Genomic DNA, 72,089 nt, shown 5'->3' on the forward strand with positions numbered 1-72,089 from the left:
AATGCAGACTCTCAGGCTCAACCTCAGATATACTGAATTAAAAACGGCATTTTAACAAGATCCCCTGGTGATATGTATGAACATTGAAGTCTGAAAATCACCGCTGTTAAATTCGTGGCACATGGTAACATAAAAGTTGTATTTCTAGCCTTCCTTAAGTTACGTCGTTTGAGTATTTTTCTGGTTTCTTCCTCGACTTGATTTTTTATTTTCTATAATGATGGATCCATAGACCTCTAATATCTAGATCTCTTTTTTCATTTGCTGTTCGAGCTCTTTGTCTCCCTAGACGCCTTCCTTACCAAGGTTTTCATAACATCCTATCACATTACATCAGACTCTGGACCAGCTCTTCAAGAGCTCTTCAAGAGAGTTTTTGGCTTTTAGGAAAATCAAAGCAACGAGCATCCTATATCTTGCCGTCCTACTAATCCACCTCAACTTGACCTCTGCAGTTTGGACACATGGGAGGAACTAGGGTAGGTGTTTGCATAGGTTCTGCACTCTGCGGAGATGTGTACTGATTAGGAAGAACTCCTAACTGGTTAGGAAGAACACAGGTTGTATTGTTTATTTTGGCAATTACAGCTACGTGGTGTCTGGCCAACCTCTGTCTGCTGCCTTGTGTTCTAATGTGCGCAGTGGAGTCTAAGCCTGGAGGTGAGGAAGACGTTCCTAACGGGTTCCAGCAGGCAGCGCGGGATAGAGTCGGGGAGGACCGGCATATGAAATACCAACACTTTAGACTTGGGAGATTCCCTGACCCTTGAGGAATGGAAGAGAGCCAGAGGAGCAGCCATGGATGGGGTGGGGGAGTCGATGTTTTTTCTTCCAGGATAGAATGTGGGCTGCTGGAAAGGGGAGGAGCATTATACAGACGTGGGGTCCCTGTGGCCTAATGGGAAGGAATCCAGGAGAATTCAGTGACTTCATGCGTCAGGATGAGTGGCCTTTCGTTAATGCATCACAGCTCGGGCACTGCTGATTGTGGTGGTTTGAAGAAATGTGACATAATTGGATGGTCCTATATTTCTAAAGACTGAAAAAAATTAATTCTGAACAGTATGCGATACTCTGAGCTGAGGGTACGTTTGCTTGCTGGCTAGAAAGACGGTGACGTTCAGTGTCTCATTGAAGGTTCCCATTAACATAGAGATAAAAGGGAAAACAAAACTGCTTTAAGAGGGATCTCCCAGCTCAGGAGGTGCTCCAGCGTGTGCCCGGCGCCCTCCCGGCCCGGCCCGTCGGGGAGCATCCGCTGTTTGCAAGTGGTGGCAGGTGTGGGCAGGCCTTCTCAAAGCCTGGGAGGTTTTAATTACCTTGAGGGTAATGTTGAGAGTGTCACTGGTCAGATGTCTTGTCTAACGCTCGCGGAGGACGTGGAGCCAAGTACGAGCACAAGTCCAGAAAATGTTTTCTGATCGTCTGTGTTGGATTCCTGCGGCGGCCGTAAGGGCTCGCCCAGGACGTGGCGCATAAAGCAACAGGAGTTTCTGCTGTCCCAGCTGTAGGGGCCCGAAGCCCGAGTCAAGGTGTCCCAGGACCGTGGCCCCGAGGCTCTGGGAGAGAACTGGCTCGTCTCCTCCTCTAGCTGCCGGCACTGACCCCGCGCTCCTGGGGCTAGAGCTGCACCTCGCGGGCCGCCTGCGTCTCGGGCCTCCTCCCCTCCTCTGCTCCCCAAACTCCCTCCACCCTCCTCGCAGGGGATGCGCGGGGCGGTGCTCGGGGCCCACCTGCCTGATCCAGGAGAGCCCTTTCCGCTCTACAGGAATGATGAAGTGCCCCTTCTTAGAAAGCAATAGCCACCGTCTAGCTATAAAAGGTAATATCCAAAGGTTCCATAAATTAGAAAGGGAATATATTTCTTGGGGATGGGGCTCTGTTTAACCCCTTATACCCTCCCCCCCCACCCCCCACTGGTTCTGTCTCAAAAATCCCTGGATAATTGCAAACGTCCGGGAAGATCCGTCAGTTACTGTGAGTGGAGAGTCGAGTATCCGTCTTACACACCCAAGCGTCTCACTGTTCTGGCTCGAGGTTTGTGTCCTGGCACCGAGACCCTCTGCCAGACACGCAGAGGCCAGGATGAGCTTACGGCGTGGGAACAGAGATGTGGCACTGGCCTACGCACCTGGGACGGCCTAGGACCCCGGGTTTTACACATGTCGACATCCACATGGAGAGCCTAACGCGGAGCTACAAGGGTCTTGGGGAAAGAGTAGCCACTAGTTACAGTCTGGTACGCAGCTCGGTTTATTATTTATAAAACGAATGTTTACCACTAAAGTAGTACATCATGCATGACTTAAAGGGCTTTGTTTGGGGGCGTCTTCCTAAGTGAGGTCTGAAAACTGCCCCCCACATGTCTTTGGACAAATCGGATACGATGGGTAGCGTGCGTGGCTCCCGAGTGGGTTGTGTTTCACGTATTGACCAGAGAAGGGTTAGGTGAGGAGAGCTGTACATATTCTGTCTCAGAGGCCCCCCCAGGTGCACCCGGACCGCATCCAGTCGCGAAGTGTATGCCATCTGGGTTAGCAAAGTGCTACCTACGGGGAAAGAGAGAGCGCAGCCGAGAGCCTTGGGCTGTCCCTGATTGTCGCCATAGCATTAGTGACTCGCATTTCTTCATTCTCTTTGCTGGTGTCCCCAGACGAGGGGGGAGGGAATGGAGAGAGGGAATGCAGGGCACTGCGGGATGAGTCCCAGCTGCAGCCACTTAGCAGGACGAAAAGGACCCCCGGTAGGGTAGGGAGAAAGGGGTTTTCCAACCTCAAGAGAGTCTGCTCTGTAAATGGACAGAAATATCACCAGTCACTAGTGAAGTGTGTGTGTGGTGTTGTTGCGGATGTAGGTTTTCTTGTCTTAGACAAAATGCTGTAGGTGCTGCATTAGACTTGGGGCTTTTGGAGAAGGGATGGAGGCCAGAGAAAATCAGAGAGATGTTTTTCCTCTAACCCAAGAAGGTAAATGAAAGGAGTTCAAGCAAAATATGTTACCTGTACCCAACATCTTCAGCCACGCTTATTGTTCTGCAAATCAGTGTCCTTAAAAATGACTCACCCATGGGGATCCCCGGGGGCTCAGCGGTTTAGCACCACCTTCAGCCCAGGGCCTGGTCCTGGAGACCTGGGATTGAGTCTCGGGTCGGGGTCCCTGCGTGGAGCCTGCTTCTCCCTCTGCCTGGGTCTCTGCCTCTCTCTCTCTCTGTGTCTCTCATGAATAAATAAATAAAATCTTTAAAAAAAAAAGACTCACCCACATTCTACTTCTTTCTCTAAAACTAGACATTCAAGCTATGTTGAGTGAAATAAGTCAATGGAAAAAAGACAATTATCATATGGTTTCACTCGTACGTGAAATACAAGAAATAGTAAAAGGGACCCTAATGGAGGGAGGGGAAACTGAATGCAGAAAAGCCAGAGAAAAAGGCAAATCATGAGAGACTCTTAACTCTGGGAAACAAACTAAGGGCTGCTGGATGGGAAGTGGGTGGGAGGATGGGGTAACTGGGTCATGGGCGTTAAGGAGGCCTTGTGATATGATGAGCACTGGTTGTTATACGCTGGCAACTTGAAATTAAATTAAAAAAATTAAAAGAATAAAAGTAGACATACAGGATATGAACATTGCTGGTAATAGGCCACTTTACATGTTATATCAGAGAACTTTCCATCCAGATAGAAAACATGACTACGTGAGTCCTGGGAAAACCTCTCAGTTACATACGATTTGCTCAGATCCAGAAAATGTCCTGATCAGATCTGTTCTAAACAAAGGAGAAAATTGGAAAGTAAGTTACTGTAGGAAATTATTTCATTTGACAAAACTCATCAAAGTGTCTTAGAAATTTGGCAGAATTGTTAAACTCTGAAGGGTTGGATGATTATCTAATAGTTGAACTAAGTACATGCTTGTGCCACCAGCAAAGTGAAAACACAAAAATGATTTAGAAAACAAAAAATGGGTCAGAATAATACTAATGGAGAAATAAGATTAAATTGAGCTTTATTTGGTATGAACTTAACATTTTTATTTTGACTTCCAAATGGGCACTCCCACAACCCTTTTGGTGCGTAAGCCTCGTATTTTCTGGACTGCAGAAGTCAAGATGCCATTAGAAATGGGCAAATTACGCGGCCTTCCTGCGTCTTGCATACAAGCCCATGAGTGTAATGCTACCAATTTCCCTCCTTGCTTATTGATAGTTAAGGTAGATCCCAAGACGCTCATTGGCCAACAGGGGAGGCCAAGTGGAGAGTTTTAACAGTTATGCAGTTAAAATGAGGAGAAATATTCAAATTGCTCGATACCATTGGAAACAGCACAGGAGGCTCAGCCTAACCTTGTACTAGTGAAGCCACCTTAACTCAGTGACACGCACGGAGACGCCATCCAGAGACCGGTTCAGTCTAAGACTGAACATCTTAGACGTTCGTGGTCGATAAAAGCTGGTGGACCATGGAAGTGGCTTCTAGTTAGTGGTGAAGGAGGTAAGACTCTTATTAGTTCATAACGTGGAACGGTCCCTCGGAGCTGAAGCTGGCGAGTAATGGGTTCTAAGGCCATTTATAGATGAGGTGACTTGGGGCGAGGCGGTGGTGGCGGCGGAGGTGACCGCGGTGGCGGCTGCCGTCCGCTGCTGCCTCCTGACAGTGATGCTCATGACATGCTATAGCATGTTACCACAAATTTAGTGGCTTAAAACAACACAAATATGTCATCTTCTGGTTTTGTAGGCCAGAAGCCCAACCCACCCAGGCCTTGCTGGGCTAAAACCCCGCGGTTGGCAAGTTCTTCCTGGAGGTTCCAAGGGTGGAACTGCTTCCTTGCCCTTTCTAGTTTTTTTTTTTTCCCCCCTTCCTGGTTTCTGAAGGTCACCCTCACTCCTTGGCTCATGACCTCTCTCTCCATATTCAAAACCGGTTAGCATCAGTCCCTCTGTCCTTTCGTCCATCATTACACCCCCTCTTCTTAACTCAGCCAGACGAAGTTGTCCGCTCTGAGGACTCTGGTGATTGCACGGGGCCCGCTAGGATTTGCGGCATCGTCTCTCTATCTGAAGGTTCATACCCTTAATCACATCTGCAGAGCCCTCTTGCCATGTAAAGGAGCGTATTTACAGGCTCCCGGGATCGGGGAGTGGAAATCCTCGGGGGAGGGGAGATTATTCCGCCTGACATAGCGATTAATCCTCATAGTGTGTCTTGAAGAGATGACTTAATAGATCCAGACGCCAGATACCAGAAGCTGCCTGGTTCCTGTTTATTCTGAAAGCTACTGCTCAGTCATTCCTTCAGTTTTATGAATCACCACCCACCATCCAATAAAGTCCTCCCCCCCACCCTTAAATGAATCAGACTTCGTTTTATTTGCCTACGTAGGAAATTTATGTCACCAGTTGGGAAGGGATACTGAGTTTGAAGCAAAATAATAAATAAAATATAAAAATAAAAGAGCTGCTCTCCATGAGGCTGGTTGGTCAGGTTTGTCACGCAGCCCGGAGCGGAGACGGAGCCGTGCTGCACGGCTGGGTGCCACCCAGTAGATGCGGGGGACTGAGCAAGGCACAGGTAGCGGGTAATGCCCCTTGCCGAGGGTGCTGGGTGGCGGGAGGGCTACGTCATGCTCAGTTTGGTCCATGTGGGGACCTGAGAGCCAAGGAACGTATCCCCAAACCGTGACCCTCATGGCAGTGTCGTGTAAAAAATGGAGGTTACAGATTCCTTTGATGCAAAACAAGGTTGTCTCAGAAACGGAAGGGCAAGAGGGCAGAGCAAGACCCCCCGGAAACACAAAAGCTAATGGGAAGCAAACAGGGAGCATGTTTCAGACACGTCCTGGGGCTGGACGTGTTCTGGGCTTGGACTTCGGCAGGAGAGGCTTGCGCAGTCCACACACCCACAGCTGGGCCGCAGGGCAGATACAGGGCCCCACGCACGGGACTTCGCTTTGCACCTGAAAATTTAGATCCTGTTGCAAAACGTGCTGGTGTCTGCAGGGGTGAGAGTTCTTGATATATTGACGAGGCATCTTCTCGTGGGTCCCTGGAAAGGGCTGGGCGGGCGGCCTGCAAGTGACTGATGTGGAAGCAATAAATTAAGGATGAACGAGATAAGCTAGAAAGCAAAGGCTTTTTGAAGACCTCCCCTGCCTGAGCCCTTGGGCAGGTGCTTCCCGTCAGAGCAGCTGACGAGGACGACATCCACGTGCGTGCTTACGTCGACAGGCTTTTCCTACGTGCACCATCACTGTGAGTGAATGCACACACGTAGGTAAGTGTCATGCAGCGAAAACGTCATTCTGCACTCATTGGAATGACTTGCTGTAGGTGTTCTTTTTTTCTGAGTTGATGATTCCACCTGGTTTTAACTGCCAGTCTCTTCCAGCAGTGACCCTGACCTTCGGCCCGACCTGGGGTAGATCCCTTTACTATTTTAGATTTCGTGTTTCACATCCGTAAACAAAAAGACTATTAGATGGACTCCACAGTTCATTCACTCAACAAATATTTATCAGGCATCGTGGCTAGGGGTGCACAGATAAAAACACGTCCTTATCCTCATGATGGAGACAAGTAGGAATTTAATTTTGTAGAGTGTGATTAGGTTCTGCACACGGGCAATCAAAGGGAACTGAGGAGGTGCCGGGGGCTCAGAGCTGAGCGGTGAAAAGGACAAGGGAAACAGTCTGTCCTTGAAGGTCCTCAGCATGTGTGGTAGCTTTCCTGAGTCCAAGGATTCAGGAGGGAGTTGGGCGGAGTGGGCTTCCTGTTGGGAAGCCTTAGGGCCACTGTGGGCAGGACGCCACCAAAGGAAGAGCACTTGCAGCCTCAGGGTGAGATGCTGGCCGTTGGTGCTGGATGAGAGCTTGAACACTGGCCTAGGGAAGCTGTTGAGCTGACCATCGCTTCTCCCCAAAAACATCCAGTGCAAGCATTTCAAGGTCTGACCTCCGGAAGGCTCCAGAACCCACAAATCTAAAAATAGATATGCCCATGACCTCGCCCCGCTCTGCTCTTGCTCAAAGGTCGACTCTTTTGGGAGGCCTCTGCCACTTAGTCACTTAATTATTTCTTCAACTTAAAATTGGAACTGCCATCCTGCCTTCCTGACATCACCAATGTCTCTTCTTCTGCCTCCCCCCCCCTTTTTATGAAGGAGTTAGCATATTCTAAAAATGTTATATAATTTACTTCTCTGTTATGTGCACTATTTATTAAGCATCTCTCGTGTTGGAATGGAAAGCTCCATAAAGACAGGGATTTCCTTTTCCTTCTTTTTTTTCCGATTCGCTCTAAGCCGTACCTGGCACATTGCAGGTGCTCAGTAAATATTTATTGAGTGAACAAGTCAGGGAGGATTTTAAAATGAAAGGCCATGCTGTGTTTAGAGAACAGACCTACAAGAATCTCAGAGGCAGACGCATGGAGATGGTTGAGCACTCGGGCAGGGAGCCGCAGGAGCTGGAAATGCAGGCTGAGGCCTTGGTTGCCTGGCTGAGACGGTGGCACTGCACCAAAATCCATGCTGTGATGGGTAAGAAAGAATCTAGATAGAGATTGAAAACCGGGCTTCTGGCAAGACATCGAAGATCTATGTGTTTAACAGGAACGCTGAGATACCAGTGCATAGGGGAGACCCTTCCAGAATTTTGAATATTTCATAATCTTCTTGCAGTGTCTGGTCAAAAGGAAAGAGATGCAAAAGGAGAAGATGAAAAAGTGACCCGGCTGATGCTACCAAACCAAAATAAAATGTTTAGGGAAAAAGGAAAGGACATATAGGCATATAACATCATTTTAGAGAAAAGATGAAAGTAAAACAAAAGCTGGAGAAAACCTCATCACTGAACAAAGGAAGAAAAGAAGAGGTTTTAAGGCACGCAGGCTTTGATGGGCCGTGGAACAGGGAATGAGAAATCTAGTGAAGGTTGGAGGATGTCTGACATTAACAGCACCACAAATCCTACAAGGCAAATCTGATTAAAAATATTTTGAAAGCCATTTTTATTCCATTTCATCCATCCCCCCCCACCCCCTGTTATACTCACTGGAAAAAAAAAATCACTTTCCTTGTTCTTGGAATTATAAAGCCCTGGGGTGACGGAGCTCATTCCGCCCTTTCTCACCGTCGCGTGCAATGCAAAGGGCACCCTGGCAAAAAGCACAGGAGATCCCCTCACTAGTCACGGTCATGACGTCAGCTGGAAGGAGCTGGAATAATGACCTAGGAGATGGGTCACTAGCCCGGAATCCGTGAGTGGGTCAACGACCTTCTGAAATTTAATGGAACCTTCCGTGGACACGTATGCACGTCTCTCCGAGGGAAGGGCCCACGCTTTTCATCATTTTCAAGGAAGCCGTGACAGCACAGGATGCTCACGATGCCTAGTTGCATGTACAGTCCGAGTCCGCCGTTCGTCGTCTCCGCCTGGGACCCAGGGTCTTCCCCGGACGTGGCACGTTCAGTTTTAAATCAAGGAAACGTCCCAGGGAAAGCGGAGCAGGTTGGTCCCCCTCGTGACTCGTGTAATCATTTATAGACATGGAAACACACCCAGAAGCGAGGCAATGATCTCCAGAGATTCCACATTTGCTGGAAAAGCTGAGGCCTCTGGGTTCCTGCCTTTTCCACGTGAACAGGCAATCCTCAGGTCACAACCCTTGTTCTCTATAGTGATTCCGTTTCTTCCTCCGAACTGTTGAATATGAACTAGCTACCCCGGGCAAAAATATATGGTCTACATTTGTCCATATAACTTCTCTCTATAAGAACATATGTTTTCCATATAAATATAGAACCATAAGTATTTAGAAGGAAATTGGGCCTAAAGCAATAGATGTGCAGAAACGTGGTTTGAAAAGAAGCTTTCAGCAAGGTTCTATCCTGTTTACTTCTTCGGATTCAGCCTTCTAAGTACTGGATCACCGCGAGGTTAATCACGGATGAACTAAAAAAAAAAAATGTATCCTCTACTTTGCTATTAAAAGAGAATAAAATGCCTCCTTTGACTGGATTTTATTGCAGGAACTAATTTTCAACTATAATGTGAGTTTTTTGAGCAAGTTTGAGCACTGTGCAATTTATTGCTGCTGATGGACTCGTCTACAATGGCATCCTCTAAATCACATTTAATGGGATATCGTCTACGTTTTTCAACATGTGGGTTTTTTTTTTTATTCACAGAGAAGCTGTATCATGATAAATATTATCTTAGAGTAGTAGTTTGGTTGTTAGGCTGACATGCATGTGACAGTACTGAGGTTTCAATTATCCACTTGCATCAATCAATCTTTTAGTTTTCAACACTGTTGCCTGCAGTAATGTCACAGCTTTTCTGTCAGACAGAAGAACTTTGCGGGAAATGTTATTCATTACAGCTGCAAATCTGTCACCGTGCCTGGCACGGCTTGTTAATGACAACATTTATTTCAAAGGGCCATGTTTCGCTTTGTTGCAGGAGAGTTGACTTTGTGATCGTAAAGTATAATGAAATGCCAGAAAGATGAAGTGAACAAAGTTTTCCAAAAATATACTAAAGGGATCCAAATCTGTTTTTAAAAAAAGAGAAGACTACATTTGCATTCATAGTTTTATGTCCTTCCTCGTATTTGCAAATGAGCGCCCTTGGAAACGGGAAGGCTGCGTGTGGGTGGCTGCAGAAACACCCCACGATGGTTCTGCTCTCGCGTTGGGATACGATTTCAGGTGGACACCGCTTAAGTGGCCAGGCTTTGGATGAAACACAGAAAACGTTTAGACACTTTGCATGTCTTCTGAAAGCCTTTCACGAAAGCTGTACAAGGACAATAGCAGGGCATAAGGATTCGTGAAAACTAATTCTCACTAATTTGAGTGTAGTATTTTTTAAAACTGTGAGATAAAAAGGGATACGGGTTAGCAAGGTGAGGGACAGAAACGGGAGGGATCTAACTCAGCTTAAATAAAAAAAAAGTGGGTGTTTGATTTCTTAAGGGTTAGACTGATGTATAAGTTGTTTTGAGGTAAAAAAACAAAAACAAAAACAAAAACAAAAAACACGGCTGGTCATAAAACTTCCTGTTGGGCAGGTAGAAAAAAGCCATAGTTCTTTGCATCTTCTTCCATCCAGGGATGGGAAGTGGAGCTTTTTGTCACCTGTTTGGACCAACAGGATGGGAGAAGCAAAGTTGAACTGGTCCCAGGTGTGGGCCGCAGGAGGCCTTGCACACTTCCTCTCGGGGCCCAGCCACAAACCCAGGCCGACATGCTGAGAGACCCTGTGGATCCGAGACGGGCCGTAGTGCCAGCGACTGACGGTGGGTTAGCCAGCTCCCATCCCCGCTGGCAGCCGACCCCGGAGCCGAGTGACGCCAGCCCAGGGCAGCAGACAGAGCAGAGGGGCGGCCAGCCCCAGACGCCTGGATTAAATAACCCCAGACGCCTGCTGTGCGTCACCGTCACCGGCCTGGAGGTGGTTCATTGTTCAGTTTCTTTATCTGGAAGGTGACAGTATTGAGCCAAATGATCTTTTAATTTGTTTCAAGACCTATTTTTTTTGCGGATCGTGTGAACCAAGATGAAAAGACCGTGCAGGAAGATCAAGATTGTAGGTATGAGGTAAACATTTTGTAAGATCTTTGTAAGAAAGATCTACGTGCGTACACATGCTATTACCTAGTCCATCCACTTTTCAGCTGATTTATTTCCCTGTGTACACCTCTGCATGTCACCCATTTTCTAAAAATCTTTATTGCTTTCCCCTCTGCTTGCAGCATAAATTCTCAGCAATTTAGCAGGTGAATTTTGGTTTCTTCTAATTTTTTTAAATTTATTTTAAAAATTTATTAATTTATTATTTTTTATTATTTTATTTTTATTTTTTTGGTTTTGGTTTCTTCTAATTTTATTGAGATGAATTGACATATAAAATTGTATACATTTAAGGTATATAGCAGAATGATTTCACACAGGTAGGTATTGCGATGCCTATTTGTGCTCCCCCCACCCTGAAAATCAAATGTTGGAACCCTCTTCTCCAATGTGATGATATCGAGAAGTAGGGCCTTAAAACCAAGGGGTTTGGGAGGTAATTCGGATTAGATGAGGTAATGGGGGGGATGCTCTTGTGAATGGCCTCAGGGCTCTCATATGAGACACAGAGAGCTTGCTTTCCCTCTCTACGCTCCAGGATGTAAGGATACAACGAGAAATCAGCCATTTGCAATGTGGAAGAGGTCGCAGCCAGAATAACCCAACCATGCTGGCATCCTGATCTGGGACTTCTGGCCTCCAGAGCTACGAAGAAAAAAATGTCCATGGTACTTTGTCATAGTAGCCCAGACTGGCTGAGACATCAGGACATATCGACCACCCGGATACCGGTTCCTTTCTGAATATGCCAAGTCGTCATCCCTTTTTTGCATGTACCTCTACGTCGTTAGCTGTATCCTTCTCTCTATGCTTCACCTGGTGAACAATTACTCATTCCTCAAAGATCACGTTGATCTGCGATCTCCTCGATGAAACCTCTCCTAAGTGTCCAAGTTGGAGATATTTGTCACATGAACGCTTTGGTTGTGGCTTCTACTGCATTGGATTGCGATTTTTTTTTTTGCTTATATGGTTGTGTCTACTCTTAGATTTTGCAATTGTGGAGAGACTTCAGATATGAGGGAGAACAAACAATTACCACCCGCTGTCTAACAAAGAAATACATCTTAATAATCAAATGGGAAGAAAGGAGAAGGAGTGATTGATTTGCCTTTTAGATCCCATATAATTTTGTTAGTATAGATAAGATTCATTTACTCCTTTTTTCAATGATTTCATTGGTTTGCCTTAAATTACCGAAGGTAAGAGCTAGGAACAAAACAATATATGAAAGGAACAGTTCATTTGGATGTAGAGAATAACTTATTCACGTGGAGAGTAACTTATTCTCCACATGCTTACATGCCAAATATTCTTCCTATCAGTAGAAATATATTAAAGGCTGAAAGAAATCTAAGGTACCTCTTGGTAGTAGTAGGTGTATACACACAGAGGGTACCTTGAAGCCATTTAAAGCCGGAAGACTATTATTGATCAATTTGTCATCTTCCGAGAGCCTGAGTTACCAAAGCTCCTGAAGCTTCCTTGCAAAAGAAGTGGACAAGCTGCATAATTGTTGCTTGTTAATTTTCTTGGGAGAAAAACATGAACTCGTGTTGTCTAGACACGCTGATTGTAATCCATCAAGCAATGATTAAAGAGTAATACTATTCTTCATTATACAGAATGTTAAAGAGACCCTTGAATAATAATTAGTATTCTTGAAACACAGAACATAAAGGGTCCCAACCTGTAATATATTTTCTGTGAAACAAAGGATTCATAGGAACTCAGTGCAAAAGAAAAGTGAGGATAAATTTTTCGTTCTTAAGAAAAAGACAAGGAAGCGACAATCATGTTACAAGGGCCTGATTTCAAGGAATTTAAAATTAGAAATCACGCAATCCAGTCTCGGGAATAATTCAAATGTAAATATTTCAGGTATAAAACATACACACAAATATATGTACATACATGTGTGGGAACACACACACATAAAATACAACTCAACCCAGGGTGGGTTGACCACACCAACTGCTCCACCACTGAGATCACACGTTCCTTACAGATGCACGGATTTTTATGTAACTATTATCTCACCTTTAGTTCTTTTTTTTTAAATTTTTATTTATTTATTTATGATAGTCACAGAGAGAGAGAGAGAGGCAGAGACACAGGCAGAGGGAGCAGCAGGCTCCATGCACCGGGAGCCCAACGTAGGATTCAATCCCGGGTCTCCAGGATCGCGCCCTGGGCCAAAGGCAGACGCTCAACCGCTGAGCCCCCCAGGGATCCCCTCACCTTTAGTTCTATTCGCATGCCTTTCTATATGTATGTCTTTGGTCTCGTCTACTGGGTTTTTCCCTGTTTAGAGGGCAGTATATTTCTTTTTCTAGGCCTTTTCTTGTCACTGCAGCTGAATGAATTATCAATTTTAATCAATACTTTATTGATGGAAGAAGGAATGTTAGCGAACATAAATTATTGGTTTCTATCATTCCTCACTTACATAGCTTATCCTCTTATGAAGCTAAGCAGCCCCCTCCAAACCTTGCTCAAGTAGTTCCTTCCCATAAAAATGTTCGCATCTGCATCTTGTCGATGTTAATCAACCTCCAGCCCCTCGATTCCTTACATGAACCCTCTGTGAATCTCCTCTGACTGTTAATTTTGTGCCAAACATCACATATTGTTATATGTTTTGTGTTTTCCTTCATTTGTCATTAACTAAGTGCTTATCTCTCCTCTTTTTAAGTAGAGTGGAAAACTCTTGAGTGCAGGTTATAAATCTTATTTATCTATTGTCCTCAGTGCCTTCTTGAAATCCTCTCAGATGCCATGAATGATGCTTAGAAAAATCTATTGATTCTAATACCAAATAGCAGTAGCTGATCTATCAATTTTCCACTAAGATTTTCATAAATCCTGACCATGTTTATTTCTTTCAACCCTCTCCTAATTGTCCCTCTTTCTCTACTACCTTTGTGGAAGTAGGTTTAATATTGTCTGTACGGGGTGAAAAAGTCTTCTCTTCCCATAAAATGAGCAGAAGCCTGTCTGGGAGGAGGCAAAAGTCACAGCACCAAATACAAGGATTGTATTATTAACAGAAAGCTGAAATTTGAAAATATCTATCATATAGTAGTGAGTGGTATACATTGGATTAATATGTACCCAGTGATACCAAGAGTAAGAGCCTGGATAAATAATTTGTTCGGGCCTCCTCCGGATATATCCAAGAGTCTGTTGGCTGATTCCATTGCCTCATATTTGAAAACGCCTCCCGTTAAGACAGGACTGCATCAGGATCTGACTGAATGACAGTTATCAACTGTCACCAGACCATTTAAAAGTGAAGTACACTTGCTGCCAACTGTCAGTGCCAGATGCAACAGCAAAGCACTTTACAGAGTGCTGACAAACTGCATTGATATGATTTCTGAAGAGTCTCAATAATTTACGCTAATTAGGAGTGGGCCAGTCTGAAAAGTGAGACGTCTGAGTTACTACGGAATCTTTATAAAAAATGCAGTCGCTTGGGTTTTAGGCTCAGAGAGTGGTGCAGACTTGGCTAAAGAAGTCATCCAGGGTCGTTGATGAGCAGACGGAGGATTCGTTAGCATATTCACCGTGTGCTAAAAACAAATGGAGAAGCGAAGATGCGGAAGTGACCAATATAACAGAACCAGAAACTTCAGTGATCTTCCATAGGTTGAAATATTGGGCTACTTCAGGAAAATGAAATCCTCTAGGCCCACATCCATAGCTTTTTATATAAATATGCTCTTTGTAAGAGATGCCGAAATATTGGCCATGTAGGGATTGGGTAGGCCACAGTCAGATGGTGAGGCTACTAACAAAGGAGGACAAAAAAGATAAAACCAAACAAACTTCCGGCTTTTCTTACCCAGAAGCTTAATGTGAAGTAACAGTATCGTAAGGCCGTCTCCTGGGAAATGGGACTGAGTTATGGGAACAGCAGAGTACTGTCTTCTTCCATATGGAGGTAACGGTCTTAGCCTCAGCACTGGGGAGACCTTGGAACTAGAACACTGAGACTGGTTTGGGCTGCCGGGGAGCGGGAGAGACTCTGGCCCAAGAGCGTAGGCCCGGAGGACAGGACCCGACAAATGAGAGGCAGGAAACCACGGTCTACAGCGCAGAACCTGGAGACATGTCGTCTAGGCCTGAACAAGTCTAGGGCTGATCATCTCTCCCGTGTGGGAGAGTCAGTCGGATGTCTTATCGTCGTCTCCCCAGGACAGAAGCGGGGCAACCGAGTGAAAGCAAATGAGGGACAGATACCATCAAAATATAAAGAACTCTCTAATCGTTTGAGCCATTTGAAGTCGCAGTAGGATGCCTTGGGGAACAGTGAATTGTCCACAATTGCAGTCATTCAACAGGAATGCTGGGGATATTACAGAGGACGTCCCGTCACGGGCTTCGATCCTGTCTGCCTACGAGTTAGAGTTGTTACAATAGTCTCCATGCTTAACCCATTAGCCAAACACGCACGTGGCAGGGTTCTCTTGGTCACTCTATGTTTACCCCAGCCCTAGAGCAGGAGCGTCTGGCTTCATAGTCTCAGTTTCTCCTACTTTGCCTGCACTTTTTACTCCTCTCCTGCCTGTGGGTGAGCTTAGCCCACCTCTCAGAGCCCGTCCTACTGCAAACTCCTCTACCTGGTAGCTGATGTAGGTTCGTTGAGGAAACTAGAAATCCCATTTCAGAATCCAGTACCAAGATGTTGCTCAATTCAGCTTTACTCATAATGTCCTTGTTATTTTATTTTTGAGCTTCTACCGAGCAGGAGAACCGCATGTGGTTGAGTGTCAGCTCTGTTGCTGGAGTGGCTTTGTTTAGACTCCTGTGACATTGGGCAAGTTACTTAACATCCCTGTACTTGTTTTTATTTTTGTTTTTGTTCTTTTCACCTGTAAATAGGGCGTAATAGAAGTACTTATCTCACGGCTTGTTGTGATTATAGAATGACTTAATTTATGTAAATCACACTGAATCAACTGTCACATGCTAAGCGTTAGCTATTATTAGTATGAGTTGGACTCAAAAATTCAAATTTGAGGAGAAACTGTTGTAGGTAGAAATAAAAGAGACTGTGCTTCAGGTGTGGTGTGAGAGGCCAGGGTTCACGGAGAAAATAGCAGTGTCCCAGGCAGACAAAGGTGGGCTGGGGAATGCGAGTTCCGTACAGAATGGAAACAGTTCCGCCGTTTTTCCATTCTGGGAACTATTTTCAAAGACATGGGTGCAAAGGGACGCGGCATATTCGAGATGAGAGCACAGGGCACAGGGTTGACGAGAGCGTGAGATGAGGCTGGGGAGACCCAGCAGTACCGGTCCCCAGAGGACTTGCCACACTTGGTCTTTGGGGAGGTTGGTTGGTTGTTAGCTGTCCCAGTAACACAGCAAGAAGGTGTGGAGACCGTAGCTTGGCACACTTTCTCTGCAAAAAGCTAGACATTAATAACTTCAGGCTCTGCAGGCCGCTTAGGTCTCTGTTGCATATACTTTCCCCCCAACAATTAAAATTCTAAAAATCATTCTTATTCAAAGGCTGGACATAAGCAAGCATCGGGCTGGATCTGCTGATCCTTAGAGTGAGACCTTTGAGTCCCCATGGTGTATCTACCCTCGGAAAAGCTGCCCGCGGCAGAACGTGCATGCTGGGAAAGGCCTCGAGCTGGACCATACGCCAGGTAACACTGATGCTGGCAAATTGAGGGCGCTGGAAGGATTTTATAGCAACGCTCTAGTTTGAGAAAGGAGACGCTGACCGCAGCGTCAAAGATGGACTAGATGATGAAGGACCATTTGGGGGGCACTGAAGAGTTTGGATGACGTCATCAGCCCGTTCAAGAAAGTCAATACCCCTGGGACTCTGACTAAGAGGAAACAGAAGGTGTCAGGAGCTAAGCAGGTCAGTCCTCTTCTTTCCTTCCTCCTGCCCGCTGCTCCGAGGGCGATTTCTTCTCTCGGCCTTCCCGGAGTCCAGCTTGCTGAGTCAATGCATCTATTGAGCAAACTATTTTTTAACTTCATTGCTCAGTAAGGCTTTTCTTTTCTTTTTTTTTTTTTCATCTCTCTTTCTGACTGGGCTTGCATCATCTAATAAAGTACTCACACTTCATATTTATTTATTTATTTATTTATTTAAAGATTTTATTTATTTATGCATGAGAGACACACACACACAGAGAGGCAGAGACACAGGCAGAGGGAGAAGCAGGCTCCATGCAGGGAGCCCGACGTGGGACTCGATCCTGGGACTCCAGGATCATGCCCTGGGCTGAAGGCAGGTGCTAAACGCTGAGCCACCCAGGGATCCCCATTAAATCTTGCCTCAGTTCCCTTTTCCAGAGAACCCAGGTGAAGAGACACATGGATGATGAAAGAAAAGCTTGCAAAGAAGTCTGAGAAGAAGGTCAGCATGAAGGGAGGAGTAGGAGAACACGTGTGGGAGTTGCGGAGAGAACTTCAACGAGGAAGGGATGGTTGGTGACAAAGGACACAGGTTTTAAGGGAAGTTCGGGCAGTTGGGTAGTTGGGAGGTCACTGATGATCTCGGTGGAACAGCTTCCTTGGTGCGGCGGGGAGAGTCACACTGCAGAGGTTTGAGGCTGAACAGGAAGTGAGGAAATGGACACCAACGGCCTGTGGACCTTTCTTGATAAAACCTAGCTTTGAAGGAAAAGAGAGAAAGGGACAATAGACAGTAGTTTTGAGGAAATGGAGTTTAGACATATATTTTTGTTTAGAGTTTTTAATGGTAAAGAGTAAATGTGTTTAACTCTGGGAAATGAACGAGGGGTGGTGGAAGGGGAGGTGGGCGGGGGTGGGGGTGACTGGGTGACGGGCACTGAGGGGGGCACTTGACGGGATGAGCACTGGGTGTTATTCTGTATGTTGGCAAATTGAACACCAATAAAAAATAAATTTATTATTTAAAAAAAAGAGTAAATGTGTTTATACTTAAGGATCAACACAACTAGGAAAATCGTGCAGCCACTCTTAACCCATCAGTGGCCATCCAGGTCCAGGCCAGCCTGAACTTTGGCTCTTCCTGTCGCCTTTTCCCTGCTTTATTTTTTTCCACTTTACTTCTCTAGATATAAGCTATATGTATTTAAAAGAATATATTTTTATTCTATGTCTCTGCCCTTTCAAATGTAAGCTCTCTTGGGGCAAGGACTCTGGCTTATTTGTTTGTCTTGTTTATCCTCAACGCCTAGAAGAGTGTTGACCCGCAGGAGGTACACGGCATTATTTTTGTGTAATAAATGAATCTGGCACGTGTGAGATGTACGACTGAAAAAAATGAAACGTCAAAAAAATAAGGTGAATCAATTTTTTTTTAAAAGTAGAAATAACTAGGACAAATGCTAAAATATTAGATGAATATGAGATTTATTGAGCTAAGCCTGACCTTCAGGATTCCAGAAAATGAAGGCCAGATTGCTAAGAAGATTCTTATAACTGGATGTCAGAGTCAGTAAACGCACCTTTGTACAGTCTGCGTGACTTGGCTGGTTTTATTGCCCAAGCGCGTTTGCCACTCCAGGGTCTCCATGAGCTCCTTAAAATGCGAAAGCCCATGCACCTAATTTTTAACTAAGAAAGTAAGGAATTGGGATCCCTGGGTGGCGCAGCGGTTTGGCGCCTGCCTTTAGCCCAGGGCACGATCCTGGAGACTCAGGATCGAATCCCATTTCGGGCTCCTGGTGCATGGAGCCTGCTTCTCCCTCTGCCTCTGTCTCTGCCTCTCTCTCTCTCTCTGTGTGTGACTATCGTAAATAAATAAAAATTAAAAAAAAAAAAAAGAAAGTAAGGAATTTTGGGGAGTGCTGTATAGTGGGGAAAAAAGGGAGAGGTGGGGAGGGCAGGTCAAAAAGCCCGTCCACCTATGCATTTTGCTCGCAAAATTATTTTGCAGGCTGTGCGTTGAGCAATGGACTCCACCTCGGCTTCAGGGCTGGGGGGCAGTTGGGGTCACTGTCCAATAAAGGGCTGAGAAACCCAAGGGGGAAGGCGCGTGGGGCATGTAAATAAAGAAACAGGTGTACAATCCCTGGCCTTACAACTTCGAATTCAATGAGTGGGCAAACATTCCACGGGGAGAGAGAGGTCGTGAGGTACAGTCTTCCTCAGAGTGGATGAGGCAAGGACGACCTCCCCCCCTTCCCGAGCTCCGGCGCTGCTGGAATCCCGTTCACCGGTGGGTGGTGATCGTATCAGCTGTCAGCACTGGCTTCTTACTTACCTGCCAGGCCGGTGCTGCTCCCCCATCTGAGGACAGAGCGCAGGTGACCCGTGGCCCAGGGGTCGCGGAGCGTTGGCGGCTCGGCCTTGATGCAGCGTTATTCATACGTGGGGATCACTTTTTCTCCTCTTATATACAGATTCATTTTGAAAATGAAGGAAAGGTATAAGAAGCAGATCCTCATTTGCGTTCCCCACCGAAATGTGGGGTGTACCCTGCTGGGGTGCCTCTGAGCGCGCGTGCACGAGCACTTGCCCCCCACGCCCAGCACACTCACCTTGCGGGGTCAGGCTCGAAGTGCTACGGGGTCAACCCGGTTTTTACTTTGGGGTATTGGTCGGGGATGCGGAATGCGGGGAAACAGAGCTTCCCACTGGGAGTTAAAACTTAGGCGCGCACGCAACAAATGAAGAGGCGAGATAATCTGCATCAGCGGGGATAATTGTATTATAATAGGGAGATATTGATGGGTCGATTAATATTTTGGCAAGTGGACTTTCTAGGCTGTTCTGTAGGTGGCCATATGTGTTAGGGAATATATTAACTTTTATGTTTCGGTGTACAAAAGGGACAGGGTTGAATTGGTAGAATAATTAAAAAAGAAAAAAAAAGGACCAAGAGCTTGATCATCAAGAAGACACTGGTCATTAAGAAAAGAGTTTTCGGTCAACAAGCTCTTTGGGAATGATATGGTAAATGGGAAGATGAACAGACGTGGAATTCGGGAGACTATGAGAGAGGGGGGGCGATTAGAGTAACGTGGGAGGGTCTGTGCAGAGGTCCCGTGGGCAAGGATTCAGGTCAGAGGTGCCAGGGCGGTGACGTCGTGAGCACTGGCTTGCCTGCTGTTGTCACCTGGTACTTTTCCTGATCGGCATAAATAAAGCAAGCATTCCCTTACCTGCCTTTCTTACTGACCTAACTACTTGGAAGACATCCAGGAGCGGCAGATGAGGGAGTTCGCGTGGACTAGCACTTGATCACGTAAATCTCTCGATGTTGCAAGCTTTTTTATTTTTAACGGTTGCCAAGAAACTCACTGTGAGATTAAACCATAGTGTATTAAGTCCAACCGTTATTGATTGTCATTAAAAAGCGTGGTAGGCAGATAACGGGCCTCCAAGGAGGTCTGCATCCTCCTCCCGGGAACCTGTCAACGTGGGAGGTTCCACGGCGAAGGGAAGGTAGGCTTGCAGAGGAGATTACCCGGGATCATCAGGCTAAGGCCCAGTGTAATCATCAGGGTCATTGACAGTGGAAGGGGGGGTGGGGGGGTCTGACGAACAGGTCGGAGTCCGTTGGCCGGGTGGTCTGAAGATGAGGGAACGGGGCCTAAGCCAAGGAAACCAGGCAACCTCTGGAAAATGGGAAAGGCAAAGACAGGGTTTTGCTCTTAGAGCCTTCAGAAAGGGCCCCGCGTCTTGACCTTGGCCCAGTGAGCTCTGGAGGTGGTCACACGTGTTAGGGAACATGCTATTTCCACGTTTATGTTTTGGTGTACAAAAGGGGAAACGGTTAAATTGGTAGAATGAAGAAAAAAAAAAAAAACAAAAACCATGAGCTTGATATTTAAGAAAACACTGGTCATTAAGGGAAGTGTATTTTGGTCAACGAGCTATGGGATGCTGACCTGCGGAACTGCAGGATCAGAAGTGTGTGCTATTTTTTTTCTTTCAATATTTTATTTATTTATTCATGGGCAACATAGAGAGGTAGAGACACAGTGAGAAGCAGGCTCCATGCAGGGAGCCCGATGTGGGACTCGATCCCGGGTCTCCAGGATCAGGCCCTGGGCCAAAGGCGGTGCTAAACCTCTGAGCCACCCGGGCCGCCCCAAGTGTGTGCTATTTAAGCACCAAGGTGCTGCTCGTGCGTCAGAGCAGCAACAGAAAACAAATATAAGGTCGAATTTCAGGTATCCGGGCGGCTTTCCAGACTGCGGTCTAGATGGATCCAATTCAATTCTCACCCGTCTTTTAAAATGTAAATTGTTCCACTTTACAGCTCTTCTTAAAACTCGCAAGAGGCTCCAAATTGCCCTTCAAGGATAGAATTTAAACGTTTGCAAAAAACGTACAAAGCCCTGCATGGTCGTGTCCCTGCTCACATAGTCTGTAGTTCCTGCTCCTAGTCCGGCCTATCCTTGGCCAAGTTCCTTCAACGAGCCAACTCTCCCCCCCTTTTTTTTTTTTTTTTTTAAGATGTTATTCATTTATTCATGAGAGAGGCAGAGACCCAGGCAGAGGGAGAAGCAGGCTCCGTGCGGGGACCCCGATGCAGGACTCGATCCCGGGACCCCGGGGTCACGCCCTGGGCTGAGAGCAGACACTGGAGCACTGAGTCCCCGGCGACCCCCAGCCCACTCCTCCGACCAGGCAGGTGCCTGTGATGGGGCACGAGGACATGAGGCCCCAAGAGCCGAGGCTGCGTCCTCGGTCCACTGCTGGGCTCGGTGGCCTTTGGCAACCACGCTGCCTCTTCCCCTTCCTCCCTCCGCTAGGAAATGGGGTTGAAGACGGTTTCCTACCAGAGCCCGTGGCACAAGCAGCTGCTGGGCGCAGCCACCCGGAGTGTGGGTCCCAGCCCTGTCCTGGGCGCCCCTGCACCTGCCCCTGCACCTGCGCAGGTGGCGTCGCTCCTCTGTGAGGCCTCACCCAGCACGTCCTCCAGGGTGCTTGCGGGATCTATCTCGGGAGCCGCGGCCTGCGGGAGAGGGCCCCCCTGGAGCTGCGGGCCAGGCCCTGCGGGCGCCCTGGGGCAGGGAGGGGGATGTGGGGGGGAGTAGGGTGGGGGGTGGGGGAGAGCTGCACAGCCACGGCCTGGAGAGTGGCCAGGGCGGCGGACTGCGTGGGGGGACCCCCGCCTGCACTCCAACTTGGGGACCAAGCGCTGCCCCAGGCGCTCCCGATGACACGTGGTGATGGAGGCGACAATTCTGAAGCCACAGGTTGTGCCTTTTGAGGGCAAGGGAAGGACCTGCTGCCCGCGTGGCTGGAGGCTGATGTCCGCGCAGGTGTGGGCTCCCCGCTCGTGCCCACCTGTGCCTCCTGAGCCCCCCGGCGCCTGCATCTGGCATCAAGCACCTGGCGTCAGGGCACCTGGCACCGGGGCACCTTGCACCGGGGCACCTTGCATTGCGGCACCTGGCATCAGGCACCTGGCATTGGGGCACCTGGCACCGAGGCGCCTGGCAGTTGGGGCACCTGGCATCAGGCACCTGGCATTGGGCACCTGGTGTTGGGGCACCTGGTAGTTGGGGCACCTGGCATTGGAGCACCTGGCGTCGGACACCTAGCGTCGGGCACCTGGTGTCGGGGCACCAGGTATCAGGCACCTGGCATTGGGCACCTGGCATGGGCACCTTGCATTGCGGCACCTGGCATCAGGCACCTGGCATTGGGGCACCTGGCGTTGGGGCACCTGGCACCGGGGCACCTGGCAGTCGCACCCGGCATCAGGCACCTGGCATTGTGCACCTGGCGTTGGGGCACCTGGCAGTCGAGGCACCTGACATCGGGCACCTGGCACCGGGACACCTTGCATCGGGGCACTTGGCATCAGGCACCTGGCATTGGGGCACCTGGCATCAGGCCCACAGCGTACCTGCACCAGCGCCTCGGAACTGGACCCCTTTGGGCGGCAGCGATCGCGTTTCTAAATGCAGCCCCGGGGCAGCCCGGGTGGCTCAGTGGTTTAATGCCGCCTTCAGCCCAGTGCCTGATCCTGGAGTCCCGGGATCGAGTCCACGTCGGGCTCCTTGCATGGAGCCTGCTTCTCCCTCTGCCTGTGTCTCTGCCTCTCTCTGTCTGTCTGAATAAATAAATAAATACATATTTAAAAATAAATAAATGAATGAGCGAATGCAGCACTGGGGGCTCCGCCACCCGAGCCTGGGACAGGCCGCGGGCGAGTCTCTCACTGCTGACTCGGGACCCACCCCGAATGGGGGAGCGATCTTAAGACTTACATGTATTTTTATTGGAGTTGCATTTGCCCACACAGTGTCCCACCCAGTGCTCGTCCCGTCCAGCGCCGCCCTCAGGGCCCGTCCCCCTGCCACCCTGTCCCCCCACCCCACCTCCCCTGCCCCCACCCCTTGTTCCTTTCCCAGAGCTACGAGTCTCTCATTGAACCCGGTTCCCATCTGGGGACAGTTTGGGACGGGAAGATCAAGTGACGGGGCAGCAGATCGAGGGCCAGGGGTTCAATCCCGCGCCAGAGCCACCTTTGCAGACTGGAGGAGGTGACGCCGACGGCGGGCCCTGACCCTAGAGCTCTTCTGGGTCCTTCCTCCAGCCCCAGTCTGTAGCCCACAGTCTGCTCAGCAGTCGGCCGGGGGGTGTGGAGCCCATTTAAGCTGAGGTTGTCGCTGCGGCCTGCAGCGGGTCCTGCGCAACCCGGACCCGGTCCTGCCTGGTCCCCCGGGGTTACATCCCTGCTCCTGGGTACAGCTTGTTGTCTTGGGGCCGATGTGACCACATAATGGGGAAGTCCACGTGGGTGATGCTCAGCAAGGGGGGATTTTGTGTGCTGGGGGCGTTTGGCTAAGTCTGGGCCCACCTTGCCTGGCCCCGCTGGGATGCAGCGCCTGACCCCGAGGCGCCGCTTGGGGCGGCTGACTAGCTCCACTCCGCACCCCGGCCTCCAGCACAGCCGAGCCGCACGCCCAGCGGTGGGACTGGCATCGTGAAGATGGCGAGTGACTGCGGGCAGCCTGGTGTGGGGTCCCCGGAGTCTCTTCCTTGTAAGGCGGGGGTTGGAGAGGGAGCGCAGGTGCATCGACGCCCATCGACGCCCATCGACGCCCATCCACCTGACCCCCGCGCCGATCGGTGACTCATTTGGAAAACCAGCAAATCCTAGAGTGGTTGTGATAACCCCGGAGGCAGTAGCTAGGATTGTTGAGGATGTAAGCTTTTTAGGGGACGTGGCTTGTGTTCAAACCCCTGCCCAACAACCCCTAGATTTCACGACTTTGGTAAACCCGTTTAGGGTCTGGGAGCCCCAGTCGTTGCGTTACCAAAACGTAGATGAGACTACGTAGCAGCAGGGTGCAAACGGGACCGACGTGTACGAAAACCTTAGCTCGTAAAAATCACGAGTTGGTTTAATCTTCATAACTAGATTAATGAAGACACTAAGTAAACGCTAACTGTATTAGTGATGATAATAGTAATTGCTGTTGTCAAAATAGTGTGGCGTATCAAAAACCCTACAGAATCTGTCAGAAAACTTCAGTGTTCGCCTATGTAACATCGGGCTCACACAGTTACAGGGGGTATGAAAACCAATAATAATGCCAGAAGTAACGTCAAAATCATGATACATGGGGATCCCTGGGAGACTCGGCGGTTTAGTACCTGCCTTCGGCCCGGGGTGTGATCCTGGAGATCCGGGATTGAGTCCCACGTCGGGCTCCCTGGATGGAGCCTGCTTCTCCCTCTGCCTGTGTCTCTGCCTCTCTCTCTCTCTCTCTCTATCATGAATAAATAAATAAAATCTTAAAAAAAAATCATGATACATGATAATATTGTATGTAGCAGGTAGTGTTTCAGATCCTTTGCAAGTTTAAACTGCTTTAATTCTCCCCACAATCCTGTGGTGTGGGTAATAATCTTATCACTGTTTTGCAGCAAAAGAAGGGTAAAGGTGCGTTGCAAACTGTACACCCCACAGGAATGTTAATTGCTATCACCAGTCGCATATTTCAAAGTTTCCTCCCTACTCTTTTTATTTTTTTATTCTTCCAATAACTTAAAAAAGTAATTAATTAATTAATTAATTGGAGTTCGATTTGCCAACATACAGTATGACCCCCAGCGCTCATCCCGACTCTTAGGTCTTTAGCTCCCTGTGATAGCCCACGTCCTTGGCGATACTTGCTGGTGTATTCACACCAGCTGTCCACGATAAAAAAACATGCATCAATTATTTCACCGAAGCAGAAACACCACCCAAAATTTCCCTGCCACTGACTCTCTTGCAGGTGTCAGGCGGCACCGGCTCTTTGCCGTCTTCCCCTGGCGCAGGCCCCGGCCCAGGCCCACGGGATGGGAATGGCCCCTGCTGACTGACGGGAAGCACAGCCAGGCCTCAGCTGTCCTTTGCCATGTGTCACGCAGGTGGGGTCCAGGCAGGGCAGTGTCAGTCACAACAGGGGGTTCCATGGTGCTGCGGTCACTGCGGTCGGGGATGTCCACCAGGGCGAAGACTCTCACCCCCAACTTGGTTGGGAGGCTCCGGGGCTGGGAGGAGGAGAGGGGGGAATGCATGCAGGCCGCGTCCCCACGGCTCTCTCGCGCCGCGGACGGGTGACGCCGGGACCGGGTCCTGGGTTCCTCGTGGGTGACGGGCTCTGGGCCCGCAGCCGCCGCGCCACAACCTCTGCTGCCACCTGTTACGCGCGGCTCGTCCAGGATCCGCTTGGCGAGTGACTTCTGGGACTTGGCGAGCAATTGGGCCGGCTCTGGGCAAGCAGCCTCGATCTTCACGGAGTGGCAAGACGGACCCCGGCCCCACCTCTCGGCTCAGAAGAGAGGGTCGTCTACACCCTCTCTGAAAGCTCAGAGGACCCTTACGTTGATGTCATTTGAAAAGTACCGTGAGTTAAATAAATGATGCTTGGACAAGACCGGGAGAAAACGCTTATTATGATAAATTTTACTACTCTTTGGACACTCTAATTTGATAATATTTCCTTAATTGCTTAATGTTGCAATAATGCACTTCCTCCTCTCATTTTCTCATTCGAACGGCAACCACGGATTGGAAAACATTTCTGGGAATCCACTTGCATGATCACGTATTGTCTCCGACTGTAGATGCTGTTTTTAGCAAGATGGCTATTAGGAAAGGAAATATTTTGAAATGAAAGGAAAATATATAGGTACACTACCCCTAAATCTAGAAAGGTACGTGTGCTTTACTCTTCTAGTAACATCAGAAATTCTTGTACTTTCTCTGATACACATTATCGCCTTTTTTTTGGCTTATTTTTGATGCCAAGTTTCTCGTTTTATCTAAGAGTGATTTTTCCCATTCACAAGTTAGGACGGCAACTGCTAACGGGGTGGGCGCAAACGGTTTTAAATAAACGAATTTTACAAAGCCTTTTTGAAGGCTTTTCTTCGATTCTAAAAAAACATACTGATTTTCCAAATGTAACTTGCAATTCTGTGTCAATGTTTAAGTAAGAGAGTTGATCATTTTTTCTTTGAATTAATAGTTCCTATTGTCATTTTATGGTCTGTTGGTTTAACGGTGATTTTCTAAACCTTATCTTTGGTGAACGGATATTGTACAAATGATTTTTTTTCCTTTGCCTATAATTTGTTCCAGATATTAATCCCTGATACCACACCAGGAAATTTCTGTGTAATGTAAATTTCAGTGTTAAATTATTTATTGCATATAAATTTTCTATCAGACGGGGATCAGCACACTGAATCCCCTAATGCTGGTCTAATAGAAAGTTAATGGCTTATTCCAACTGATTTTGCGAGAACAAAGGGACGTGCTAACCTCGACGACAGTGTGCAATTAGCCAAACACCCAGGGGAGAGGTTTTCTATGGTCCGCATGGAGTCTGCAGAACTACAAAGGTAGCAGCTCCTTTCTAAGCCGTATCCTTATTGGATTATCACCATTAAGCCCGTGGAGAGCTCGAGCTGAACGTCAGTAACACGGCGGGGGGACAGTGTCTTCTGAGACGGGCTGCCCACCTGGGAGAGGGTGCTGCGCTCCCCGGGAGTGCACCCGACGTGACTCCTCACGGGTAACCTTGCTCTACCTTTCTGGTTTAAAGACTAGGCCGGAGGAGGCAGCACGACGACGACGACCAGCGACGCAGATTCAGATTATTGGCTCTCGACTATGATTTTGGCAGGGACTTCCCGGCCTTCGGGTGAGTGGAAACGCCGGCAGCTGCTTAGGGGGCAGGATTTGAGCCCCGACTCTGACTTCGTCCAAATGAAAGGCTTCTGCCCTTCAGAAGACATTGTTAGGAGAACGAAAGGCAAAGAACAGACCCATGTCCCTCCTGGAAGAAACAATTCAACGATATGTGATTTAAAATTAAAACAACAACAACAAAACACAGTCTTCCACTCCATGCATTTTCCTCTTATCTTACCAGTTATCGCCGTTTTCTTGCCTTATCGGTCTCATTACCTTCCATCTCCTAGTTGAGTCTTGATGTTTCCTCCTTCAGTGATGTGACAGAGGCTTACCGAGCGTGTTTCCCGTGCCAGGCACTGTTCCCGGCAGGTAGGTCAGGGACCAGAGCACCAGGACCTCCCTTTGGAGGCTGGCGTTCTTGAGGAAGACGGACCCTGCTCCGTTCCGAAACGAATGGCAAAGGGACTGCGTGGAAGGTGCTGCGAGAGACAAGTGTGGGGCGCTGGGGAGAGCCGCAGAGCGCGGACTTGGTCTACAGGGGTTGGGGTCTCACGGAGGCGGCGACGCTCCACATCGACTTCCAGAAGGGGCATCCTGGACTCAAAGTACGCTGCCTGTCTCTACACAGATGCTCTAAACATGTTTCCGAATTAAGGGGAGCATTTCCTTGCCTTAAATACGTTAAATATGCTGTTAATAGTTGTTTCCCCACCCCTCAAGGTAACTTCCGAATACTTAAAGCACTATAGGTAAATGAAGCAGATCTGATCAGATTGAAATTACGTTTTTCTTTTTACTTTTGGGTGTGTCTTTCTCTCTCTCTCTCTCTCTCTCTTTTAAAGATTTTATTTATTTATTCATGAGAGAGACACAGAGAGAGAGAGAGAGGCAGAGAACCAGGCAGGGGGAGAAGCAGGCTCCACGCAGGGAACCCGACAGGGGACTCGATCCCAGGACCCTAGGGTCACGCCCTGAGCCGAAGGCAGATGCTCCACCGCTGAGCCACCCAGGGGCCCCTGTGTGTCTTTTTCTTAGTTGAAATATATGTCTCTTTATTTTTTTTCTTTTAAAATCACCATAAACCCATGACAGATGATAGTTGAAGACCGATAATTGAGGGAGAAATGTTCAGGGATTTACTTTATTAAGGAGAATGCCTAAATTGCGTGTTCACTTTCCATGGTTGTGCTGATTAATTTTAACTTATTATTATTATTATTTTTTTTTTTTTGAGACTGGCATATTCTTTTCTTATGCATTTTCCCCTAGAGCCCAAGAAAGGTGGGGCTGGAGAATCAAAGTGATCATAGGACATGGAAGACTCCTAACTCTGGGAAACAAACTAGGGGTGGGGAAAGGGGAGGTGAGCGGGGGGTGGGGGTGACTGGGTGATGGGCACTGAGGGGGGCACTTGACGGGATGAGCACTGGGTATTATTCTGTATGTTGGCAAATTGAACACCAATAAAAAATAAATTTATTATTAAAAAAAAAACCAAAGTGATCATAGGAGCTTAGCCTCTGTGGACACCATTATTCTTCCCAAACTCACACTTTTAGGACCAGCTGATTTCTTCCTCCAGCCAATGGGCCTACATTTGGAGGCTCCATGGAGCAGGTCTTATGTATATACATTTTCTTCCCCTCACTTATATGCCTTGTTCCATTTCAGATATTTTTCAAATAGATTTCATCTCATATTTACTCAAGATCAATACTCCACTCAGAAAAGTTAGTTGTCTCTTGCCTAATACAGACATAAATACATTTAAGAGGTTATCTTTCTGAAATGGCTGTTTGAAAACCAGAACTAAAGCTATTTTAGATACGGCAATAATGATTTATTTTAAACATTGCTTCCAGAATGCTACATTTTCTTTTCTCTAGCATACTTAAGTGCTCAGTCCCACGCCGTAACTCACTTGGAAGATCAGATTACAGAGACTTTTGCTGTGTAAATTCTGAAAGAGCCTTTGGCCAAAAGCAATAAGACCGGACTCGATCTGGAAAGGGCATCAAGAAAAACAAGGAGGCTTATTTAATACTTTTCTGCACCACAGCCTGGAGCAAGGTGAGACGGCATTAGATGTTGCTTCCATTTTACCAAGAAGGAAGAGAAAAATCTTGGGAAGGTCTATGGCCATCAGGGAGGTTGGAGGGGCGCCACGTTTCTTTGCCTCCCTCCCTCCCTGATGAGACTGACATGCTTTCCTACAAGACACCCCCCTCCCATCGCCCTCACAAACAACCCCTGTGCTCCCACCAATGCTTTCGGGAGCCCTTGTTGCTGAAAGAGGTAACTTTATTTAAAAAAAAAAGATTCCGTTATTGAAGTGTAGTTGAAATGCAATGATGGGATGAGCCCTGGGGGCTATACTAGTTGAGTCTAGTATGTTGGCAAATTGAACTTTAATAACAAACAACAACAAAAAAGAAATGCATGTTAGTTCCCTGGTGATCGCACAGCTTCTATGTAGGACACACCCTGGAAGGGCTAAGTGAGTCGCCCTCTGCGCCACATAACATTAGTACGTTCCGTACACGTCTTTACAATATTACTGACTATATTCCATATGTTGTACTTCTCATCTCTGTGACTACTTCATACCTGAAAGTTCACACCTCTTAATCCCTGTTACCTATTTTACCCACCCTGCCTCCCTCTCCCGTTCCCTCTGACAACCGCCAGCTTATTCTCTGTATTTATGAACCTATTTTTGCTTTTGGTTTCTTCGTTCATCTGTTTTCTTGTCTAGATTCCAAGGGTAAGTGAAATCATATGGTATTTGTCTTTCTCTGTCTGGTTTATTTCACTTATTATGATACCCTCCAGGTCCATCCATGGATCCTGTTGCAAATGGGAAGATCTCATTCTTTTTTTTTTTTTTTTTTTTGTATGGCTGTGCAATATTCTATTGCATATGTGTATCACATCTGGATCCATTCATCTATTGGTTATTTAGGTTATTTCCATATCTTGGCTATTGCAAATAATACTGTACTAAGCTTTTTTGTTTGTTTGTTTGTTTTCAAATTAGTGTTTTTTTGTTTTCTTTGGGTAAATACCCAGTAGTGGAATTGCTGGCTCTTATGATAATCCCATTTTCAATTTTTTGACGAACCCCCAAACTGCTTTTCCACAGTGATTGCACCGATTCACATTCCCACCAGAGGGGCACCAGGGGTCCCTTTTCTCCACATCTTTGCCAACGCTCATTATTTCTTCTTTTTTGTTACTAGCCATTCTGACTGTGTGAGATGATATCTCATCATGGTTTTGATTTGCATTCCTGTGATGATTAGTGATACTAATCACTTTTTCTTGTGTCTTCTGGACATCTGTATTTCTTCTTTGGAAAAATATTATTCATGTTTTTTAAACATTTTTAAATTGTTTAAATTTAAACTGTAAAATGTAAATCTTAAAAAAAATCCCATTTTTAAATTGGATGATGATGATGACGATGACTTTGGTGTCAAGTTGTGTAAGTTCTCATGTCTTTTTAAATATTAACCCTTTATCAGATATATCATTTTCAAATATCTTCCATCAAGTAGGTTGCCTTTACATTTCCTTGATGGTTTCCTTTGCTGTGCAGAAGCTTTTTATTTTGGTGTAGTCACAATGGTTTATTTTTGCTTTTGTTTCCCTTGCCTCAGGAGACCTATCTAGAAAAATGTTGCTTTGGCCAAAGTCAGGGAACTTTCTGCCTCTGCTCACTTCTGGAATTTTTATGTTTCAGATTTCATAGTTAGATCTTTAATCCATTTTGAGTTTATTTTTGTGTCTGGTGTAAGAAAGTGGCTCAATTTCTTTTTCTTTTTCTTTCTTTCTTTTTTTTTTTGTAAGTAGCTGTCCACTTTCCCCAACATCACTTATTGGAAAGACTGTCTTTTCTCCATTATATGTTTTTGCCCCTTTTTTCCCCATAGATTAATTGACCACATAGGTGTGAGTTTATTCCTGGACTCTCTGTCCTGTTCCACTGATCTATGTGTCTATTTTTGCGTCAACACCATACTGACAAGATTACTACATCTGTTAGTATATCTTGAAGTCTGGGATTGTGGGACCTCCAGCTTTGTTCTTCTAAAAGAAGTAACTTTCCTAGCCCTTTGGCATGCAGGCTGCTGAAAAAAAAAAAAAAAAGACATTGAGAACATCTGGACTAGGGCACCAGCATAGAGGAATCAGAAATGTGTAACAGCTCTCTCGGCTCTGGCTGCATATTAGGATTCTCCGAGGAGGTTTTAAAAGATGGTAATGCCCCCTAGAAATTTTGAGTTAAATGATGTGGAGTGGGCCAGCTATTGGTACTTTTAGGAGTCCGCTTGTAATTTCCACTCTGTGAGCAGGGTTGAGGAATCAGTGTTAGATGCTCATCATTATCCTGTCATTTAGATTTTCCATAGTCTTTGTGACCAGTAGTCTTCTAAGCAAGATACTCCTTCTAAACATCCCCCCTGCTCAATTCTGCTCATTGATCAGATTCATACTAGACCCAAGGAAATAATTTAGTGAGTCATTTGCCACCTCTATGGACCCTGGCATAACAACCGCTCTGATTATAATTGCTACGGGGCTGGACAAGTGATGAGCCAAGACGCTACATCCCCCGTTAACACCATTGAAAGGGCTGCATTGTAAGGGATGCCAAGCAGTGAGGCCCAGCTCAGGGTTTTTGTCTGAATGATCAGCTTTTTTCAAAGACTTTTGCTTATCAAAGAAAAGTTTTTCTTCTCTCATAGCTTGAAGATGCTTGGGAACTTGGGGTGGAGCTGCTTAAGATTTGTGCCTGATAAGGCTGTAGCTCTGGATGCTAATGAGAAAGAAATCTTAGCATCTTTTATGGACATCTTTGAGTTAGGAGTCCAGTTAGTGAAGCAGGATGGAGACAGTAGTGGCAATCAGCTCAGAGGGATCATAGGATGGTGAGTGTGGAGAGTATTAGATTGTAAAAAATAAGACCTGGGTTCTAATGATTTCTGCCACAGACGAGCCTTGCTGCCTTGAGAAGTTCCTTTGGGTTTGGGGGCTTTCTTTTCCTTCACCAAGAAGGACCTGGGATGATTAGATGATATCTAAGATTTTTTTTATAGCTCTAGTATTATATAATTCTCCAAGTTCTATTGGTGGATGTTTATCTATTTACACATATAAGGGGAGATGTTAGAGGAATAGACCCTCTTCAGCTCTTTTAAGGTGGTCAGAGCACATTTCGAGCTTGCATTTAGTCACACGTTTACTGAGCATCTACTGTGAGCAGAGGGTTGTGTGAGGGTTAGGGATTGAGCATCCAAGGAAGCCATTTATGGTTCCTGCCTTTCCCAGACTGGCATGGCATGGAAAGACAGAGGAAACCACACAAAAGGCTGATAGAAAGCCAGCTCAGATGAATGATTTGATAGCGGTGCAAAGATCAATAGGGGATGTCAGAGGGAGAAATGAAGATCATCCAACTTCATCACGGTAATTAAGGATGGCTTTACAAAATCCCCTTTTGTTCCTTGGAGGTATTGGAAGACAGCAGTGGCGGTAGACTCCTCTGGGAGAGGCCCGTGTGCTCCTTGTTGGTAAGCCCTGCGGTGTCAGCCGGGCACCTGTGTTGGCTGGGGGCTCAGTACACGCTCCTCTTGACTGATCACAGAAGAGAAGTTATTGCCTGCATTGTCGTCAAAGCTACTCCGTCCAAGAGCAGCATTAGCAGTGGCCTGGCACCCGCTGTATAGATTTGTCATCATATTATAAGGAGCAAAGCCATTTGGCAGCACCTCGCTCTAGGCCTCTCCGCGGCTCTGCGCTGGTTCTCAAATTAGACGTGAATAATCGAGCCAGCGTGTTCCGATGGTGCTGTCACAGGTCGTGTGGGCCGGAACGAGGGTGAGCTGATCATCAGCCTGGAGTCTGGGTGAGCAGCCTCCCGTACCTCACACAGCTTCTCTCCTGCGGCGGCCGTCACGGAACACCGGGGCATCGAGCTCTGTCACGGGCCGAGCTCACAGTGCCAGGAAGGATTCTGAACAGAATGTACCCGAAGAAGCTGGTGGTGCCTGTGAGCGCCAAGACGAACAGATTGTGCTGCAGAGGGTGTTTAGGAAGGGCCATTAAGACAACTTAAGTTATCGAAAGGCTGTGACAGGAGATTCGTGATGCGTGACAGGAATAGGCTTAGGTGGTGGAAGGACAAAGAAAGGAAGTTGGGTCCAAAGTCAAGTAAAGATAGCAGAAGGGCAGATTCTGTGCTTGGGGTATCTGGAAGAGTCTGAAACTCAGGGAAATGGGATATAGTGCTCACAGGCCACTTTTCTTTGGGGCTGAAAGGACTGGGCCTACAGGACGTCTGCATCAGAAGTCCCCTTTCCCAGCAGGTGCTGTGTGGGTTCCAGCTCATGGGGAGGGCTGGGTGTGGCCAGCGGGGGGGGGTGGGCATCACATGCAAGAGAGTGAGCATGGAGAAGGCTCACTGTAGACCGGGAGCTGGGGAGGTGTGGTCCACAGGGGAGGACCAGAGGTCAGAGGACAAGGTCTGGACATTCTGGATATTAGCTCCAGAGGGCCCAGTTGGGGTCTTATTGAGACCATAAATCAGCAGGATGCACGCAGGTTTTTGAGGCATGAGAACTAGTGTTCGATGCTTCCAGGGCCGCCCAGCATCTCTTTGCCCTGCTTCTGACACAGCCTCCTGCCCTGGCACACACTGCAGCACAGGGGGGCACCCTGGGTAGACAGCTGCACAGCAAGGATGTGGATCCGGGTTACTGCATAATCTTCTTTTCCTGAGAGAGGACAGCATTCATAGTGACTCAAGCTTGGAAACTAAGGAATGCCAGAGTATTAGAGATGCAGGTGCATCATCAGAGATGGAGGTTCATCATCGGAGAGGGAGGTGCATCATCGGAGGTGCAGGTGCATCATCGGAGAGGGAGGTGCATCATCGGAGGTGCAGGTGCATCATCAGAGGTGCAGGTGCATCATCGGAGAGGGAGGTGCATCATCGGAGGTGCAGGCGCATCAGGGACACGCGTCGTGAGCAGCTCTTGTGAGCCAAGGGTCACGTGAGGGTGCGGGACGGGGCATACAAATGAGGCCCCCCCTGGTCCCAGGACAGCACCCGGGCGGGGCAGAGGCACCCACCGCGTGGCCGACAGAGGCACTCAGGTGATTTCTTCGGGGCGCGGGGCTCATTGGGGGAAACGAGGCGGGGAAGTAAAAGCCCCGAGCACATCCTGCAGGTGGTGGAGCAAGCAGGTGGCCAGCCCGGCCCGGAGACCCGCTCTCCATCGGGGAATCGGGAGGCGCCGCCGTCCTGGGGACGATGGCTTTGACCCATCCCACCCTGCTTTGTCCCCAGGTGGCCACGCCACGGGGTCCCTTTGCTCATGCTTGAGCTCCCGGGTCACAGGCTGACTCGCCGGGTGGGAGCGAAGCTGGGTCGCTGGGTGGGTGCTGAGCGGCGACCCCCCTTCTCCTGAATGTGAGGACGCCAGGCTCCCTCCGTCACCCTGGGCCCCTCGGAGCAGTTGCTGGGCCGGAGAGGGGGGCCTGGCCGGTGACCCAGGCGGCCCCCGCGGCTGCTCCCCCGCAGGCCTGAGCAGGGGGAGCCCGCACTTAGCCCAGCCCCTCATGGTCGCCCTGCACCTGGAAGTTCCAGAAGCCCTGCCCGGGTTCCTCTCCGACTCCGGGACTAGGTGGAAACTGTGGTCAACCCCTGGTTTTTGTTTTTTTTGTTTTTGTTTTCTAGCAGGACACGTACACACAGGACCCCCCCCCCCCCCCGTCCCTTCATCTGTCTCTGCATATATAGAGACAGATAGTTCTGGGCATGCATGTATGTGCAACTCTTCAGCAATTTAAGATCCAACTTAGAGTGGAAAAGCAGTTGCCCACGTACCCTGGAAATCGCAATATTGTCTCCTTTGTCTTAAAATAATCAGAGAGCAGTTGACCCTTGGACAAACAACAGGTTTGAACCGCATGGGCCCACTTATATATAAGTGGATTTTTCTTTTCTTTTCTTTTTTTTTTTTTTACACTACAGTCCTGTAAATGTATTTTCTCTTCCTTATGATTTTTTAAAATATTTTCCTCCAGCTTACAATTTTTGTAGGAATACAGCATACAGTGCACATGCAAAACAGGTGTCGATTGTTTATGTTACAGGTAAGGCTTCTGGTCCACAAGGCGCTGTTAGTAGTTGGGTTTTGGGGGGGTCAGAAGTCATATATGGACCGAACAGGGAGGCAGCTGTTCCTCCGTCATGGTCGTGCCATCATAGCCCCAGAAACAACCTCCGTTCATTTGTGACCTTGACAGTTTAATAAAATGGATGATACTTTCTGATCAAAAGAAAAAGAAGAACAAAAGAAACCGTGGACGCTTCTGTATGTCCTACAATTAAAACTTACTCCGGGTTAATCGCATGTTTATGATGGAGTTTGTTCGTTTAATAAGTTGTAGTTTTATAATATGGGAAGGAGAAGTTATTTCTCAGGACAACACATCTAGATTTTTTTTTTTTCTGAAGAGATTTTTCTACCGTGTGCTACATTTATGTCCCTGCTTTTAAAATCATTTTTGAGGGATGCCCGGGTGGCCCAGGGGTGCAGCATCTGCCTTGGGCCTGGGGCATGACCCCGGGGTCCCGGGATCGAGTCCCACATCAGGCTCCCTGCATGGAGCCTGCTTCTCCCTCTGCCTGCGTCTCTGCCTCCCTCTGTGTGTCTCTCATGAGTAAATAAATAAAATCTTAAAAAAAAATAATTTTTGAAATTACTGGAGGACAAAAGCAAAAATACGGTGCTCACTGGGAAGCGTCGGAGGGTTTTGCATGCATGGAGCTGCCTTTCCAGCTGTGACTCACCTGGAGTTTGTCCGCTGGACCTTCTCTTCGAGCCCGGCGCACCCTGGAGGGACCGTGGGGTCGCAGGGGGCCTGAGGGGGACGAAAGCAGGCATGATTTTCTCTGCTCGGCAGGGCAAGGGTGGTCTCCCCTGCCTCCCGCCTTTTACCTTCTCCCCGTAAGTCATGTCCTGGGCGGGTAAGAGTCCAGACGACTCGGGCTCATTTTCATGGCTGGAAGAAAACGGATTTAAAATGGTTCTTTTCTTGCTCAAGCTCGGTGCCTATTTATTCATTAAACAGAAATCAACAGTCTTTATTGTGACGTTCAGTGATGAATGTTTAATGCCCTGAACAGGAAAACTGTATCAGAGGTGTCGCTGCTGATCAAGCCCCAATCAGAGCCTGGGGCGCTCAACACGGACACTAGGGGCCCCCCAGGAGTTCTGCGAGGCGGGGTGCAGGCTCTGCAGGACCCATCCCCAGCTGCAGGCCTGGGCCAGGTGAGCTCAGTGCATCCCTGGGGGTCCCTGAGGTGGGGTGCGGACCTGCCGCACCTGCAGGCCTGGGCCAGGTGAGCTTTTTTTCTCTCCCTCCCTCTCCTTCTCTCTCCCCCTCCCTCTCCCTCTTTCTCCCTCCCCCTCCCTATTTAAACCACCACTTGCCTTCCGGGAACAGCCTACCCCAAGGCACAGACACTCCCCTGCAGTGATCCCAAGGCTTACGTGTGTGCCCAACCCGCACCCGGCCTCATTTACACATCTGTATTTCACATATGTCACACTTTGCGCACAATTTCAGTCTCCTCAGAAGGACATAATCACAGATTTTGCTGTTATTTCTTCATTTTTCTTTCTCTTTTTCCTCCCAATTAGCCAATGCTTTTGCAGGGGCGGCGCTCCCGGTGCAGGCCATGGGCCCCAACACCCCTCGATTAGAGGGATCTCAGGGGGTAGCCCCTCAGCCAGGGGGCTCCCGGCTGTGCCTTTTCTCCTCATGCTGCTTCATTCAAGGACCTGAGGTGGTGCAGGCAGGGAGGGGGCACGGCGGCAGGAGCTCTGCAGGGGCCGTGCACCCCGGGGCTGAGCCGTGTCCTGGAATCACAAGCTTCTTGCTCCTCATTCCTCAACAGCATTGGGTGTTTCATTGGGGCCGTTAGGACCATATCACATCATCGTTTTAATTTGCATTTGTAGGAGGAAAAGATTGCCTGTCTTTGCGTGTATTTATTTGCCTCTTCGGCCAAAGACGTATTTTCCTCTTTCATGTCTGCTCGCTTTTTTTTGGTGTTTCTATTGAACTATCTGTCTTTCTCTCATGGATTTGTAGGCATTTTTCAGACCTCCAGAACACAGACTCTTTGTTGATTATGTAGATCGTAAATATTTTTTTCCTTCCCTGGTTGTTTTTCACCTCTTACTAGTGCCTTTCGATGAACAAGTGGTCTTCATTTGAATATAGATCATTTTCCTCTTCTTTTTTTTCCTTTCATGACTAGTGAGTCTTGTGTTCCGTTTGAGGACATTTTGTCTGCTTCACCATCAGGAAGCTACTTCCCTCTGGAAACCTTGTCCTTTTACCATCTACACTTATATCCGTGATCCATCTGGAGATAACTCTTGTCTGTGATGGTAGGTGGGAGATGATGGTGTAGAGAGGTTTTGAGCGCATTTAGCAGGTGGATATCCAATTAGATCCAGCAAGACTTTTATGGAGAAGGCTCTGCTTCCCACACTTCCTTGCACCATCATCTCACTGATCACCACCACGAAGTGGGCAGTATCTGTGCGGGCTGGCTGCTGTCCTCTGTTTCCTCGGGTAACTTACTTATCACGGTGCCGGACCATCCTGCCCTAACCCCAACTCGCAACCTGAGCCGAAACCGCACGTTGGATCCTCAGCTGACTGGACACGCGGCCGCCCCAAGCCTAACTTGCTTTAGCAAGTGCTCGTTTCTTCCTGTAGAGCCAGAGGCGTTTTCCTCATGGTGGAAGTCTAAGAGGCCTCATACACTAGGTCTCAGGGTTGATGGCTGTTGGCAAATCTCCCCAGGTAGATAGTATATTACACGTATAGTCTATATAAGTCATTTTTTATTTCTAGAACTTGGCCTGAAACATAGTTTTATATATTAGTTCTGCCCTATTGCCATGTTTTCCTGTTCCAGGGGTGACAATTATACCTATTTTGAGTCCTCCTATCTTTGCAGACTCTGAACGATGGAGTGTCACAGGGCTCCGTGCTTTGGGTCTTCTTTCATGTTCTGCCAAGACCTAGGGCCTAGGGTTTCTTGCCTGCTCCCACGGTTTCAAGTGCCACGTAAATGCCACAGTGCTCAGAGTGGCAGCGCCAACCGTGACCTCGCTACCCAGGGCTAGACGAGTGCGTACAGTTACCCTCTGACACCGCTCTTGGATATTTAATATGCTCTTCAAACATAACGTGTCCAATGTGAATTTTTTTTTTATTTCTGCCCCTGATTCTACGATGGGGTGCCCTGACTCAGAGAGTAGCAACTCCAGCCCGCTTGCCGGTGCTTCAGCCAAAACATTGGCCTCCTCTTTCTTTTCCACACTCACATCCAATCGAGGAGGAACTTATTCTCTCTTTGGAAACCCACCCATGAGCTCTGCTTCCAGCACCACCACATTCTTCCAAGCAATTGTCACTTCTTTCTTTAATTACTGCAGGAGCCTCTGACTGGCCTTTTGCCCCCTATGTCTGTTACTCTCTCTGTTGCCTGACTGATGCTTTAATATACAAATCATCCCACGTACTCGCTCAGTTCAAGATCCCCCCGAGGCTTATCCTTTCATTTTTTGGTGACCTTCAAAGCCATCCCACAGCCTATGTGGTTTCTTCTCTTAGTTTACCTCCTTTCTTCTGACATACCTTTATGATTTATGCCTTCACTTGACCCAGATCCCTGATCAAATCTCTCATCTGTGAGGCCAGAGTGGTCTTTCCTGATCATCTGCACCCTCCCTAGCATAGAAGTCCTCCCAGCTGTTTCTACCAAGTCCTTTACCTGTCTTACTTTTAGGATCCATCACCATGTGGGGCGTGTGTGTGTGTTCAAGGGCAATGCCTGCCAAATAGTGAGACCTTGGTAAACGTTGGTTGAATAAACAAAATTGCCTTTCCAAAATGCATATTTTAATTAAATTTTTAAAATATAATTTGAAAAGACATTTGCCGACCTCAGTGTGGTGTTCTATGACGTCGACTCATTTTGATTTGGACTGGACTGAGCAAATCACTGAGATCCAATAGAAAAATGCTTTCATTCCCTAAAATGGTTTTCCTCTCTCATTCAGATAGATGCCTCTAGGTTAATGTGAGAATCTGGGTCCATATCTGAGGAAGATACTCTTACTACTTAAATCAGAATTCCGAGGAGCATTGAGCTCACTCCAGTAATACTGACAAGATTTGCAAAACAGTAGGTTCCTCTGAGAGAATACTATTCATAGTAAGAGATTGTAAATTTTGCATGTGAGGTAACAAATGGAAACTATTCCTTAGTTCTTAATATTGCAGGAATCCCGAGTTTGGAAAATATATTTGATTTTTTACATTCCTCTTTAGTAAGATCTCTTAGCTCATTATTTCTACTTTAACCTGATGCTCAATAAGCTGTTCCTTGTGTTTTCTTAATTTGAATCTCTCTTTGATCATCATACTTCATGGTTGTTGATCATCTAGTAAATATAGATGAAAAGTGTTGTGTGTCTTGTAGGAATGCTGATACTAATGTGGGCCGATTGCTGTCTGGATCATATAAATAAGTGAAAGTGCTGCATAAGTCAAAATGTGCTATATATCAATGTTGTTAAGTTTGTTAGGATTACAATAATTATCATTGTTGTTAGGGATAAGAACTTTGCTCAATAAAGTCAGGGGTACGATCAATAACATTTCCTATTTTTGAAGACAATCAATGTAAACTTAACTAAGAGCTCTTCTCTTGCTTACCTAGCAGGAAATTCAATCTGGCCATTGCCTCTCCCTTCAGCCAGAATTGTGTGCAAAATTTTTTAGGTCTTCCTGAGAGAGTCGAAGCACTGAGCTGGGCCTACCAGTCAATGGCAACTAGTCAAACAAACTGGTTGCTGATGCAACTACAGATTCCTTCCTGGTTGGGTGCTTTGCTGCCTCCATGCCACGCTGGGGGAGGGACCCTAGAGGGGCCGGGAGCCCACGTGCCTGGAGTGCAACATTCCCATCCTGTAAAACAGAAGCTAAGTCCTCTCCATTGAGGCACAGGTATTTTATCAGTTAGAACTCAAAGTTGCTGGAATGCATCTGACTCTAAGCAGCTTAAACAAAATGGGCACATTATTATTATTTTTTAAAGATTTTATTTATTTATTCATGAGAGACACAAAGAGAAAGAGAGAGAGAGGGGCAGAGACACACCCAGAGGGAGAAGCAGGCTCCTCACAGGGAGTCCGATGAGGGACTCGATCCTGGGACCCCGGGGTCACGCCCTGGGCCCAAGGCAGACGCTCAACCCCTGAGCCCCCCAGGCCCCCAGATGGGCACATTATACGGCAATAAGCAGCTTACAGAGTTTCCAGAGGGGCCAGGAAAATGAGTTTAAATGCTTCGCGGCCGGATAAATGCCCATCCGCAGCAGGGGACCGTGCCCGTAGGACGGGGAGACGTTTCTGGGCTACACAAGTTTATCTTTCAATTTCCTGTCTTCTGGTGGCGCAGTGACAGTCGAGGGCAGGCATCCACCGGGTCATACGAAGGCGCTTCCCGTGGTTTACCTTGTGTCTGTATCGATGAATTTCGGGCAGGATTGAGGCTCTGCTCTGCTGCCTTTCTGGGCGCCCTTCGATGGTTTGATCGATGCCGCCAAGTGTCCCTAGTTGTCAGGGGGGCAGCAGCGGACGTTCTGCGGAGTATCTGGTGCACCGAGCAATCTGTCTCGGGTCGAGCAGCCTGAGATCCTTGGTGCTCCTTCAGTGATGGAAACAAAATGACTGTTTTATGCAGATGCTCTTCATCACCTGCAAGGACAATTCCAGATAACTCCATTTCACGGTCCAATTCCCAGAGTCATCCGAGGGAACGTCTTGCAGCTAGCTGATCTCGGCCGACCAATGAGCCCGGAGAGCGTTCCAGAACAAATGTGCTGTAGTAGCCACGCGAAGACCTTTTAAAGGTTGAAGCCACTGATTTGTAGCTGCTACCCTGGGGAATTTTAGGCCACATTTCTTTTCTGTCTAATGGAAAGCTGTGGCTTTAATGATGCAAGTGGTCACAGGCTCCAGTGGGTGCAGAGCTGCTTCCTTAGGAGAGTCGGGGCCTCGCCTTGAGACACTCCTGTAGTTTCCATCCTGGAAAGGTAAAGTGGCGAGGACACTTGAGGTACTTCACTTTCTCAGGGAAAAAGCCAGCCTTTTCTAGCGACAACTTCTTATCAGAACGACATACGTGTCTTTTCAAATAACACAGAAGAGTCTTCCGGCACTTGCCATTCAGCTACAGTTGTGGCTCCTCTCTTAATTGTTTGCTTCTTTCCTTCCTGCAAGGAGTTTGAAACAAGTTGGAATTAGTTGCTGAAACCTAGGCTTTGAGAATTTGAGAAATCCAGACTTGGGTTTTCTCTTGGCAAGTTGGGAGCCGGGGCAGCAGTGTGGGGGCCACGTTGCCCCCCGGCGGTAGAAGCCGGGCCGGGCTGCCGAGCCGCGGTCCGCGTAGATGAGGCTCAGGTCCCGCTCCCCTCGAGCTCCTGCTGTTCCCATGTTCCTCCCAGCCGCTCGCTCGCTCTCCTCGCCTGTGTCCTGGGCAGCTGAGTTTGCAAACTGTGGTCCTAGCGCACAACCAGTTAGTCCCTCCAAACAGGAATTTTGAGGAATTTCTTTATTTTTTTAAAGCTTACATGTCAAAATGTGCGTCTCTAGGTTTTTCTAGGGAAAAGATTCATAGCTTCCATCAAATTTTCATTAGAGCTTAAGATCCATTACTTTGGATGCTCTGTCTCTCTCCCCTTCATTTTTTAATAGTCGAGTTATGAGTGTGTTTCAGTGTAAATGTTTTAAGTCCTTGGAGCACCTGGGGGCTCAGCGGTGGAGCACCTGACTTTGGCCCAGGGCGTGACCCCGGGGTCCCGGGATCGAGTCTCACACTGGGCTCCTCACAGGAAGCCTGCTTCTCCCTCTGTGTCTCTGCCTCTCTCTCTCTCTGTGTCTCATGAATAAATAAATGAATTCTTAAAAAATACTTTAAGTCCTCTTTAGGGAATTACGTATAGTATAAATGCTGTAATAGGATTAATACTGATAATAAATAATGGAGAACATGATACTGTCTGGAAGCTAGCTTGGTCTTAAAGATGTTCCAGGCTTGTTCCTCATCTGTAAGTCACAGGGGTCTCAGATTCTCCCGGAGACAGTGGTGAATTGGAGACCTGGACATTTAGGGACATTCTTTCTTGTTCACATCAACTTGGGGGGCTCCTCGGAGTCTAGGGCTCTTCACCTGAGGAAGTGTCTCCATGAACAAATTGTCAGAGGCCCGACTGCTAAAGGGAGGCATGCGGCTCCGTCACGGCGAAGGCTCTGCAGCCCAGGAAGCGGGCATCAGCTGCGGAGAGCGCCTTGCGGGGGAAGCTTGAGGGAATCCACGTCTGGTGGAGGGAGCCTTTGCCTGCCGCCTCGGACAGCGCTTGCGCTCCATCTTCCCGTGTATTCCCTCACCTGCCTCAGGACTTTTTCTATTGCTGTCTACCCCTCTTCCTCTGCCTCCTCCTTCTTAATTCTTCTTCTTCTTCTTCTTCTTCTTCTTCTTCTTCTTCTTCTTCTTCTTCTTTTCTTCTCCTTCTCATCATCCTCTTCCTCCCCTCCCACTCTTCCTCTTCCCACTCTTCCTCCTCTCACTCTTCCTTCTCCTTCTCCTCCTCCTCCTCCTTCTCCTCCTCTTCCTCCTCCTCCTCCTCCTCCTCCTCCTCCTTCTTCTTCTTCTTCTTCTTCTTTCTTCTTTCTCCTCCTTCTTCTTCTTGTTCTTCTCCTTCCTCCTCCTCTTTCTCCTTTTTCTTCTCCTTCTCCTCTTTCTTCTTCTTCTTCTTCTTCTTCTTCTTCTTCTTCTTCTTCTTCTTCTTCTTTTCTTCTTTCCTTTCTCTTCATCCTCTTCCTCCTCCTCTTCCCCCTCCCTCTCTTTCTCTACCTCTTCCTCCTCCTCCTCATTCTTCTTGGATACTATAGCAGACAAATCCTTCATTTAGAATTTCTGGGAGGTAAAGAAATTGTAGTATTGTAAGGTACTGTTTGTATAACATATGTAAAATCCTTAAAAAATGCCTCCAGAAGAAGGCATTGCTATATCTGGAGGAAAAAAATACTGTGATTTGCCTTCCTCTTTGCTCATATTGGAAGCTTTGAGTGACTCATTTTCCCACATGATTGAACACTTGGAAGATTTGGTAAATAATCTGAAATTTCATCAAACCGCTGATAAGAATGTAGCCCCAACACGTCGCTGTGGCAGTTTTGACATTGTGCATTGGGAATGGAAGTCTATAGACTTGTACAGAGAAAGAATGGGCTGGTAAGATCCCCTCTAGCATATTTCTGAAGAACAGCCACTCTAGAGGAAAGCATTTTGGGAAATCACTTCAAAAGTATGGAGCAAGAAAAGGAAAAACTGTGACACACTGTTGTTTTTCATAAATCAGCATGCAAGCTTGATTATTTTATAATTGTTATTTCATTTTTTTTAGCTTTGTTAAATCCTGTTTTGCTCTTTGGCAGAAGGTCTGAGTCAATTTTATAAATATAGTGATAATTGGAACTGTAATAAGTACCAGTGAGTGGTGTTTCTTCAGTGATGGCTTGTGCCCGGAGGTGAATCACTCCACTTCAAATTCTTTGGCACCTTGTGGGAAGCCCTAGCACTACGAGGGCTGGAAAGGAGTATTAAGTGTGTTATAAGCAGAAGGATTTGTTCTTCAAAATGGATGAAGAGAGGTCGGTCAGGATGCCGAACAGGGGCCCTGCATGCAGAAAGGATGGCTGGAGGCTGAGGCAGGGGCAGAGGCTCCCAGACTCACCCCCCCCACCCCCCGGGCACAGGAGCTGCTGTACCACCTGGCTCAGGTGTGATATGGATGGAGTTGAGCAGAACTCAGTGGGCTCAGTGCTCCCCATGTCCTCCGGCACCGCCGATTCTTACCCGGCCCTTTGTGGAGCTCCAGGGTGCAGGATGAAAGGCAGCTTGGCTCCTATTATCAAACTCCAGATTCAATTTTAGGGTACAATGCAATGAATTGGGCTGGGATCAGTAGTACTAATGACAGCTCTTAGAAAAAGATGAACTTCTTCTTACCATCGTAAAAAAATTCGATTTTTATAGTACCTAATAAGATAGTCTTATTTTGATCTGTTTATAGGATAAAAATATGCATATATAATGTAGAGATGAAGAATAGGGATAGAAAGAAACGAGAAGCTAGAAGATCTGTTTTCTAGGCCTACTTGGCTACTAACCTATGACATCAAGCGTCTTCAGACATTACTGTACACCTGGGGGTATTGTTAACATGCAGGTTCTGACTCAGGAGGTCTGGAGGGGGGCCACTCTAACGAGGTCCGGGGGATGCCTGGCTGGTCCTCAGTCCCCACTTAAGACCATATGATCTGAGTCAAAGGCTTGAGTGATCTCTGTCACTTGTCACTTCATATGAAATGTCACCTTCTCCCTGGGGTCTTCCTGGCCATGTAGGCTAAGGGGGGGGGGGCACTTCCCACCCTATCCCCTTAACTGCCTTCACTTTCTTCATTGCCTTTACTCCATAAATGCTTATTTATTTATAGTTTGTCTCTTCCCAGTAGAATGTAGTTTCCATGAGGCAACAGCTTTATTTATTTACTTTTTAAAAAAAAATTATATCCTGAGTGTATGAAGGAGTGCCTGACATATACAGAAGCACAGCACAGAATGAATGGATGAGCTGATGGCTGAATGAATGAGTTTTCCCTTCATCATGGAATGTGTGACATCTTTGGAGTCCAGGGCCTTTTGAAAGATTAAACAATTCCACCTTTGATCTAAGCGTATGCAAGAGCAGTGGGGGAGCCCTCGACATTCAGTTCGTCACTGAATTTGATGTAGGCTACAGGGCGTCTGCAACTATGAGTTGCAAAATTGTACCCTATTTTGCAATTTCTGTTGTGATAAAACTAATCCTAGGAAAATCTTGGCTGGAGACGTCAGACGTTCTTAACCTTCCAGGCCTTAAAAGGTGTGGTTTCTCAGGATTACATGGGTAACTGGAGCTCCTCCAGGATTTCTTCCATTTCAGCCAGTGCCAGAAGATAGGAGGCCCCTCTGCCCTTCTTGCTTGTGGAGTTCCCTAGTCCCCAGGCTGAGGAGATCTGCCGTCGGGCAAGCTGAGTTAGAGTTCCAAACAAGGGACGCTCCTGAGGGTGCAGGCAGGACTGCAGCTCTCAGCAGTGGAAGGCGTGGTTTGTAAAACACAACAGGCAGAGGACAAGGGTAACTGCAGGTCAAGGGCTGATTGCTTCGTGCGGGGAGAAAGGAGGCGGGGTGGGGGGGTGGGCGGCGAGGTTCTCCCCCACCACAGCATTCTGAGCAATAGTGACTTTCATTAAAGCGATCGTCCTTGTTTTACTTGCCTATCTATAAAAAAATCATCCGTGTGAACACATTTTGAAATACTTTTTTCCCATCATTTTCAGGACCAAACCTCACATTTTAAAGTATTCCCCCCAAGAAAGGTCCCGCCTTGGGTGTGTGGCAGGGCAGCAGAAGGCGATAAGCACCAAGGAGACACAAATGACTAAGAAGGTGGCCTTCAATACTCTAACTCCAAATTTAAAACTAATTTATCTTAATTAAATTAATTAAATTGCAAACTGCTAAGAAAAGATGTGACTTGAATTAGTGTTTGTTCTTTTTCCTTGCCAAGAGTGAAAAGGCAAGTAAGTTAGTGTTAGTTAAAATCTAGATGATTTAGGTAAGTTAGTCAAGCAATAATTTCAGCCAGAAGTTTGGCCACTTCTCTTCAATTCCAAGGTATACCTGCTAATCTTCTCACTCATGGAGAAGCAAATTGTCCAGATTTGTGGCTGATGTCTTCTACGACAGAAGCCCCTACCCCATTTCTCACAAGAGGCTGTCTCAAAATGATGTCCAGGTATTGCGTGGTGGCTGCGGGGAAGTAGGAGGAGAAACCCACGGTGGGGATGCCAGCTGGTGATAGCGCTGCTGGGAGGCACTTTTTCTTCTCTGAGAAGCCCGTTAAACCGCAGGGACTGGAGAGCTCTCCCAGGTAAGCCCTCTGGATTTATTGGGACGGAAGCGTAGTCTACCTGCCAGACTGTAAAATTCCCACACGTCGAGCTTTATTGCCTACAGATCTGAACTAGAGGTGACACGGTATTGGCATCTTCTTCTAACATGCATCTGTTGAGAAATGGAAAAGCAAAGAGCCAATGCTCATGAAATGATCGCTCCGCCAAACGTGGCCGCATCCTGTATCTATGAAAAAGATCATTAATGAGAGAAGTCAAAGATGTCAAAGATAACAGGGCGATAAATGAATTAATAAACTCTTCTCATCATGAAAGTCATGAGGGTGGTGGACCCGTGCGAGGGGAGTCCTGCTTTGTGGATGAGGTAGTACAATAGGGTCAAGACCATGTCCTTGAAGAAGACAGCGGTTTTGATAAGGGGAAGTACACGTACCTACACTAGAGATGCACAAAAGCATTTTTTTATAACCCATAATGACAAAATGCTTTTAGAGACTATTTTCTTAGGTCTAAAGTATTATTGCAAAATCATGGCTGTGGGGCTTTACCAGTGGTAGCGTTTTAGTCATGCAATAAATATTGCATAAAATAAAATAAAGGATTTCCCCTAAATATGCAGAGGTCACTTATCTTTCTAGCTTACTTCATGGGGCTGAGAGGAGCTTGACAAGTACCCTGAGATGCTTGGTAAGGAAGGCTTCCTGCAGTGGTTGAGGTAGTCACCGTCTTGGGCCAGAAGCATACACCTCACCGTATAAACCAGGACTGAAGAGCTCCTAGGACTTTAAAGGTACGGTGGCAGGTGACTACCATATGGGGGCTTGTGGGTCACAAGGAAGGGATTCTACCATTGGTGTAGTAAATTAGGCCATAATATTTGAACAGCCATGAACTAATGGATAATCACCAGCTAGCAATAGTGAAAAAAAAACAAAACAAAAACAAAACAAAACAAAAAAAACATGTAACAATCGTTTGCTGTTGACTAAATGGCTATACTCTTTTATTAATTATTTGGTTTAGTGTCTGACCAGCCTGTTTCCCATGATGGCACCCTTTCAGAAGAACCAGGGTGGCTGAAGTGATATTTTTCCACATTGTGACAGATGTTTCTAGACAAATAGGGTATTTTACACTGAGTATACAGAAAGCATGGCCAATATTTGGATACACAGAATGGTAAAATGAATGAAAATGCCCTTTTAACCAAATGGATAGACATCCTATTAGATTCTTTTCATTAAATGGCCAAAAAGCACGTGTCACATCTGGCCTATTGTTCAGTCACTTTCCAGTCAAGTTCTTAAGTGATTTCCTAGGCCATGAAATGCATGTTGAAAGGGGTCTTTTTCACTCTGCTGTGGCCTCTCCTCTTGAGCTGACATTACACAGTGCACATCACTGTCACTGTCACAGCATGAGCTGGATATTTTGGGCAAAACCTCTTTCATATGGATGTCAGATACTACTGCCAGCATTACATGTTCAGAATTCAGATCTTGTATTCCAGAAAGGATTTTTTCCCCCTCTTGGTTGTATTGACTCTTTAAGATTTGTTGTTAAACCATCTTCAGTGGGCCCTATAAATGGTGAATTTGTGAAGAAGGTTAATATTAATAATTTCATTTTATGGCAAATCCACAACGATGGCTTGGTTAGGGAATGCTGATTATTTTAACATCTTAGGATCCAAGATTTTTTTACTTGATATTCATTTACATATTTGTGTGTGTATCATATATATTATATATATCATGCTTATATAGAAAATAATGATAAAAAGCATATATAGAGAGATACACAGGTTTTGTTTTGACCACCATTTTCCATACAAACATCTTTTGTTCTCTTCTCTCTTATACGGTAAATGTCTATGTTAAGCATATTACCTTGCATACAACCTAGGAAAAATCAGGCACCTCTGAGGTATATAATCAGCTATAGCATAATTGGTTAGATACATTGAGGGTAATTTTTTATAATCTTTCTGCATTAAAGATCAAAGTCCTGCCCATCAAGTTAACAGAACTCAGAAACGTTGGCAAATACATTAACTGGTCTTTTCTTTCAGGTCTGATTTTGATCATGGAACGTCAGTCTTAGAAGTAAGAAAAAAATATCCTACCTCTGGCATTACTTACAGCCTTGGAGAAGGCACCTGACTTCTTTTTTATTTACCATGTCTATAAGAAGTTGGATTTGGAAAGGTTCAAGGTAATATTTTGCAAAGAAAGTGTTAACATTTGTTTAGAAAAATTATAAAAGACATTTAGGAGAGAAAAAAATGTTTTGGGGCTTCTTAAAGCTTTTTATTCAGACCCAGGATGGAATTTTTATTCAGGGTGGGATTTCCTTCTGTGGGGGAGATGACTAGATGAGAAACATTTCTTTCTCCCACCCGGTTGCCATGAAAAAGACTGACTGATACGGGGGCGTTACAAACTCGAAAGGGTTACAGTCAGGAAATGCGTGCTGGCGTGGTGGGTCTGACGGAGCCTGGGATCTCAAAACGTAAGTGGCAGGTACCTGGGAGAAGTGTGGGAAGCGGAGATGTCCAGCTTGGTTTATTGATAGTACGGGACGTCTCATAAGGCAGACAGAGCAGCATCTAGAACCTTAATCAGGCCCCATTCTGCCATGGAGACAGGCTGACACATGGTCAGTGTCCGAGACGCAGCAGCAGGTACCAAGGACTAAACCATAGCATGACAGGTGCTAGGCGAGGGTCACTGGAAAGTACTGTAGGTTTTTACTGATGTCACTCCAGGCAGATTATGAAGGTTGCAGCGGAGGAAGGGAGAGATGGAAATCCTCTTCATACTCCTGTGAGTTTCTTGGTGACGCAGGTTGGCCCATGGAGCATCTGCATTATGCTTTTACCCCGGTACCTACCCCAGTGCCTGACATTCAGTATGTGCCCCGAAGACATGTGCTGTTGAAAGAAATATCAGATTATCAATACGGATGAATGGTGTGAGTTTGATCTTGATAAATGAGAACCATAGATCATACTTGACATTCTGAGAAAAACATTGTTTTGGGTTGGTTCACCATGACAGTATAATGAGAAAAGCATATATTTTTATATAAAAATAAGTATGAGTATTGTCTATGAGACAGTAAAAATAAAGCTTTCAATACTTTGTTGATGACTTGTATTACTTTTTTAAGATTTTATTTAGTTATTCACAGACACACAGAGAGAGGCAGAGACACAGGCAGAGGGAGAAGCAGGCTCCATGCAAGGAGCCCGATGTGGGACTCGATCCCGGGTCTCCAGGATCACACCCTGGGTTGAAGGCAGGCACCAAACCGCTGCGCCACCTGGGGCTGCCCATGACTTGTATTACTTAAGGATTTATATTGTATTTATAGTAATTAGTGAGCTTGTTGCAATTAAATGCTGGTTTTGATGCATAGACAAAATACACAATAAATATTTATAAAAAAATAAGTGAATGCAATTTATAATAGGCTGTTCGTACCATCAATTTAATCTATAAGTATGTGAAATAATTATATTAATAGAATTATCATGGAAAAGATGGGGAATATAATAGGTAATATCTGAAGAATATACACTGTCTTCTGACTTAGTCGCAGGGTTAAAAAAAGTAGCAGGAAAATAATTTTGCTCATTCTGTCACTCTTAGGCAAAGCTAAGATATTTATAGTTTCCTTTTAAGAGAAGAGTGTACTTTTTTTATAGTGCAATTTTTATAAATGATAATTGTAAGTTTTGATAAAAATTAATGAATTCTAAAAGAAATGATCTCCTCCAAAAAATCTGAGTGTAAAAACAAATTTCTTTTTGTCAAATGATATTTTTTAGAGTGATTGCAAATTAAAATTTATTCTCATGTTAAAAATTGGGCCTCTGAATGTAAAAACATTCATAGGCATAGAAAAGGAGAATGTATTACAAGTATAAAATTTCGGAATGAATTCTTTATTTTCGAATGTAGCGTGTATGATAATTGTCATTAAACTCAAATATTCTATGAAGAGGACTAGAGACAGAGGCTGTGTTCTTTTGGTTCTGAGGCCTGGAGAGAAGGAAATGTAGTCTACACGTCGCCTGATTTTATCTCGTGTCTCTTTTATCCACAGCATTTACATTTTTTTGTCCTTCCTTCTAATTGGGCTTGTTTATCTCATGTGCTAGGTCTTCATGGTTTATTCAGCAGCTCTGGTGAGGCCTGTTAAGGGTCCTGATTTGTTTGCTTAGCACACTTTTGGGAAGAAAAAGAGCCACTATGTTCCAGCAGACAATACAGTCACCGTTTAAAAGGACGGTTCCACACAACCTGTTTGCTCTTAAAGCGTAGATCTTCCCTTAGTGACTCTGCTTTCTCCAAGGTCTGTCTACAAGGGAGGAGGAGAAGCCCGCCTGCTTCAGATGACTCCGCGGAGATTCCGATTCTTGACGTTGTCTAGTAGGAAGGGGACCTGCGGGGCAGGCCTGGGCCCCCGTAGCCCGGGTACCGCGCTGGAGCCCTGTGGGACCTGGGCCCCCTGACCCCTGCAGGCTCACCGAGCCCAAGCTCCCTGGCCTGGCCCCCGACCCCTGCAGGGTCACCGAGCCCAAGCTCCCTGGCCTGGACCCCGACCCCTGCAGGGTCATGAGCCCAAGCTCCCTGGCCTGGACCCCGACCCCTGCAGGCTCACCGAGCCCAAGCTCCCTGGCCTGGCCCCCGGCCCCTGCAGGGTCATGAGCCCAAGCTCCCTGGCCTGGCCCCCGTCCCCTGCAGGGTCATGAGCCCAAGCTCCCTGGCCTGGCCCCCCCACCCACATGCCAAGTGCCCCCTGGTGCAAAGCCCTGCGCTCCACCCGGTGGACAGTATGGAGAGCACTCGAGCACACGAGTGTCTGCAACTCAAGCCTTCAGTCCCGTGGGCCCCAGCCTGTTAAAGATGAAGATCTCTTTATCTTTCTTTAGTTTTTAAAAGATTTTATTTATTCATTTGAGAGAGAGAGAGAGAGGGAGAGCTCGAGTGCATCTGCACATCTGGGCAGGGGAGGGCAAGCAGAGGGAGAGGGGGCCACGGACTCCCCCCTGAGCAGGGAGCCCAGCTGCAGGCTCGAGCCCAGCACCTGGAGACCATGGCCTGAGCCACAGTCAGACGCTTCACCCCCGGAGCACCCAGGCCCCACCTTTTCCTTCTTTAGAAACAGCCGGTGTTCATTGACTATATACCGTGTGCCGGGCCCGTGCGCTGTCTCCGTGCTGAGTTCTTCATGCACACTATCTTCTCCTGGGGGGGGGGGGGGCAGGGGAAGTGGACAGATACATGTATTTATTATTTTATTATTTTTAAAGATTTTATTTATTTATTCATGAGAGGCCCAGAGAGAGAGGCAGAGACACAGGCGGAGGGAGAAGCAGGCTCCACGCAGGGAGCCCGACCTGGGGCTCGATCCCGGGATCCCGGGGTCATGGCCTGAGCCAAAGGTGGATGCTCAACTGCTGAGCCCCCCAGGGGCCCCAAGATATATCTATTTTTTAAACTATTTTTTAAAATAGATATAAAATTCATCATTTTTTAAAGATTTTTTTTTTATTAAAGTTCAGTTTGCCCACATATAGCATGACACCCAGTGCTCATCCCACCAAGTGCCGCCCTCAGTGCCCGTCACCCTGTCACCCCAACCCCCCGCCCACCTCCCTTTCCACCACCCCTTGTTCGTTTCCCAGAGTTAGGAGTCTCATCATTTTAAACACTTTTAAGCGTGCATTTCAGTGGCATTACGTGCACAGTGTTGCACGACCATCACTGCCGCCTACTTCAAATCTCCACAAAGCCACACAGAAACTGTTCTGATTCAATAATTGCTTCCCCTTCTCCCCGCCCCAAGCCCCCGGGAGCCTCACGTGTGCTTTCAGTCTCTGAGCATTTGCCTGTTGGAGATACTTGGTAGGAGTGGGGCTGCAGAGCATCTGTTCTTTTATATGTGGCTTGTTTCATGGGGTCGAACGTGGCTGAGCCTCGCTTGCGCTGAGGCGTGTCTCAGGACCTCCGTCCTGTCCCGCGCGAGCAGTGCTTCCCGTGTGTATACTCTGCATTTCGTTTATCCAGTCGGTTGATGGACACTTGGGTTGTTTTTCTGTCAAGCTTCCAGTTTCTGCAATCGTAGACCGAGTCCGTGCCCTGATACCTCATCCCTTCCCAGAGTGACAGTGAAGCCATCCTCCCTCCGTATTCTCCTTCGTCCTTATTCCATTTAGAATCAGCTCTTTGCCCCTTTTTATTTCTCGGCTTTTGCTTTCTCTCTCTGCTAATGACTATCCTAGCCTATGTGTACCTATTTTTTTTTTCCAGAAGGCCTAATTTCAGTGTGTTCACAATTGAGTTAAATTTCTTCTAGGATTCATTGCAGTGAAAATATCAGTGTAGATTTTTTTCTCTCAATTCATTGATTGATGCTTTACCATTTCCCCCCAGATCAAAAGGAATTACAAGATCTTTATATAATTTACCGAAATAGCATCCATCGTTTGAATAATTACTTGACCTCCTTGTTGAGTTTATTTTATTACAAATACATTTTTAACATTTTACGAGATCATTCTAACTATGCTGTATTTACTAGAGTCAAGGTGAGGCAAGAATGACTAAGGCTGTGCCCATGGAGGAAATTCCTCTATAGTTGTTGAAGTTTCTATAAAGCCCTGCTACTGAACTAATTTTACAGATTCCCTTTACTGATATCAGTTATTAATAAATTGGATTTAGAAAAAAAGTATTCCATATCCTTTATTCTCAGGAGAAAAGAAAATAGTTTAAACCAGCAACACCAATGAATTAAATTTAATGAGGACATTTGTGGCAATAATGATGGAGTGTCAAGGTCTCTAAGATGCGGCGTGCTAGCTATTTTTCATTCTCTTTAATTTACACATGAAGGCTTAAAGAGCTGTGGGCAAGCTCCTTCAAAGAAAAGAACATCACTGCTGAACCAAAGCTAATGCAAAATTATTTGAAAACTAGAGAGTCCTTTTAGCACACAATAATAGAGGAAAGCAGAGCTTTTATATTACAAAATATAAGCTTCTGTTTAAAGGATTTCCCCCTCTTTACCGTTCATATCAAGTACACCCAATTCATTTTTTATTCAGCTCCCAATTTTTTAGGCTGTGGTGGATCAGTGGGTCATGTGGGAGTATGGTGAAAAAAATGGTATTAAAAAAACAATCTTGGGATCCCTGGGTGGCGCAGCAGTTTGGCGCCTGCCTTTGGCCCAGGGCACGATCCTGGAGACCCGGGATCGAATCCCACATCGGGCTCCCGGTGCATGGAGCCTGCTTCTCCCTCTGCCTGTGTCTCTGCCTCTCTCTCTTTCTCTCTGTGTGACTATCATAAATAAATAAAAAATTAAAAAAAAATAAAAAAATAATCTTATTTATTTTATTTTATTTTATTATTTTATTATTTTATTTTTTTGCCCAAATATTTTTTTATGAATTTATTTTTTATTGGTGTTCAATTTGCCCACATATAGAATACCACCCAGTGCTCATCCAGTCAAGTGTCCCCCTCAGTGCCCGTCACCCAGTCACCCCCACCCCCCGCCCACCTCCCCTTCCACTACTCCTTGTTCATCTCCCAGAGTTAGGAGTTTTTCATGTTCTGTCTCCCTTTCTGATATTTCCCACTCATTTTTTCCTCCTTTCCCCTTTATTCCCTTTCACTATTTTTTATATTCCCCAAATGAATGAGACCATCTAATGTTTGTCCTTCTCCGATTGACTTATCTCACTCAGCATCATACCCTCTAGGTCCATCCACGTGGAAGCAAATGGTTGGTATTTGTCGTTTCTAATGGAAAGATGAATGGATAAAGAAGATGTGGTTTATGTATACAATGGAATATTACTCAAAACAATCTTATTTTAACAATAACAGACTGGATATCGTTTAGTATTTCTTATATTCCCATTCATTTTGTGTAATGACACGCACAAAAAGTATGTAAATATTATCTTTAACAATCTTTGGGTGAGTGAAAGGATAGAGAGTTTATGCTACTATAAATTATAGTTGGAAATCTGACGCTGAGATGGTCTATACCTGTCAGGGAAACCAGCACAAAGAACAATTAATCCATCCTTTTGATTGTTTTCATAATCAATACCGATTTCTGTGGTTTCATTGACCCGGTCACAAATCACATTGAATCTTAACTTGGAAAAACCCAACACTTTACTTCTCCCTCTCTCTTTAGCTGACGCCTTTCCAAAGGAGATGCTCACCAAATGTTTGTGAAAGAACAAGATGAAAGACGACCGTGTGACTTGATGTCATTTCCCAGAAAAAAACAGACAACATGGCCAAATGGCACTCTATGGTCCAATGCCATTTGGACTAATGATTTATTCCTTTGACTTCTTTTTTTAAGAAAGTAAAATAAACCCCCAAACAGCATCGTCCTGCTGTGGCACGTCTCTGTTAAATGCTCTGTGCTTGCTCAACAAATCCTGAAGCAAAAATGGAAACCCTGTGTTTATGAGTGAAATTATAACTACTGTTCGTGATAAAAACATATGGAGCAGGAGTTATGAACTGGGGTTCATGGGTCCCCAGGATGGCATGGTGAGAGTGGAGAGATTCTGGGTGACTGAGAAAACTGAAATGATTAACAAATTTTGGAGCATATTTTTCTGGGATGGGGAGACTTAACACTGATTGAACTGCTCCTATTTGCTTAGAGCTCTTCTAGCCATTTTATGAGTTTTTACTCCCTTTGTCCTCGTGACAGCCCTAGGATGGCAATGTTCCCATTATCTTCCTATTACAGATGAGAAAAATGACATACAAAGATTTTATATAACTTGCCTAGGGCGTCTCGACAACTGAGGGGTCAAGCCAGCATTTGAACCCAGAAGTCTGGCTCTAGGATCTATGTTCCTAAGCTGCATATATACTGTGCTATCTCTTGATGGAGAATAGGTTTTATAACTTTTTTTTTTCAGACTTTCAGAAGAATTTGTGACCTAAACAGCGTAGATATCTTCTAGAGTAGAGGAGACAACCGAACCACAGAAATGCTGCTTTCATTAGACACGCCATGGAGTACAGCCCGGGGTAGGGGTGGGGGGTGGGGTTGTCACCACTAAGACAAATCAGATGTAGGCACCTGTGGTCACTTAGATGTTAGGCATTTTTAAGGTCTGCTGATAAGTACCAACCATTTATTAATTTAATCTGGCTCCCCAGGATGTCGTATTGCATACTGTCAATGATAAAATGGAGAAAATAATGATAAGGATCAAGATTCCGACAACGTAGGTAAAATGAGTTGAGCAAAATCTGGGGAAAGTTGAAATTTAAGTAGAGACCATAGAACAAATAAAATACATTTACTTAAATTGAGCCTAGAATTCCTGTTGGTCAAAGCAAAATGCAAAACATGATCAGTTCCATGATTCACAGTTTCTAAGAAAATCTACCACTCCCTCAGATAATAACACATCGCTTTATGTGAAATCGGTAATACATTTTATTTGAGTGTATAGTGAATTTTTTTTTCAGTGGCATCTCTCTGATACATGTCATAGCTGGTGATGGACCTAACTGTGCCCCCTCAAAGTTCATGGACTGAAGTCTTAACCCCCAGTAATTCTGAATGTGAATTCATGTGGAACAAGGGCCTTCAAATTAAGATTAAAGGTCAAATTAGTAAACCTCAATCTGATATGACCAGTGTACTTAAAGGAATAGGCTATAAGGACCCGGACATGCCCATGAACCGGAGAGATCCCGTGAGGACAGTAAGGAGACGGCCGTCTACAAACCTAGGAAAGAGGCCTCAGAAGAAACCAAATCTGCAGACACTTTTTTCTTGGATTTGTAGCCTCCGGGGCTGTGAAAAAATAAGTTTCTGTTGTTGAAGCCACTCAATCTGTGGTATTTTGTTACGGCAGCCCTCGATGACCATATAAGTAGGTTCCTTAGAATACTTGATGGTAATCTATGCTTCAGCATCCATTTGGTTCTTAAAATATTTTGCATGGCAGCTGAGGAAGCAGAGCCAAGTTAGATGAGGACTCCCCAGTGAAATTCTGAGGACCCCAAAACAAGGTAGTCTGAGCACAGCGCCTTTTCTACCTTTTCTAAAACAGCTTCATTTGGAGATGAGATTTAGACCATTTAGAGGAATGGATGAACTCTCTGTGTGTGTGTGTGTGTGTGTGTTGGGGATGTATTTGGATATAATATACTGCTCTAGACAGCACTTAACTGCATGGTAAAAGCATAAAATAAAATATAGTTTCTATACCACAAATTAAAACTTAGGACTATTGGGCAAAAGACTTGATCTTTGATGGAAATGGAAAGGCCCTACCAAGGGTTGTGTCCTTTCGTTCATGGTCACCTTGGCTTCGAACCACAGGGCAAACCTCCTCAGGAGCAAGAATTTTTATTTGAAAGAGTTGTGGCCCAAAACTGACACATGAAAAAAAAGTAACGAATGACATGTGAATGTTTAAGTTGCACATCATAAGTTTGAAAGGGACATTTTCAAGGCAAGAGTGACCAGAATCACCATGACCAAGGAAAATCCCATTAACGTAGGCATATAAATGCAAATTTAAAAAACAATTAAACATAATGGTGATTAAATGTATAAAATGACTCACCATGATAGTCTCATAGTAATTTATGAATAATATTATAAATAATTGCATTTTTTATACCTCCGTTATAACATATGTCTCCAGGACTGTAATTAGTTGTTGGATTGGTTGTGCCCTCACTATTGTTACATCTTTGAGAGCGTGAGTTTCTATTTCATTTTCTTTTCTATCAGTGATGCTCCATATGTGTTTGCTGAATGAGTGAAAAAAAAAATGAACAGATGAATAACTAAAATTTGTATAGCAGTTGGATTCTTAAACTTTTCATATATTATATCATTTAATAATTAACAAAAAATTTTTCATTACTTTTTTCCCTCATAACATGAAATTTGATGCTATTTAATTTTTAAAAAGTAGCATTTTGGAAGGTGATTTAAAAGATGAGAAAGTGTTCTCAGTCTAGTGTGAAGGGCTGAATACAAATAAAAGGATATAGCCAGAGGCGCCTGGGCGGCCCAGATGGTTAAGTGTCTGCCTTTGGCTCAGGTCATGATCTTGGTCCTGGGGAGTCTGCTTCTCCTTCTCCCTCTGCCTCGCCCCCCTGCTGTCCTCTCTCTCTCTCTCTCTCTCTCTCTCTCTCTCTGTATTTCTCACTGTTTCAAATGAATAGATAAAATCTTAAAAAAAAGGAAGTAGCCAATTTATTAACTGTGGTTATTACCTGGATGAAAAAATTCATTGTGAAATTCCTCCTTTACAGTGAGGTTTATTAAAAAAAAATAACACATAAAATCTACATATAACATTTAAAAAACTAGATTGTCTTTATTTTATTTTATTTATTTACTTTATTATTATTATTTTTTTGATTGTCTTCTTTTTAAAAGTTTCAGTGCATAGTTCTATGAGGTTTTTTTGGTGGGCATGTAACCACAACAGTCAAGATAAAGAATGCTTCCGTCACCCCTCAAGTTCCTGTATATTCCGTTGTAATCATTCCTCCTGACTCTAATGCTCACAGCCTCTACCGACCACTGATTTCTTTTCTTACAATTTTACCTTATCCCCTAAGATCACACTCTGGAATTTTACCAGGTTTTGAGTCTGGCTTCTTTCATCTAGCGTAATGCTTTTGAGACGTTGATGTGGTTACATGTACCAGTAGTCTTTTTTTTCTAGTTGTGAGGTACGTGTACAATCTCTGTAGTGTATCTCTTGATTTTGTTGTGAATGTAAAAGTGCTCTAAAAACAAATATTCTTTAAAAAAGCCTAAGAGTGGAGATGCTTAGTTGCACGGTCAATGTATATTTAACTTTAAAAGAAACTGCTCCACTTCTTCCCAAAATGATTGTGCTATATTGCATTCCACTTGGCAAATATGTGAGCGTTCTCGTTGTTCCATGTCCTCATCATCACATTGGTATTGTCAGGTTTCTATTGTGGTTTAATACATCACATCTATGTAGTGATATCTCATTTTGGTTTAAATTTGGATATCCCTAATGACTACGGTATTGAACACGGATTTCACTTCATGTGTTTATTTGCCATTTTGATACCACCTTTGATTGAACTGTCTGTTCAAGTTTTTGCCCATTTAAAAAATTATGGTCTTCTTTTTATTTTATTTATTTATTTATTATGTATTATTTATTTATTTATTTATTTATTTATTATTTATTATTTATTTTATTTTATTATTTTATTTTTTTGATTGTCTTCTTTTTAAAAGTAATTTCTATGCCCATGATGGGGCTCAAACTCATGACCCTGAGACCAAGAGTCACATGGTCTACCTCCTCAGTCAGCCAGGTGCCCCCTAAAAAATTAAATGGTCTTCTTATTATTTAGTCTTTATGTAGCACATAGCAGATATGTGTTCATCAAATGTTTTATTCTAATCTGTGGCTTTGTTGGAAGAGGTCATCAAGAGGATGTGGCTGCTGGTGAGCCAGATCTGGGCCCCTGGAGGCTCCTCAGCCCCTCACCTGTTTCTGGAACGTATTCACTTGCCTTCTGGGCTTCCTGGAAGCTTCCACAAGGATGCAACCTTGGGATGGTGATGTGTTGTTTAGACCCTCTGGACAGCATATGTGACTGAACCCAGGTAAAGCCTCTGTATAGAGTTTTAAGATTCTGGTGAACGTGTGCGGAGATCTACTGGTTGGTAGTCCTTGAAGACCAGCCTTGTAAGTAAGTTCCCTTGCTTGTCAAACCTGCCACCTACCAACCTGGAGTGGTCTGCCTCTTTGCTTTCTCCTTGCCTCCATACGTGGGGCCAGACTACAAACCAACAGGCTTGCATTTTTATTTTATTATTAGTTTTGGAAAGCAGAAGGATTTTTTTATTTAAATGAAATTCAGTTTGTCAATTTTTACTTTTCTGTAATTGTGCTCTTTATGTCATGTATATTTTTTGCCTAGCTTAAGGTGACAAAATTTTTTTCCTGTGTTCTTTCTAGAGATTTTATATCCTGGGTTTTGAGTTTAGGCCTATGAAGTATTTTGAATTAATTTTGGTGTATAGTGCAAGGTTCATTTTTGTACACATGGATTGCTAATTGGTCCAGCACCATTTATTTGTTAAAGAGATGACATTCACCACAGGGTAGCCTCGGCACTTTTGTCTAAGATCATTTAACCAGAGCCATATGGGTCTTTTCTGATCTCTTTATTTTATTTCAGCGATCTATGTGTCTACCCTTTTGCTTTTACCACACTGTCCTCATTACCGGAGCTTTCTAGTCAGTTTTGAGACCAGTTAGTGTTCTGGACTGAGTGTTCCCACAAAATTCATAGGTTGAAGTCCTAGCCTCCAAGGTGCCTGCAGTAGGAGACAGGGTCTTTAAGGAGGTCGTTAGGAGTAATGAGGTCCTAAGGGTGGGGCTTTACCCCAACATGACTGGTGTCCGCATGAGAAGAAGGAGAGGTACCAGCGATGGACGTACATGGAACAAACAGCGTGGGAGGACACCGCAAGAAGTGTCCATCTACGAGCCAACGGAAGCCTCAGGAAAAACCAAACCTGTTGGCAGCTTCCTCCTTAGACTTCCAGCCTCCAGAACTGTGAAAAACTAAATCTCAGTGTTGCAGCCGCCCAGTCTGTGGTATTTTGTTCCGGCAGGCTGAGCTAAGGCACATCTTGGTACCGAGATGTGGTGTGGTGCTGTAACAAGTCCCTAGAACTGTAGGGGAATCTCTGGGATTGGAAAACGGATAAATGCTAGAGGAGCTTGGAAGCTGGAAGGCGTTTTTGTTAGAAGAAGTCCAGGATGCCTTGAAGGGACTGTTGGCGGGAATAAGGACAACATTCTGGTGAGAGCTCAGGTGGAAATGAGGAACGCTGACAACTGGAGGAACAGTGATCCTTGTTCTAAACGGGCAAAGGGCTTCGCAGAACTGTGCTCTAGTGTTTTGTGCAAAGTTGAAATTGCAAGTGACAGCCTTGCCTATTTTTTCTGAGAAGATTTCTAAGCAAAGTGTTGAGGCCATGGCCGGGTTTCTTCTTGTGGCTTATGGCACAATGCAGTGGACAGATGACTTGAGGGAGCTGATAAGGAAAAAGGAACCAAAATGTGGAGATCTGGGAACTTCTCACCTGTCCATGTTGCAAAAACTGAGAAAGCATGTTCTGGAGCGAACACCAAGGGTATGACTGGACTATCACTTGATAAAGCAATTGTAGGGTAATGCCAGTGGTAACGTTGCAAATTTGGACTAAAGGGGATGGAGAGGGGACAGAATGAAGAAGGCTATTGGACTTCTTGGATTCTAAAAGAACTATTATTATTGTTCTTCTACTCAACAGAACTCTTCAGGTGCAAATGCAGATGGATGTTTTTCTTTAAGAGAAGGGAAGATTGATCCCCAAAGCATTTCTGAAATCACTAGGGCTTCCCCTCGCAAAACAGGCTCAGAGCACACAGGCCTCGGAGGGCACAGCTGTCTCCTTCTGGATCAGTGCGCCAGGCTGCCACCACTCAATGCCTCAGGACCAAGAAAATAAATTTCTGTCTTACATAGATTGATTTTCTCTTTATTGTGGGTCTTTGGCATTTGAAATTCGTTTTTTCCCCTAGGTTTGTTGGGAGGGACATTTTGTTTTTTCTACTTGAGATTCACTAAGTTTATTGGGTCTGTCGTTTAAGGTCTTCTTTTATTTTTAGAAATTTCTCACCATGATCTTTTTTAAACCTTCCTTCTATCTCATTCTCTCTCTTCCTTTTGAAACTCTAATTGCGATAATGCTATCCCGTTTCATGTTGTTTCACAGCTCGTAGGTAATCTTTTCTGTTCGTATTTATGTTCGTGCAATTTCCATTGACCTATATACTCAAACTTACTGATTTTTAAAAACTATATTCAGTCTACTGATGAGCCCAGTGAAGGTATTATTCATCTCTGTTACTGTATTTTTTATTTCCAACATTTTCATCTGATTCTTTCTTGTGGTTTACTTTTTTTTTTTTTGCTGAAATGTCTATCTGGTCATTCATGTTGCCTGCCTCACCCATCATAGCTTTGTAAGTATTGATCATAATCATTTTAAATTCTCTGCCTGATAGTTCCAATAACTGAATCAACTCTCAGTCTAGTCCTAGTGGATCTTTGCGCCTCAACAATTCTTTTCCTTGACATTTTGTATATCTCTAATTTGTGACTAAATTCCAGAAGTTGTGGCTGGAACAGTGTAGAATTAGGTAAATAGTGTTAATGCCTACAAATGGTTTTCCTCTTCTACTATATTCTTAGTGTAGGTAGTTAAGTCCCTCTCTTGAAGAGGTTTTGTGAGTTTGGGCCTTGATGTGGCTGTGGTTGTCTTCCCTTAACCATTAGCTTCAGATGCTTCTAGTGTTACCACGTGCTTAGAGTGAACATTTCTCTGTCTTCCTCAGACTGTGACCTTTCCTGTGCGTCTGGATCTTTGAGCATTCTCCTGCTTCTCCCTAGCGATACACTGCTATTGGTTTTTATTCTTTGATAGCTCGTCTCGACTGGAAGACAAAGGGAAAGAGGGTCTCTGTTTTCTGCTGTAGTCTCAGTCATAGGCAGGCTCTGTGTACTTGGGTTTCAGGGACAGGACTGTATCAGCGTTCCAGCCACCTGTCTCCTGCGTGGTTCCTATGTGGGAGTTTCCTGCTCCTTTGCCTGCAGTAGGAGGGCCCTAGTAAATAGCGACATAGAATCCTCGGCCCAGGACTGTTTCCTGCTTCTCTTCCAGAGATATATTAATTTTTTTTATCCCTTTTCCCGCTGTAAAGGGTCTTCGTTTGTATCCTGTCCCTTAAGTGGCAAGGTTTTTGTTTTGTAGGGACGATCAGTCTGCACAGGACTCTGGTTGCTTCTCTCCTTTAGGGCCGTGCAAGGAGGGGAGGCTTTATCCAGCCTCCTGTTCTGTCCCTAATCTCTTTGGTAATGCTCAGCAGAGGTGTGTGCATTAGATCGAGTGCGAACTCTTCTCATAGCTGTAGAGCCCAGGGCTTCTGTACTCGCACACTATTTGGCTTCTATAAATTTGTTAATAATCTTAGATGAGTGGTTATAGTTTACCTCTATGGTTCCTTGGGTCTTTAACTCCTGAGTTCTGCCCAAGGTGGGCCAACTCTCAACTTCCATTGTTCCTTTGGGCATCTACTTCTGCTTAGATTTCAGGCTATTTAGCTTCTCTGAGTCTTCAGCTCTCTGAAGGTTGGAGAACGGTTTGTGTAGGGCCCGCCTATGCAAAAATTAATTGGAAAACAATTTGCTTGACCTTGAGTTTCTTATTTTGGAAACAATAACAAACCTCAGCTAGTTAACGATCATTTGATATCTAGACATTTATTAAATAAAAAAATAATTTATGTCAGATAAAATTGAAAAGTTTTGATTTGTTTTTGCTTTGGATATCTTTTAATATATAATCTGTCTTTTCTTGTTCTTGAATCACATAATGAATATTTTCTTGTTACCGACTTAAATTTCATAACATTCTTTAACGCTACTCTTGTGTTTGGAAAGGAATCAGTTATTAAATAAAACATTTACATTTATAATATTAATGTAAGAAATGCTATGTACTCTTTGCTAATTAGCAGAGTAGTACACAGAGTTGTGATTTTTTTTTTCACTACAGGCATTAGGATCTATAGATTGATTAATGGAAATATTTACTTATTTGGAAAATGAGACTAAGATTTTTTTTTTTTTAATGTAAGATAAGAAAGTGAAGCTAATCATTGATGCTTTTGTTTCTTGACTGAATGACATCATTCATTACATATAATATTCTTTGGGCTTATAGCCATACACCCTAACCACTATCATTTTGTCTTTTAAATATTTCATTTGAAATGTAATGTTCAATTATTCAAATATAATTTGTATTTTTACTCGATATTTCTGGCAACTTCATAGCTCCATATAGTATTGGTGTCATAATCTGTCATTGCTTCATAATAATAAATTGCAACCAGCCATGCAGTGATTTCTTAAGGATACTAAATATGCACCTTTATTTGTATTTGTGTCTTTTTGGGGAGATCCTGGAAAATACTTTTTTTTGGACAGTGTAATTAAGGAATATCTAAAAAAAGTCCAACTGGAATGCCTTAGACTCTCTTAGGAACCAAATAAATCAGCAAATCTTCAAGTGGATAGTGGAAACGAAAGATAAGAATACTGTAAAATACTGATTTAAAGTTTTTACCTTGCTTAATGCAGAAGATTTCACCATATACAAATACTACAATTCTGAAACTTCACATACTAAAACACATACCCTTACATTTTACAATGCTATCCGAGAGATTCACTTGAGGGTCTAGAAAATCATCATCAGTTTGCTATGCTTGACATAGTAACATTGCTCGTTTCTTTATAAATATAGTTCTTGCTGCCATTTGTGGCTAATGAGCAGTCAACAACTGAGGAACCACTGCACATTGAACCCTTGGCAGTCCTTCCACAGCACCACAGGTGGCTTGGAAACACAAGTACAGGCCAGAAAATCGAGAAAAAAAAACCCACCTCTCCATTCCAGCAGGAAGGAATATGGCATCACCTATAGAAATAAGCAGCTTGGGTAAGATAAGGGAGCTAATTAAGGAAAAAGTTAAACCTACCTTCACATGTGATTAACTCATGTATTACAGGAAAAGCATAGTCTCTGAGTTGGTATCTGAACCATTTATGTCATTTTGATGAGTCTCTACTGTGGCTTGTCTGTGAAAGCAGGTCTAGGAGGAGCCATGTGGAGCTTTGCGCAGTTAACTGGGGTGATGATAAAAGGGGAGAACATCTCTTGCGTGGAGAACAGCACTGTGACTTTTTCGGATCGTGGTCACCGGGCCCTGGTTCAGCGCTCTGGGTTTGTGTCAGGTCAGAGAGAGAGACAGAGACCATATTAGAGGATCTTGGGTCATCGGGCACATGCAAAGATGCCCCGAGGACTACCCTGCATTCCTCAACCTTTGCAACACAGAATCCATAGGACCTAATGTTCTTTCAGGAAGATGCTGCTACTCTAGAGGTTTCTATTCAGGCAAGGATATCTGTGAAGCTTCTCAGAGCCTAAAAGCAGGAGACTAGAAAAAGCTCCGTTGAAATACTCCTGGGGGTTCTAGAAATAACTCAATGAAACCTCACAGTAGAACAGACTAGAGAATCTCCATCATGGTAATGAGGGCCCTTTCAAGTGAAATTTGGGTTATTCGTGTGACCCCAGTGGGGAAAGTCTTAAAGTCTCCTTATCCATCAGATTTTTTTTTTTTAAAGAGGGAGGTGGGGAGGGGCAGAGGGAGAGGGAGAGAGAGAGAATCCTAAGCAGGCTCCCCATCCAGTGTGGCCCCGATGCAGGGCTCTGCCTCACGACTCTGAGATCATGACCTGAACTGAAATCAGGAGTTGGGCTGCTTAACTGACTGAGCCACCCAGGCGCCCCTGCATCAGACTTGATCTCAAGTGGTCACTTCCTCAGATAAGCCTTTTCAGAATTCCTAGGCTGGATGGGGTCTCCTATGCATATTCTCAGTGTCGTTTGTTTTTTGGTACTTACCAGAGTTTGATTAATAGTTTTTTGTTAATATTCTTCCTACCGTTAGACTGTAAGTTCCAAGAGGGAAGGGGCCACAAGCCTGGAGCATAGAAGATGCTCAGTATTTGTTAATATAAACAAATGAGCGAATGAATGAGTGAATGGCATTTTTGCTTAAGCAATTCCATATAAAATTTATTACTTCTTTACTCAATATTAATTAGTTTTTGGAAAACCTGTTCGAAACTTCTCGGGGGCATTTCTCCTCTCTAGATTTTATGTTGGCTTCTGAACCCACACTCATGGTAGAGAGAGGCTTCATTCAGCCCCCGCTGAGGAAATCATAGTCTGATTACAATGTGACAAAGTAACTGGTGGAAACAGTAAGAAAATTCAATCAACAGATTAATTTGAATAACTGATGCCAGATAGCCAGTTGGTTTGATTTTTACCCCTCGCTGAATTGACTTAATTAACATCTTGTTTTCATACTGCGTAGCTATCTCTATGTTTATTGACACACAAAATTATCATTTACAGTAAGCAAATGATCTCCTCTGAGAATTGGAGTTTGGCTGCCCTGTTACTCTATGCACTTCTGATTAGGATTTCTAACTTCGTTTTCTTAACCTTCCCTTAATGATTTTGCTCTTGTTGGTGCACACTAAAATTTTTATCAGTTTATACTGAATGTAGAATATCTTGTTTCTAAATTTTAACGCAAATGTATGTTTTATAATGAGCTTTGATAGTTTTAAATACAGGAAGAATTTATAAGTAGACAGCGATGGGTTGTTAAGAATCAATTCTCTTAGTTTTTAAAATTTTTTTTTAATTCTCTTAGTTTCTGATGGCCTTAGAAAACTTGATGCGGTAAGCTATTCATGTCTATGAAATCATACTATAGATAACATTATTTTTCTCAATATTACTTTTCATTTATCTTTTTACACTTTTATTTGGTTAGAATTAACGTTCGCAAATAATTTCACTAACATCATATGGGTCTTACTTCACAAGAAGTTATAATAACAGTAGACTAGGTCATCTTATTCGTCCTCTGATGATATTTTTGAATAGTATTTCATGCTATTGATTTATAAGCTGTGGTATTCTAAAATAACAGGGAATCCTGCTGTCCCATATCATAAATGAGTATGAGGTAGCACAGGAGGGGTGAAATTCTGCAAATTGACATGTTTACGGGTCTAGTTAAGGCAGGTAATATAAACGAAGGCAGCCAGCTAGAGGTGGCAAACAGAACACTTGTTTTTTTCTTTTCTTAAATGAGGCCCTTGTTGTTTGGCTCCAGTGGAAATGTAGGATGCAAAGACCTTCAGGCTTTGTGCTTCTGGTTCCTTTTTTGTTTTACTTGCAGCTAAGAAGTGAATCTTAGTTTTTTTTTTTTCTTTTTTCACAGCTTAAAATCAGATAGATGGATGTGCAATCCTGGTTCTGCTGCTTAAAGCATTTATCTTAAAGACCATCAAGGTCTAGCATTCATTAAATAATAGCTATGAATAGTAAAACTAACATAATAGCTGTTCATGGTAAAAGTAGAAAAAAACCTTGTAAATTGGATCGACCTCCAACTCCTGTATTGCTCAAGATTTTTTTTTTTTAAAGATTTTATTCATTTATCCACAAGACACACAGAGAGAGGCAGAGACACAGGCAGAGGGAGAAGCAGGCTCCCTGTGGGGACCCCAATGTGGGACTCGATTCCGGGACCCTGGGGTCACGCCCTGGGCCAAAGGCAGATGCTTAACCCCTGAGCCACCCAGGCGCCCTGCTCAAGATTTTTTAAAACAAAATGTCTAACTCTATACCTCACCTGAGTGTGGGCATATATGTGTTCATGTAGATATTAGAAAATTAGGAAAAAAAGTTAACTAGAATTTCTGCATAGACATAGATCAGGATAGGGCAAAAGCAGAAAGACTAATGACAAAGAAGCACGTGTTCTGCTAATTCTGCGAACATCCTACCTTAGAAGTGAAGTAGCAGCTCCCACCACTCCCTCAGAATGCGTTCATTTGCCCATGTGTGGTTTCCTGAAGGATCTTTCTGAGTGGTTGAGACTAATCTGATGAGTTAAGGCCTTAACGGCACGTGATTGTGTGACACGTGATCTCTTCCACGCAGCTTTTGTATTTTAACACAGGCCTCCAACACCTTTACCCGGTGGAGTGTGTAATAAGGTTAGAGTAACCAGACACAGGACCTCACTCCTGGGAGGACGCAGTAGTCGATGTCTTTGGGTAGACTTAAGAAATTTAGGTACGAGCAACGTCAGGGCCAAAACATTGAGAAGGAAGACATTTCCATCCCCTTCAAATCTACATATGTGTAGAGTTCATTAGTTAGAAGTCTATCCTAGATTGTGTATGTTATATCAAAAGAGACTAATAATTTGAATTTTCAACCAACTATTTTTAACCAGTTGTGTTGCAATTACAAAAGCAGATGAACAGAAGACAAAAAAGGGATTAATGAGTTAATTTCTCTTCTTCAAGCTCCATTTTATGCTTGAGCACATCGTTATAATCTTATAACAGGGATCCCATCAGCTTTAACAACCACTATTTTGGAATTGTTTTCAGTGGCAGGACCTCTACTTTTGACAGAGTCCCCCAAGATTTTTTGGAGTTCTCAGGGGATGCCACACCTGCTCACAAATTAACCCTCTGTGGTGTATACACTTTCCTTCTACTCTAGGTTTTTCCTGATACTGAGGCCAAAGACGGCTATGAATCTGTGCCCCACTATTTGCCCTGGTGGCCTGCATCTCACTGGGACCATTTCTTGGGTCGTGCACTGGCTACCTTCACTGGGTACCAGAGTCACCTCTATGCCCCGCTGCTGCCTCCTCTGGGCACAGTATCTTTGACAGGTCCTGCTTGCATCTTCACTCATGAGTTGAGGCTTTGGGGGTTCTGCAGTGTTTCCATGCTCTTTGGAGTCCTTGGACCCTGGTGTGGGATTACATTCTCGGTTGAGAAGAGTAGATCACTTCTCTTCGCTGTTCTTTGTGCTCCAAAATTTCAGTTTTAGATGAAATCATCCTTTCAAATTTCAGTTATAGATCCTCTTCTCCTTGAGTCTATACAAGGTTAAACTGAAGAATAGACTCAAATGAGGGATCATGTCTTGGTTGGAAGGGACAACCCTTCTAACAACAAAGAGTTTATTTTGACTACGTCTGTGTACCTGACCTCTCTTTCTTTAGGGAATGTTCTCTTTTCTGGAGTCTATGTGTTATAATTAGACCCGTGGCAGCTACCCTGCTGACTACCAGACACAACTACACTCGAGCAAGGGCACAACTTGCAGTCCAGCTGGGCTGATGCACATCTTCCTTTGTGTTTTTTCTTGGTGCCAGAATTGGGTCTCTGTGCTTAGATTTTTCTCATTGCAACTGTGTGAACCTAGAAAACTTGGGAGCTCATGACCCTAAAAAAAGCTCTTTCCTCCATTTATCAAGATCCATCAAACTATTTTCAGATAGACAAATGACCACCAAAATAAAAGTATCTGCTAAAAGGCATAGAGTCTAAGACCAGGCATGGAACTTTAATGGAGAAAATAAAAGACCCAGAGGAGTCATTTTTATTTCTTCCATCCATGAATCAAAATAGAATCTGCACACCATCTAAAATCTTATGTCTTAACTTTTAAAAGAAAGCTGAACAGGACAAACTCACTACTGCTGTGTGATATAGTATTGATTGCCTATAAAACAGCCCTTCTGTCTTCATCCATGTAACAGAACCTCCATATTTTTCAGTGGGAATGAGACCAGCACCACGGAACACACTGCTTTCAGTTGATCATGCCTCCTCTATCCCCTTTCGGCAGCGACTGGCCTAGGGCTAGGCCTATGACCCAGTCCCAGTCCAACGAGGGAAATTAAAGGGAAGTATTCTTTTAGGAAGGTATGTTTCTTCCTTATTGAAGAGTGGACACATATGAGGAAGGCTCAGTCTTAGTGTTTTGACAGCGTTCATGCTTTCTGTGTTCAGAAATGGGCATTTTAGGGTCAAGTATTTGGAGCCATCGCGGGCATCTTGGGATTAGCTGGAATAGGCCGTAAGTAGCAAAGGCAATAGGATCCAGTGGTCAGACTCATCGAGCTGCTGAACAAACCCCCAAATTACCAATCCTCAAGTTTTATTTTAAAGGAACAGGAGATATCCTTATGGATTAAGTCACAGGTTGGCAAATAACAACCTGTAGGCCAAATCCAGTCTACTGTCTGTTTTTGCAAATAAAGTTTCACTGGAACACAGTCACCACATTCATTTACGTATTGTGTATGGCTCCCTTCTCTGCAATAGAAGAGCTGGGTAGTGGTGACTGAGCCCATACGGACCGCGAAGCTTGAAATATTTACTACCTGCCTGTTCACATGCAAAGTATGCTGCTCCCTACACTGAGCCAGCTTTAGCAGAATTTTCTGATTGTCACATGAATGGATCTGAAGGGATAAAATCTTACCTCTAAAACATCTACATTTGTTGGACTAGCGACCACATTTTTACACTTATATGCCTGTTAAAATTTGACAAACTCTTTTCTAAATGAAAAGCAGATTTTTAGATGGGAAAGATAAAGTGTTTAGAAGCTCATGTCTACATTTTAATTCATCCCTAAATTCCAGCCAATACTTTGCCCTGAGATGAAATCATCATCTTAATTGTAGCCCAGTAAGATGTAAAATAACTTGAATTTTCTTTCCAAATGAGATGCTTAATGGAAATGCTTTAAGGCCCCAAGCTCCTGAGTGAAGCACTATTGTCACAGCTATTTCAAAATGACATTTATGCAGACTATGTGAAATGTTCAGAGTCATTAAATAGCGTCCTATGACCACTCATTTATCCTTCCTCAATCGTGTAACAAGAGACCTAATCATGATCAAGTCCTAGTTTAAAAAAAAATTGCCTTTTTTAGCCGACTGCCCTGAAGCTTAAATAAGTCCGATTGCTACACATATGCTTAAAAGGACTTAACACCAATCTCTATACCTATGAACTCAAGAATTGTAAAGTGGAATGAGCTTGTGATGTTTCCTGGGGATAGTCCTTCATATGAAGCTAATTAACTAGGGCTTAATGTCTCCCCCTGTTTTCTAATGTATGGCAGAAATATACACTTAAAATTAACAATTGTAATGTCCTAGTTGGACTGTGGAACGGGGCTTGGTTGTCTTTTCCTCTCCTGTAATTGCAGAGGGTGGAGTATAGACAGTGTGATGGGCTGCCGCTCTCCATATTCATCCTCCCTCTGCTAATCTCACTTCTACTCTTATGATTAAACTGTATTGAAAGATTTCTTCCATGATTCAGGAAGATTGTTTTTTAATATTTATTTTAATATGAAAGAAGGATATGCTCATTCATCATCAGAAATGTTGTTAAAACAGCACTTCTTATCAACCATTGATGATGAATGGGAAGATCTTTTCTTAGCACAGGAGAGAATATTACACAAATCTTTTTGAGTCTTGCCACAAATCTCTCTTAATAAAATTCAGCTCATCCGTTTGCAGAATAAGAATGTGTCTTCAGTCATAAAAGGTGTAGTGACAATGGGAGATGTTTCAGAGATCTTTTTTTCCCTCTCTGTGCTTAGGCTTATGAGCAGATAACAGGCGCAGCTGAAGCTCTATTTGTTTTTAACAGAGAAAAATTTGGGATGATAAAGTTTGTTTTGAGTGGACAGCCTGTCATCTCGTCATACAGTCTCTGATATCTATTTGTTATCAATTGAATATGTGAATAGCTGTAGATATTGGGAGAGGTTACAATGGAAAAAGCAACCGACAAACAACATCGTTTTAGTAGATAAACAGGTGATAAATAAAAGACAGTGCTGTATCCACCAAAATGACTATGTTTATGGCCTGTTCGGCAGTTACTGAGCACCTGCTGTATGCTGGGTTCTGACAGACCACAAGGTAGAGCTGTACACAGAGCCATGCTCCTGCTATCATGGAACTAACATTTAACTGGTCCCACGGGCCTTCCATTTGTCACTTGAGAACATAGTCAATAAACACAGTCATATTTTCAAGCATCCAATAATTCTTTATAGGTTGGCAAAAATATGCCTTCTTATTTTTATTAAATGAGTTATTCCCTTTATCTGCAGGGAAAAAATGATGAGGTGCAGATTTGAATTAGATACCGTGGTCTGAGTGATTTCATTGGCAGCTAGGTCATCCTAAAAGAAGGATCTAGGAAACTGATCTTGAGGCTTAGAAGCTTTAGCACCTCATGAACCGGTGCTGTTTCAGAACCTTTGAACGTATCAGTAGATCAATTCTGTATCATTCACGGAGGTCCCAATGCTATCACTTTGTGTGCAGCTGGCAGATACGCATAAAAGTTCAGGTAATGCGTGATGCAGATGGAGAGTAAGCAAGAACAGTCGTCACAGTGCGGAGCGACACACCATCCCAGGCCACCAACACTGGCCTCAGGAAAACCATGTGTCATTTCAGGGATCTCTTCTGAGTCAGATCTTTTTTCTTCCAGCTAAGAAAAAAAAGTGCTATGGAAAATAGAATATTTGAATATTGTTGGACTTGCAGAAGAGATTTAGGCAGATCTAATTGTCTTCGAAGTCAAGACATGGGATCCTTTGAGGTGCTTAGGATCAGGATGGGATCTTCCTTCTAAGTATCCATTGTGTCCTACCTGCATCTCTACTTCCTGCAGCGCCATCTGGCTGGATGTAAATGTTGCCTAGAATGTCCTCAGATGTAGCATTTTGTTTAAAACCTACTCTTGTAACCAGGGAATAACATAGTTTTAAAATACAGACTGTAATGAAGCTTCTAGTGCAGAACGAGTCCAACTGGATAGACTATCAAATTCCTTCCCATAGGTGTACAGTCTCTGTAATGGAAAGGGAGGAAAAAAAACCCCAAAGGATATATTGAACACAAATAATTAAATAAATAATTATAAAAAGGCATGAAATTAACTTTACATTGCCATGATTTGCTTTTAAAACCTTTAGAATATTTATGAGGGATTTCTATTTATGTGGATAGGCTGTATGTAGTTTGTGTTGTGAACGATGACTCAAAGTCCGTCTGTATTCATATGGCAGCATGTGAAAGTGTGTGAGGTAATATCAATCAGAATGTAATATTAGCCACAGTTTACTGCTTAAAATTTGAATCCAGTAGCTAAATAATCCAGGTATATAAATATTGGTCCGTAAATCAATCTAGTTAACTCAGATTTTCTCAAACCTAGTACTTTTGACCTGTTGGACCACATAATCCTTTGTTGAGTGAGGCTATTCCATGTGTTATAGGTATTTAGCAGCATCCCTGGCCTCTACCCAGTAGATCTTCCCCAAGAGTAACAACTAAATTTTCCCCAGATATGGCTAAATATCCACTGGGAGGAATATTACCCTTGGATGAAAACCACTGAGTTAATTGAACCTTTTTTTATTCCACGTTAGTGTTCACATGTTGCTGTAGCAAGCATGAAAGAAAGAGGAGTAGTGAATGGGGTGCAGTGATTAATCAACTGTTTGTGCTTGAAGAAAATAACTATTTCTTGAAGTATGTTAGCAATTTCAAGACTGAAAGTACAAAAATTC

The 72,089-nt window shown here is 44.8% G+C and overlaps 2 long non-coding RNA genes across 4 annotated transcripts; one reads left to right on the forward strand and one right to left on the reverse strand.

The window, feature by feature from the left end:
- Positions 1-25,374: 25,374 nt before the first annotated feature.
- Positions 25,375-29,123, reverse strand: LOC140636469 (uncharacterized). The gene is made up of 3 exons (XR_012033650.1): positions 28,673-29,123; positions 26,577-26,893; positions 25,375-25,697 (listed from the first exon to the last, which is right to left on the reverse strand). It is a non-coding gene; the product is annotated as an uncharacterized lncRNA (long non-coding RNA).
- A 3,679-nt stretch (positions 29,124-32,802) lies between these two features.
- On the forward strand, positions 32,803-54,295 carry LOC140636470 (uncharacterized). Of its 3 annotated transcripts, XR_012033652.1 has the most exons (6): positions 32,803-33,909; positions 45,297-45,405; positions 45,755-45,889; positions 46,511-46,662; positions 47,944-48,086; positions 54,096-54,295. It is a non-coding gene; the product is annotated as an uncharacterized lncRNA (long non-coding RNA). The 3 variants fall into 3 exon arrangements; XR_012033653.1 differs by lacking the exon at positions 45,297-45,405; XR_012033651.1 differs by lacking the exon at positions 32,803-33,909 and having other exon boundaries at positions 42,974-45,405.
- Positions 54,296-72,089: the final 17,794 nt, after the last annotated feature.

This window comes from Canis lupus, chromosome 7 (genome assembly GCF_048164855.1).
Source record: "Canis lupus baileyi chromosome 7, mCanLup2.hap1, whole genome shotgun sequence".
NCBI lineage: Eukaryota > Metazoa > Chordata > Mammalia > Carnivora > Canidae > Canis > Canis lupus.